This window comes from Bufo bufo, chromosome 4, assembly GCF_905171765.1.
Source record: "Bufo bufo chromosome 4, aBufBuf1.1, whole genome shotgun sequence".
Taxonomy (NCBI): domain Eukaryota; kingdom Metazoa; phylum Chordata; class Amphibia; order Anura; family Bufonidae; genus Bufo; species Bufo bufo.
Window position 1 is genome coordinate 250140013 of NC_053392.1, and position 55317 is coordinate 250195329.

General features: G+C 45.0%; 1 protein-coding gene across 2 annotated transcripts; it reads right to left on the reverse strand.

Annotated features, from left to right (window-relative positions):
* Positions 1-5103: 5103 nt before the first annotated feature.
* On the reverse strand, positions 5104-41368 carry C4H2orf72 (chromosome 4 C2orf72 homolog). 2 transcript variants are annotated; one of them, XM_040428457.1, is made up of 4 exons: positions 40668-41368; positions 29412-29460; positions 29133-29239; positions 5104-5430 (listed from the first exon to the last, which is right to left on the reverse strand). In XM_040428457.1, exons 1-4 carry the CDS (start codon positions 41260-41262, stop codon positions 5351-5353), a joined length of 831 nt encoding a protein of 276 aa, XP_040284391.1. In that variant the 5' UTR covers positions 41263-41368; the 3' UTR covers positions 5104-5350. The 2 variants fall into 2 exon arrangements, with proteins under 2 accessions (XP_040284391.1, XP_040284392.1); XM_040428458.1 differs by lacking the exon at positions 29412-29460 and having other exon boundaries at positions 5105-5430; positions 29133-29216; positions 40668-41363.
* Positions 41369-55317: the final 13949 nt, after the last annotated feature.

Sequence of the window (55317 nt, forward strand, 5' to 3'; positions counted from 1 at the left end):
CTGCGACGGGGTAACTAGTGCACGTGCCACCTTCAACTGCCCTTCTGGTGCTCGCTACTTCACCAGGTTGTACGGCAGTGCTGGTACTAGGTCCAGGAAGGGCTGCGCTGCTGGTGTATGCCTCACCACGTGATCCGGCAGCGACAGCCCCACTCTGCTGCTCTTGAAGCGGATCCTGCGTAACCTGTGGTCTAGCGACATGGGGCCGGGTACGCCTGGTGCTGCCAGGGACCTCCACCTCCTCGTCCGAACTTTGGGTCAGAGAGCCACTGCTTTCCACAGGTTCATATTCTGACCCGCTAGATTAGTCAGATGAGGGTTCCCACTCCTCATCCGACTGGGTCAGAATCCTGTAGGCCTCTTCAGAAGAATACCCCCTGTTTGACATTTTGGACTACTAAATTTAGGGGTATTCCCTGAGACTACCCAAGAAAAAAAGCAAACCTGTCTTACAAAGGGGAGGCTAGCGAAGTACCGGAGGCTGCTGCGGTTGATAAAAAATATCAAAACTGATTTTTTTTATCGCCGCAGTGCGTGTAAAATGAATGTGCAGTGATCAAAAAATATATATTTTTTGTCACTGCGGTGGGGCGGGCGTGGGTGAACGCACGTGTGGGCGACCGATCAGGCCTGATCGGGCAAACACTGCGTTTTGGGTGGAGGGCGAGCTAAGGTGACACTAATACTATTATAGATCTGACCGTGATCAGTTTTGATCACTTACAGATACTATAAAAGTACAAATGCTGATTAGCGATACGCTAAAACAGCGAATAAAAGTGACTGCGGTGCGGTGGGGTGGGCGCTAACTGACGCTAACTACCTAACCAAGGGGCCTAAACTATCCCTAAAACCTAACAGTCAATACCAGTGAAAAAAAAAAAGTGACAGTTTACACTGATCACTTTTTTTCCTTTCACTAGTGATTGACAGGGGTGATCAAAGGGTAATTGGGGTGCAGGTGGGTGATCTGGGGCTAAGGTGTAGTGTTGGTGTACTCACAGTTCAGTCTGCTCCTGTGCTGGATCCAACCGACGAAAAGGACCAGCACAGGAGCAGACAAGCCATATAACAGATCATATTTACTAATATGATCTGTTATATGACTTTGGATTGGATTTTTTGAAAATCGCCAGCCTGCCAGCCAATGATCGTTGCTGGCAGGCTGGTGACGAAATACTTCTTTTAATTTTGCCGGCCCGCGATGCGTATGCGCGGGCCGGCTTTGAGCGAAATCTCGCGTCTCGCGAGATGACGCGTATATGCGTGACTCTGCGCAGCGCTGCCACCTCCGGAACGCAATCCTGCGTTAGGCGGTCCGGAGGTGGTTAAAGCACAGAGAGCTATGGGGACTGGGTATTGCAGATGTGCTAGTGGCCATCTAGCAGCCCATGTCCCCAGCATTATGCACAAAATCCAGGTGACAGGGAACACGACACTTAAAGGGAACCTATTTGCATTTTGTTTGTTGAATTTCTGTCTTTTAGATCTAGGCCTGAGGGAGACTCCTGTTCATCCTTCTGGTGGAGGAATAGGTTGTCTCAAGTCCTGTCACTATAACAGGGCCCTACAGGGCGTGTTAGGGCTCTAGGTTCCTGTGTATGAACTTTCCTACCATCAAGGTCCGTTCTTACTGATCGGTAGTCAGGACTTGGATTAGGCTTGTTCTAGGAGGTGACCTTCTTCTTTACCCTAGTTTCCAGGCGTAGTTCCTGTCCCCTTTCCTCCTGTGCTTGGTGTGGAGTTTCCCACCCATACTGCATCTGTGACACCTCCGTTCTAATGATCAGTGGAGGTCCCAGTGGTAGGATAACTTGTTATAACCAAAATAACCCTTTAAGGAGCCCATGCCTCTTAATAGATCTGGCACATCTTACTCCAGTGCCAGGCTTAATGAAATTACCCATATGGTTCTGGCTATTACACACAGTGGTGGACATAACTACCAACATAGCAGCTGCGATGGGGCCCAACAACTTAGAGGGCCCATTATAGATCATAAGAAATTGCAGTGTTTAAATCACTATATAGAGGTTGGAAGAAAAGCAAAAAGGTATTCCGGTTGTTGCAAGTTATCCTGTATCCACAGGATCGAAGATAACTATTAGATTGGTGGGGGTCCTACCGCTGAGACCCCCACCGATCACAAGAACAGGGAATTCACTGTTCTAAGAGCTGTACTTAGCTATTCCCGTAACGCCCATAGAAATTAATGGAGCTGCTGCATACAGTGTGATATGATAAGTAGTACTTTACAGCATCATTTACAGCAAGTCTTCGACAAAAGTCCCAATATAGACAATCAGAGTAGTATATAGGAGCTTATTACGTCAACCTTTGGTTTTTAGAAGGGCAGTGAGGGGAAAAGGATGAGTTATGGGGAGATTAGTAGTACAGAAACCATAACTTGACTCCTTGCAAACTGCAAGGTCAATAGAACATAAATAACACCAAACAAAAAATTCAAGATGGGGAAAAATACTTCCAACAGTCTAACAAGAATATATCAAGGAACCCCAGCCAGGGCAGAAAAAGGAAGTTTAAACTAAGATATACCTTTTATTGAGATCGTTAAGTCTGGGAGTACCAGCTATCAAAAGGACAAACATACAAAAACAACTAAAACACTAAAGACCCAAGGAGGACAAAATAGTACCAGAGGTTCCAATCAAGAACAGGTAAGATAATAGGTAATTCTGAGAAAAAGAAAGTCTTACCAACTGATGCGCTTGATGACCATCCGGTAACTGTACAGCACTAGGGATGAATGGCAGTTGATTGTAAGTCACTCTGTGCTAGGCAGCTATGGAAAGTATCTATCCCTAAAGTAAACCCTGAAAAACAAAAGCCAGGGGAGGGAAACTGCGAAAGTCCTGCCTTACCCCTATCTGGATGTCTAACCCAGTTAGGTGCAATATCCCATCCCTCAAAAATGCCCTATAACCTAGTATGCAGTCACTTGGGGACTATAAAAGCAATAGTAGTCGTACTTCCAAAATATAATAGAGGATGCTGTGCGTAGGTAGCGGTCGGGGACAGCTGTCCCTAGACACCCCTATATAGCAGGAAGGGGGCTAAGTTGACCCTATCTAGCACAGAGCACCCGCCCAGAAAGGGAGTTTTTTGGGAGTTCGTGGTGATCAGTTGTAAGGCAGAGTTGATAGAGGAGTAGCGTACCTCCAGTCTTTTGTCAAAGAGGGGAAGTACCCAAGAAACTTCTTGTGCCACAGTAGAAGCGTGGTTAGAGTCCGGGGGAAGAAATTTATACAAAACTGGTGCAAAGGAAAACGGTCTCAGTTGCCCATAGTAACCAATTAGATCCCACCTTTTTTTCCAAGGAAAATGAAAAGCTCAATCTGATTGGTTGCCATGGCCAACTAAGCAGGTTTTCCTTTGCACCAGTTTTGGTAAATCTCTCCCTAAGCTTTTATTATGGAGCCCCATGCACTATAGACTATCCCTCTATTGCTTCATCCCAGTACTGTCATTTGCTTCCGTACAGATTTTAATGGCAGCTTTGACATCATTGAGTACATTAGTCTCATATTGTGACATCACTGTGTACGATTCACGTACGAGAACCTCATTGCATTATTATATCTTTACTGTGCACGACGCAGGATCTAGCTCAAGACAATCCTAATCTTTTCATGTCCTGAACTCACCACTGAAGGTGGCCATGGTGGAGATGGACAACCTGCTGAGTTGCTATGAAGCCTGATAATAGTAAGCAGGGGTGCAACAAGTTATCATTGTACCAGCTATTTGGCTGCATTTCTGTGGCATTAAAAAAAAAACTAAAACCGAGAGGATATCTCAGCAGGTAAAGTATGTATGCATGTATACACACAAAGAATTATTAGGAACACCTGTTCTATTTCTCATTAATGCAATTATCTAGTCAACCAATCACATGGCAGTTGCTTCAATGCATTTAGGGGTGTGGTCCTGGTCAAGACAATCTCCTGAACTCCAAACTGAATGTCAGAATGGGAAAGAAAGGTGATTTAAGCAATTTTGAGCGTGGCATGGTTGTTGGTGCCAGACGGGCCGGTCTGAGTATTTCACAATCTGCTCAGTTACTGGGATTTTCACGCACAACCATTTCTAGGGTTTACAAAGAATGGTGTGAAAAGGGAAAACATACAGTATGCGGCAGTCCTGTGGGCAGAAATGCCTTGTGGATGCTAGAGGTCAGAGGAGAATGGGCCGACTGATTCAAGCTGATAGAAGAGCAACGTTGACTGAAATAACCACTCGTTACAACCGAGGTATGCAGCAAAGCATTTGTGAAGCCACAACACGCACAATCTTGAGGCGGATGGGCTACAACAGCAGAAGACCCCACCGGGTACCACTCATCTCCACTACAAATAGGAAAAAGAGGCTACAATTTGCACGAGCGCACCAAAATTGGACTGTTGAAGACTGGAAAAATGTTGCCTGGTCTGATGAGTCTCGATTTCTGTTGAGACATTCAAATGGTAGAGTCTGAATTTGGCGTAAACAGAATGAGAACATGTATCCATCCTCTGATGGCTACTTCCAGCAGGATAATGCACCATGTCACAAAGCTCGAATCATTTCAAATTGGTTTCTTGAACATGACAATGAGTTCACTGTACTAAAATGGCCCCCACAGTCACCAGATCTCAACCCATTAGAGCATCTTTGGGATGTGGTGGAACGGGAGCTTCGTGCCCTGGATGTGCATCCCTCAAATCTCCATCAACTGCAAGATGCTATCCTATCAATATGGGCCAACATTTCTAAAGAATGCTATCAGCACCTTGTTGAATCAATGCCACGTAGAATTAAGGCAGTTCTGAAGGCAAAAGGGGGTCCAACACCGTATTAGTATGGTGTTCCTAATAATTCTTTAGGTGAGTATATATATATATATATATATATATATATATATATATATATACACACACACACACACACACACACACACACATACTTAGCCTTCTGAGATTCCTGGCAGTACTGGATTCTCTTTCACAGGTAGGAATTCCAGTAGAGCCTGCAAATAAATGTGTTTTGTTTTTTTATATTTTAAAAAAACAAAAACACACACACTTCCAATACATGAGCCCTTTCTGCTGGACATGAAGCAGGGGTTTCATATGCTTTGCTTTCTTAATTTATTCTATATTTATACAAAACAAATTGCAGTTGGTGGTCTGTAACGGAAAATAGGGGTCATTGTCCACATACAATTCAGTGTCTATTACTGCAGTGTTGTCATAGTCCATGCCCTGTGGGCCATCAAGACAAGCTAGGAACGTAGATTCCTGAAAGGGGACAGTTCTTCATTCAAAGTTCCTGGTTATTCCCAGCAGAGATCTCAAGGGTCAGCCGTAGACTCTGCACAATCTCCATTGGGGTGGCTCAAGACAGTCAAGGCTGTTCCTTCCTCCAGGTGCTCTGCAACAAAAAAAAATAAAAAATTAATACTTTGCTAAGTCAACTACACTTCTCTAATATAATACAGAAAACACAATTGTGGCTAAGAAATAGAAAATAGACTGATCAGCCATAACAATAAAACCAAATATTGTGTACGATGCGACTACATCAATGTATCATAGCCAGGATTCACTTAGTCAGCAATTTGTGCTACAGCAGCTCTTCTGTAGGATCGGACCAGACGGGCTCCCATCATACATCACTAGTACCCATGACCCTGTCAGTTACTGGTTGTCCTACCTTGGATCATGTTGGGTAGGTACTAACATATTAGGAACGGCCAGAAGGTGCTCTGAACCAGTGTCTCACCATCATAATTTCACCCAGATCCTCATGTGTCCTGCTGCCAACATGTCAAGAAATGACTGGTCACTTGCTGCCTAACATTCCCATCTCTTGTCAGGTGCCATTTTTACAAGATACAAGATGTCCGTGCTTAAGTGCAGTTTTTGGATGAGAGAAGGAAAGCATTAAGGACAGATCCTAACTCCAGTCCTGGTTTTGGCTTCCAAAAACACATCATAAAACCTGAATGTTATAGCTCATCTGTTTACATTGTGTCCTCGGCCAGTGGCCCAAAGGCTTTGGCCTTGTTCTTATGCTCTGCTTCTCTTAGAAACTCACACTTAGAGGGAACCTGTCATGTGGATATTTGATTATAATCTAACTAATTATATACAATCATTAACTACTAAAAAGTGCCTTAGATGTATTCACTTACTGGTGTGACAGATGGTTACCTCATAATATACACACAAAGATGTCACATGCTAATGAGCTGATTTGAGTCCGGCGTGATGTCATTGAGTCCAGCGTATATTTAATTCAGAGCTATAGCTACTCCCCTGCCCACCTGCTGCTGATTCATATGGAAACAAACTGTCATTCAGCAGCAGGTGGGCAGGGAGAGTCAGGAGCTCATGAATATTCATGACTCATCATTATCAGCTGGAATTTTTCAATACAAGATGTTGGCAGATTGACTGGGTCAATTAAAGAAAGTTGTATATACATTTAGTCAGACCACTGGTTGCCTGCTCTTGACAGGTGCATTTGTATTTTTATTAGTTTAAAATTTAACTTTTAATTTGCTTTGTTAATAATAAATTATGAACATGTTATTATCTAACCTACTATATTAAATTAAAACTATCTCTGGACATCCATGTGTGTGCTTCTATTTATTAATTCCCTTTTGGCACTATTATTGCAGCGGTAGTGAATAGGTTGCAGACACTATCATAAGGCTGACCGTTATTGGTTCTTGCTGTTAACCATATGGATACTTTTTTGTAACCTTTTGCTGTGAACTGTAGTCAGTTAAGGCTGGTGTTGGTTTGCTCAAGCAGTTTGGTTACTTTGGAAATTAACTGCTTGCTACTATTTGTCTGGCCCTTATTGCTATGGCCGTATATTGCAACATTCACTGCCTTCTGGCCTATTAGTCTCACAGAAGATCTAAATTCCGTTACTGATCTTAGTTCTGCTACTACTCACACCGCTGCCTGCTAGTGATGATTATTATTACTATTACTATGATATTGCTGCCATTGTACCTGACTATTAATAAGACTAATAAGCCACAAGGCAGTGAATGTTGCAATATACGGCCATAGCAATAAGGGCCAGACAAATAGTAGCAAGCAGTTAATTTCCAAAGTAACCAAACTGCTTGAGCAAACCAACACCAGCCTTAGGGCTCTTTCACACCTGCGTTATTGTCTTCCGGCATAGAGTTCCGTCGTCGGGGCTCTATGCCGGAAGAATCCTGATCAGGATTATCCTAATGCATTCTGAATGGAGAGTAATCCGTTCAGGATGCATCAGGATGTCTTCAGTTCCGGTACGGAACGTTTGTTGGCCGGAGAAAATACCGCAGCATGCTGCGCTTTTTGCTCCGGCCAAAAATCCGGAACACTTGCCGCAAGGCCGGATCCGGAATTAATGCCCATTGGAAGGCATTGATCCGGATCCGGCCTTAAGCTAAACGTCGTTTCGGCGCATTGCCGGAGCCGACATTTAGCTTTTTCAGAGTGGTTACCATGGCTGCCGGGACGCTAAAGTCCTGACAGCCATGGTAAGTGTAGCGGGGAGCGGGGGAGCAGTGTACTTACCGTCCGTGCGGCTCCCCGGGCGCTCCAGATTGACGTCAGGGCGCCCCAAGCGCATGGATCACGTGATCGCATGGATCACGTCATCCATGCGCATGGGGCGCTCTGACGTCATTCTGGAGCGCCCGGGGAGCCGCACGGACTGTAAGTATACCGCTCCCCCGCTCCCCGCTCCTACTATGGCAACCAGGACTTTAATAGCGTCCTGGGTGCCATAGTAACACTGAAAGCATTTGGAAGACGGTTCCGTCTTCAAATGCTTTCAGTACACTTGCGTTTTTCCGGATCCGGAGTGTAATTCCGGCAAGTGGAGTACACGCCGGATCCGGACAACGCAAGTGTGAAAGAGGCCTTAACTGACTACAGTTCACAGCAAAAGGTTACAAAAAAAGTATCCATATGGTTAACAGCAAGAACCAATAACGGTCAGCCTTATGATAGTGTCTGCAACCTATTCACTACCGCTGCAATAATAGTGCCAAAAGGGAATTAATAAATAGAAGCACACACATGGATGTCCAGAGATAGTTTTAATTTAATATAGTAGTTTAGATAATAACATGTTCATAATTTATTATAAACAAAGCAAATTAAAAGTTAAATTTTAAACTAATAAAAATACAAATGCACCTGTCAAGAGCAGGCAACCAGTAGTCTATGACTAAATGTATATACAATAAGAGTGCCTCTACACGTGCAGGGTATATATGAATGTAATATATAATTAAAGTGACCCAGCATTGTGCTAAGAGAATCAGTCACTTATCTATGTTGCCCTTAGTTAGGACACCATAAAACTGGTGACAGGTTCCCTTTAAGATATGTTTTAGACGCCACACACACAATCACAGTTATGATATACATATAATAGAAAGGTCACAAAATCACCAAGAAATTTCCTTATTTCGTGTCTTCAAAGCATGGCAAAGGGAAATCCTACACCCTATCTAAGGGCTCTTTCACACTTGCGTTGTCCGGATCCGGCGTGTACTCCACTTGCCGGAATTACACTCCGGATCCGGAAAAACGCAAGTGTACTGAAAGCATTTGAAGACGGAACCGTCTTCAAAATGCGTTCAGTGTTACTATGGCACCCAGGACGCTATTAAAGTCCTGGTTGCCATAGTAGTAGTAGGGAGCGGGGGAGCAGTATACTTACAGTCCGTGCGGCTCCCGGGGCGCTCCAGAATGACGTCAGAGCGCCCCATGCGCATGGATGACGTGATCCATGCGATCACATGATCCATGCGCTTGGGGCGCCCTGACGTCACTCTGGAGCGCCCGGACGGTAAGTATGCTGCTCCCCCGCTACACTTTACCATGGCTGCCAGGACTTTAGCGTCCCGGCAGCCATGGTAACCATTCAGAAAAAGCTAAAATGTCGGCTCCGGCAATGCGCCGAAACGAAGTTTAGCTTAAGGCCGGATCCGGATCAATGCCTTTCAATGGGCATTAATTCTGGATCCGGCCTTGTGGCAAGTGTTCCGGATTTTTGGCCGGAGCAAAAAGCGCAGCATGCTGCAGTATTTTCTCCGGCCAAAAAACGTTCCGTTCCGGAACTGAAGACATCCTGATGCATCCTGAACGGATTTCACTCCATTCAGAATGCATTAGGATAATCCTGATCAGGATTCTTCCGGCATAGAGCCCCGACGACGGAACTCTATGCCGGAAGAAAAGAACGCAGGTGTGAAAGAGCCCTAATATATGAAATTTAATGTCTGTGTTCTTTATACACGGCCAAACGACTGGACCGATCTGCACTAAATTTGGCACATATGTACATCAGGTGTCCGGGAAGATTTTCGTAAATGTCTGAGCTCTCTAGGACGTACTGTCCCTGAGATATTCCCAAAAAATGTATTGGCCAATATGAGCTTGCTGCTTCACTCACATTCTGCCACACCCTTATTGACCAATAGAAGCTGGCAGGTCCTTCAGTCTTGACATACACACAGTTTTACATCAGGTTTCCATAACAAAGCCATTTTTCTTCACTGTTATAGGTCACTGTTAAGGGGACGGGGTGCTGCGGAGGTCACTGTTAAGGGAGTGGGCCGCTGTGGAAGTCACTGTCATGGGGGGACAATGTGGAAATCTTGTAACCACACACATTAAATGAATTAGGCGCATGCCCTTGCATGAAACAGGCGTATGTGTCTATGGCATGTATCCAGCAAGGTTTATTAGGATACAACCACACTGTTCTGGCGAAAAGATGACATTTACTCTTACCGGTAATTTGATTTCCCGTAGCCTCCACAACGGCACTGACAGGAGCTTGATTCCCGCCTGCCGAGGACACGAAACACAGCGAAACCCCAAATTAAAAAGACACCTCCTCCTACCTACTTAAGTTAATGCGATTCTGTCACCTGAATTTTAGTGAGAGCTTTTGACATCACATCAGTCTGCTCGTTTTGTATTAAAATATACTAGTATTACTCCCTTAAGTGTTGTCCTTTGTCTAGAAAATCGTTTATTAATATGGTAATTAACTGAATAAGGAGCCCAAGGGGCTGTCCCTCCGGCCGTTGGAGCCCAGACTCGCCCCTTCTCCTGGAGCCCAGCACCGCCCCACTGCTAATTTATTCACTCCCGATTGCCGGCTGGCGCATGTGCAGTGCGTCCTGTGAGGCAGATTCCAGGCGCTGACATGTTTATCTACGGAATGTGTTCGCTGAGCCATAAGCTCGCGCATGCGCAGTGGATACGCATGTCAGCGCCTGGAATCGGCCTCACAGGACACACTGCACATGCGCCAGCCGGCAATGAGGAGTGAATAAATTAGCAGTGGGGTGGTGCTGGGCTCCAACGGCCGGAGGGACAGCCCCTTGGGCTCCTTATTCAGGTAATTACCATATTAAATAAAAGCGATTTTCTAGACAAAGGACAACACTTAGGGTAGTAATACTAGTATATTTTAATACAAAACGAGCAGACTGATGTGATGAGCGGCAGGGGTCATATTCGAATTAGCGATATTTCGCGAATATTTGTTATATTCTACGATTTTTTTTTACTCCAAAGATCGACAAGGTAATAATCGCGTAATATGCGAGTTTTCGTAATGCGAATTTGTATCGCAAATTTTTCAATTGCCGAGCAAAAACATGATTCCTCCTTGCTTTTTTTGCTTGTGGGCCAATGAGTCATAGCACTATATTGAATATATTCGTTTTTTCGAATATTCGTAATATTCTAAAAACAATATATAGCAATATAGCGAATATTCGAAAAAAAAAAAAAAAAAAAAAAAAAAAGGAATATAGAGCAATTTAGCTAATACAGTGCTATAATTTTTTTTTCAATAGTTGAAATTTTTTTCCAATCTGAACTTCAGATGAGAAAAAAAATTACAACTATTAGACAAAGAAGATTATAGCACTTTATTAGCTAAATTGCTCTATATTCGTTTTTTTTTCAAATATTCGCTATATATTCTTGTTTTAGAATATTACGAATATTTAAAAAAAATAATTCGATAGTGCTAAATATTCGTTTTTTTTTTTAAACTATCATTTATCCCTTTTAAAGTCATAATTAGGGATGAGCGAACCCGAACTGTATAGTTCGGGTTCGTACCGAATTTCGGGGTGTCCATGACACGGACCCGAACATTTTCGTAAAAGTCCGGGTTCGGGTTGGGTGTTCGGCTCTTTCTTGGCGCTTTTTGAAAGGCTGCAAAGCAGCCAATCAACAAGCGTCATACTACTTGCCCCAAGAGGCCATCACAGCCATGCCTACTATTGGCATGGCTGTGATTGGCCAGTGCAGCATGTGACCCAGCCTCTATTTAAGCTGGAGTCACGTAGCGCCGCACGTCACTCTGCTATGATCAGTATAGGGAGAGGTTGCAGCTGCGACGTTAGGGCGAGATTAGGCAGATTAACTCCTCCAAAAGACTTCATTCTGTGATCGATCTGCAGCTGTGGATCATTGAAGTGCTATTATTGACTTGCTCACTTTTTTGAGGCTGCCCAGAGCGTTTTTAGATCACTTTTTTTCTGGGGTGATCGGCGGCCATTTTGTGACTTGTGGTGCCCCAGCACGAGCTATCACCAAGTGTATTTAACCATCGATAGTGTGGTTATTTTGTGCTATATCCTACATCAGCTGCAGGCTGAGCCTGTGTCACCGAAGTGCATTTAACCATCAACAGTCTGGTTATTTTCTGGCCATATACTACATCAGCTGCAGGCTGAGCCTGTGTCACCCAAGTGCATTTAACCATCAACAGTGTGGTTATTTTTTGGCCATATATTACATCAGGGGCAAGTTGAGCCTGTCACCCAGCGCCTAAAAAAATAGACCTGACATTTCTATTCAACCAAATCTGTACTGTTTTAGCTGGTCAAGTTATTTGTATTGACCGTAAAAGCACACTTTTTTCTGGGTTGAAAAAGCATTCCCAAATTTTCCACTCAAAATAACTAGTTTCTGGTATTTGAGGCCTACTTGAAATCTATCCCAAAAAGAAAATCTTACATTGAAGGTATTGATAGGGTCATTCAGAAAAACCTAAGACACACGCTAGCGTGCTGATAGAAATCTGATTCTGTGATTAAACCTATACCTGTCACACAGCGCAAAAATGAACCAGGCATGGATCCCACAGGACCTGTCCATCCCTTGTGCAGATTAGATATTAACTACCTCCCCTTAACAATATATTATTCTACTCCAGGGCACTTCCTCATTCAATACTATTTTTAATTTCATTTTACCATTATATTGCGGGGCAACCCAAAGTTGAATGAACCTCTCCTCTGTCTGGGTGCCGGGGCCTAAATGTGTGACAGTGGCCTGTTCCAGTGGTGGGTGACGTGAAGCCTGATTCTCTGCTATGACATGAAGACAGATTCTGCGCTGACATAAGGCCAGATTCTCTGTTACGGGACCTCTCTCCTCTGCCTGGGTCTAAATGTGTGACAGTGGCCTGTTCCAGTGGTGGGTGACGTGAAGCCTGATTCTCTGCTATGACATGAAGACAGATTCTGCGCTGACATAAGGCCAGATTCTCTGTTACGGGACCTCTCTCCTCTGCCTGGGTCTAAATGTGTGACAGTGGCCTGTTCCAGTGGTGGGTGACGTGAAGCCTGATTCTCTGCTATGACATGAAGAGACTGATTCTGCGCTGACATGAAGCCAGATTCTTTGCTATGGCATGAAGAGACTGATTCTCTGCTGACGTGAAGCCAGATTCTCTGCTATGGGACCTCTGTCCAATTGATATTGGTTCATTTTTATTTTTTTAATTTTAATTCATTTCCCTATCCACATTTGTTTGCAGGGGATTTACCTACATGTTGCTGCCTTTTGCAGCCCTCTAGCTCTTTCCTGGGCTGTTTTACAGCCTTTTTAGTGCCCAAAAGTTCGGGTCCCCATTGACTTCAATGGGGTTCGGGTCCGGGACGAAGTTCGGATCGGGTTCAGATCCCGAACATTTCCGGGAAGTTCGGCCGAACTTCTCGAACATCCAGGTGTTCGCTCAACTCTAGTCATAATTCCTCCCTGCTTCTTGCTTGTGGGCCAATGAGTCATTGGCCCACAAGCAAGAAGCAGGGAGGAATCGGGTTTACTCGGCAATTGAAAAATTTGCAATAAAAATTTGCATTACGAAAATTCTCAATAAAAAAAAAAAATCTAATATTCTAAATTACGAATATACATATCACTATATTCTAAATATTTGCAAATTTTTAAAGTACCTATATTCGCGATAAAAATTTGCAATTTGAATATTCGTGATCAACACTAGTGATGCTAAAAGCTCTGTCACTAAAATCCAGGTGACAGAATCCCTTTAATAACAGAAACGAAGACACTTCATAATCATATTTTCACATGAAATTACAAATTTGCAACATAGAACAAATAGAACGGGGGGGCTTTAGAGGCTCCCAGACCCTTGTTTTATCCCAAACAGGATTAGGAGGTGGTCAGATTTTCTAAAGGATTCCGTAGCTTTAAGGAATGCTAGAAGACATCTTCTAACATCTAGATAATGGAAAATTTTCTCCTGCGCCAAAGTTGGGGACGCACAAAAGGATGGTAACACCAATTCTTGTTGGCAGTGAAACTTGGAGAAAACCCTTAGGAAGGAATGCTGGGGAATGCCTAAGAATCACTGTCATCTAGTACTGAAAGGTATATTTGTTTACAGGAAAAGGCCTGGATTTCTCCCACCCTCCTGGCCGTGGTAATAGCTATAAGAAAGTCAACAATCTCAGGGATGAATCGGAAAGCGGCTCAAACGTGAGGGCAGTATGAACAATGTTTAGATCACAAGGAGGAACTTTCACGAAACGAGAAGGCCATAATCTACTTGTACGTTTAAAGGGGTTGTCCGGGTTCAGAGCTGAACCGGGACATACCCATAATTTCACCCAAGCAGCCCTCCTGATGTTATCAGAGCACTTCATGCTCCGATGCTCTCCCTTTTATTTACAATAAACGCACTGCCGGGCAGAGGCTTCCGCCCAGCAGTGTGTTCAGTGACATCACCGGCTCTGATGGGCAGGCTTAAGCACTGCCCTAGCCATTTTACAGGCTTGGGCAGCACTAAAGCTCACCCATCAGTGCCAGTGATGTCACCAGGATCACTGCTGGGCAGAAGCCTCCGCTTGGCAGCCCTATGGAGAGCCAGATTCATCAGCGAAACTCCAGAAAATGCCTTTGCCCTGCGCGATTTAGCACAGGGCTAAGGAGAGCATCTGAGCATGAACTGCTCCGATGCTCAAGTCAGGCGGGCTGCTTGGGTGAAAATTCAGATATGTCCGGGTTCAGCTGTGAACCTGGACAGCCCCTTTAAGGAATCTATTAATCAAGGGAATTTACGCTAGTTTAATGTCTAGAAAGGCACTGAGGGCAGATACCTGAACTTTTAGTGTACTGGTTCTAAGACCCTTATCAAATCCTGCTTGCAAGAATTCTAAAATAAGGCCGACATCCAAACTACCTTGAGGGTCCCAGCGACTACCTGCAAATGACAAAAAGGTATTCCAGGTACGAACATAGATTTTTGATCTAATCTGCTTCCTGCTATGTAGAAAGGTAGATATGATGGCCTCAGAAACCCCCCCCCCCCCCCTTTTTTTTTTTTAATAAGCCCCATTCATTCAATCTTAAAGCCGCTAGGTGTAGTTTCTGAATGTTGGGATGGATGGCAGGACCCTGATGGAGGAGGTTCCGCGTTTGAGGTAGAAATATTCTGAAGCAGGGGGAACCAAGATCTCTTGATTCAAGGACGATTCTCTTTCACTGAGAGTCTGCCAATATGTTCTCTTCTTTCAAATGAACAGATGAAATGGACTTTAGTCTCCCCATTTTAATATTTTTGAGACAGCTGCCAAGGACTTGATTCTTGTCCCCCCTTGTCGATTTAAATAAGCCACTGTCGCATCGTCGGAAAGCACTTTGACATGGCGATATTGGATAATTTGTTTCAGGCTAAGGAAGGCCCGAATAAACTGCTGTCAACTTCCTCAGATTTGAAGACTATAAAGCCATCTAGGGACGCCATGTTCCCTGAACCATCTTGTGCAAAGCATGGGCTCCCCAACCCTTGCCTCAGTAGTAACCGTAATTTGGTCTTTTGGTCGCCACTGTACCCCTGTTTGCAGCTGTATCTTCACTGTCCACCAGCTTAAAAGGCCTTTTTACCTGATGTGGGATTTTTATTTTCTAAGGAACTCTGCTTCTTGTCCCAAGATGAAAGAAGGAAGGACTGTAAGATTCTGGTGCAGGCTTGAGCCCAATTCACTGAGGTTATTGTTGATGTTAAAAGTCCCAATAGGCGCATAATCTCCCTTATTGATGCTGTCCTCTTGGAACAGAACATTTTTACTAGGGCTATTAGGTCCTCCTGCTTTTCTTGGGGTAGAAAGGAGGATAGTTGGCGAGTGTCCAAAAGTACCCCCAAAAATATTTTCTGTTGATTGGGAAACAGACTCAACTTTTCTAGGTTGATAAACCATCCTAAGAGATCTCAGGGTTTCTTTCACTATTCTGAGCTGGTCTAGAACAGGAATGGCCAACCTGCGGCTCTCCAGCTGCTGCAAAACTACAACTCCCACCATGCCCTGCTGTAGTAGGCTGTTAGCTGTAGGCAGTGTGGGCATGCTGGGAGTTGAGGCTCTCCAGCTGTTGCTAAACTACAACTCCCAGCATGCCCACACTGCCTACAGCTAACAGCAGGCCATGGTGGGAGTTGTAGTTTTGCAACAGCTGGAGAGCCTCAGGTTGGCCATCCCTGGTCTAGAAGTCGTGAAAAGGAATCTGCGGCAACCAAAAGGTCATCCAGATAAGAGATTACCAGTATTCTTTTTAGATGGAGGAAACCTACTACATCTGCTATGATCTTTGTGAAGATGCGTGGTGCACTGAAGAGGCCGAAGAGTAAACCCTGATATTGGAAGTGACTGAGCTCTCCTCTCATATAGACAGCGAACCTGAGATTTTTTACTTTCGCTGTGGATTGCGAACATGGTAATAGGCATCTGCCAGATCGATTGTTACCATGCAGCAATTGTGGGAAAGGAGATTTACCGTAGATCTTACTGATCCATCTTGAATTTTTTGAAGAGGACAAAATGGTTTATGTATTTCAGATTGAATATAGTCCTGAATTTAACGTTTTTTTTATTTTTTTTATCAGGAATAGGAAGGGGGGGGGGGGGGGGGGGGAAGAGAAACACTCCGATTTTGCTGGTCTATCGGAACCCTTACAACAACTCTAACAGGGTAGAGACTTCTGATGATTCTAGAGCCTCCGTTTGAGAAAATCTAAAAAATAAAACAGTTTGAAATGAATCTTTCTGGTGGCAAGGAACAAAACTATTTTGTGACCCGATCCGATTTAAAACTCAGGGGGGGGCACCTATAGAAACCCAAGCTTGAACAAAATCGGAAAGCCTGCCCCCTACTGGACTTTTGGCATTTCTTAGAAGAGGAATCGGGATTGAATAAAAATCCCCTCCCCAGCCTCTAGAAGACTGCCATCTACTTGATATGCCCCTTTTCTTTTGATCCTGCCTAAACCTAGCATGGGAATGAAAATTCTTCCTCTGCTGAAACAAACGAGATTGTCAGAGGCCTTACCTAGAATATCGTCCAATGCAGACCAAAAGAGTCTATTCCCCTCGCAGAGGATAGCAGAGACGACTCTTTGAGCCTACATTACCAGACCAGGTGCTTAACCATATGACCCTACGGGTAGCATGTGATAAAGCTGTAGATCTGGCTGAGAGTCTCACCAAGTCTGCCCAAAAAAATTAGAGGCTTATTTTAAGACCGGGAGAGAGGAGATTACCTCTTCCCAGGGGGTACCGGCTGCTAAATGGTTTTCAAGCTGGTTAATCCACAGAAAGACCTAGCTGTGAAGGTGGCTGCAATAGTCGGCCTAAACATGGCCGATCCCGCTTACCAAGCTTTCTTAAGGAGGCCTTCACATTGTTTGTCCATAGTGTCCTTTAATAACCCCATTTCCACAAAGGAGAGGGAGGATTTTTTTTTTAATTCTGGCCACCGGAGCATCAATCTTAGGGGGTCTTATCCCAAACTTCACTTTGTCTCTGCAATCGGATATTTAAGTTTAAAAGCTTTGGATATAGGAGGGCCTTTTTATTCCCTAGAAATTTTTTCCTTAGGTTATCATGTATGGGGAACACTAGTTTTTGTTCCCCCCCCCCCCCCAACCCCCTGAAACATTTGATCCTGTATAGATAAGGGTTCTTTTGACATCAAGCTTCATCGTATCCTGCAGTTTTTAATAGAGAATCTGTGTCTTCAGGGAAACATAAGGGACGAACAAAGCAGTCATCGGAAGAGTCAGTCTCCATCAGAAAAAAAAAAAAAAAAGCTCTCCATCAAAATCATTCATATCGGGGGAAGGATCCACAGATTTTGAAGTAGACGGATGGGGAGACGCGAGTGTCATACGTTGGTCAATTGCAGAATTAACCTCATCCCTAATAAAGGTTCTAAGGTTCTCCATAAATGATGGCAACTCTTCCGCCACCACTTTCTCCTTCAAGTTAGAACATCAGACCCAAGAAGGGGTTACCAACACCAGCACCCAGGTGGTGAATATGGGTGAAAAATACAAGATTACACTCACCGGTAATCACTTTTCCATGAGCCCATGACAGCACCCTTGAGAGCCGCCTCTATCCAGGACAGGAACTTCCGTGGAGAGCTTATTAAGGAGGGACCGGCCTCTATCCACCAGTTATTTGCAAGAAACTTGTCCTATAATTTATACAAAAATCCAACTTTTTTTTTTTTTTTTGGGAGGGAATAATAGCAGGTGCTGTCATGGGCTCATGGAAAAGTGATTACCGGTGAGTGTAATCCTGTATTTCCCTTATGCCCATGACAGCACCCTTGAGAGATGACTAGAATAGAAACTAGCCTTAGGGAGGGATAACAGCCTGCAAGACTTTCCTTCCAAAGGATAACTGATCCTTGCCGCCTAGATCCAGCTTGTAATGATGGAAAAAGGTAGTAGGTGATTTCCAAGTAGCGGCCCTACAGATTTGTTCTAGGGAAGCGTTGGCTCTTTCTGCCCAGGAAGTGGAGACGAACCTAGTTGAGTGTGCCCCAAACCCTAAAGGGCAGGGTTGCCCTACTGAGGAGTAGGCCAAGGAAATAGCTGCCACAATCCATCTAGAAAGAGTTCTGGAAGTAACCTTATCGCCTTTATTCTTCCCAGCAAACTGCACAAAAAGAGTCTAGAAGACTCTCCAGGGTCCAGTCAGCTCCAAATATCTTAGTAGGCATCTCCTGACATTTAAACAGTGCAATTTCATTTCTTTCTCATTATTCGGCTTTTGGCATAAGAAGGGTAGGACTATGTCTTGTGATCTATGAAAAAAAGGAGATGACTTTGGGAAGAAAAGAGGGGTCTGGTTTGAGAATTACTCTGTCATCCAATATTTTAGTGTAAGGAGGTAAAGTAGAAAGGGCAGATATTTTGCTTACTCGTCTGGCCGAGGTGATGGCCACCAGAAAAGCAGTTTTGAAGGATAATATATTTGCTGGTAGGTCTAGTAGAGGTTCAAACAGTGGCTCCATCATACTGGACAAAACTAGGTTGGAGGTCCCATGGAGGAGCGGATGTTCTGGGTATTTGTCTAGTACGATTGACTGCTTTAAAAAAAATCTTCTTATCCAAGTATGATTGGCTAAAGGGGAGTCAAAATACGCACTAAGGGCTGAAACGTGAACTTTTTTTAGGAGTACTGATTCTCAGGGTTTTTTTCAAGGCCGTTTTGCAGAAAATAGAGAACCACAGGCATTGGAGGGGGGTCCAAAGGGTCTATTGGGACACCAGAGAATTTTAAGAAGAAGTTCTTCCATATTCTTAAGTAAATGGACGAAGTAGGGTCCTTTCTACACGACAGGAGAGTTGATCACATCTCCAGACAGGCCCTTCTTTTCAAGTATGGCCCTCTCAGATACCAGGCAGCAAGGTGTAGGGTGCTTATTTCTGGATGGTAAACTGTCCCCTGATGCAGCAAGTCCTGCATGTCTGGCAGAATCAAGGGTTCCATTATTGAAAGTTTGCGTAGCCAGGTGAACCATGACCTTCTGGGCCAGAAAGGGGTGATCAGGATTAGTCTCGTCCTGTGCCGCCTCAGTTTCTGTAGGACCCTTGGAATAAGCCTTATTGGTGGGAAGGCATATAGAAGGTTGTCTGGCCAGGTTTGGGAGAAGGCATCTATGCCTGTTGGAGAATCCTCCGGATTTAGAGAAAATAAATGGCATTTGCAATTTTCTTTTTGTTTGCAAACATGTCCATCAAGGGTTTGCCCCAGAGACTTTTTATCTGATTGAATACTGTCTGATTCAGACACCATTCTCCTTGATGTAAGAGATTTGGACTTAGAAAATCTGCTTTTCCGTTTTCTGCATCTCTTAAGTGAACTGCTTTTATGAAGCTGACTGAAGGGATGATTATAGAGAAGATCTCTTCTGTAAGTGACATGAGGACTTCAGACCTTGTCCCACCTTGCCTGTTTAAATAGGACACTACTGTGGTGTTGTCTGGATTTTTTTACCACTTTTCCTTTTAACTTGGGAAGAAATGCTAGCAGAGCCCGCAGTACCGCTCTAAACTCTCTTGCGTTTTGAGAGTCTCTTTTCTCTTGAGGAGACCACTCTCCCTGAGTGACTTCTACCTGGCAGTAAGCACCCCAACCCATGGGACTGGCGTCTGTTGTAATGGAGATCTGCTCCTGCATATCCCAGAGGAGACCTTGAGATAGGTTTGATGGATCTAACCACCACTGCAGGGACTGGAAGATGCAGTTGGGCCTCCAAGGGGGATAGGGACCCCTGCCATTCTTTCAGAATTTGCCATTGCCAAGAATGTAGTAATGCCCATTTGACTGCCGGGATTGTGGATGTCATCCTGCCCAACACTGCCATCCCTTGTCTGATTGTTCTGTGTCTTGATGTAATTAAAGATTGTACACCTTCCAGAATTTGAGACTTTGCTCTGGGGAAGCAGGCAGCATTGGTTTAGAGTCTAGAACAGGGGTGCACAACCTTTTCTGGTTGGGGGCCACGTTGTGAGCCTGAACCAATTCCAAGGGCTGAAAATAAAACTTAAAGGGGTATTACCAACTGAAATACTATTTTTATGGCATATTGAACATACAGTATATATCATAAATGTCTAGTTACACTTCTAGTACTCCCATCTAATGGAAAATTACATGAAATATACATGTGAGCAGCCACAAGACAGACATACATGTCTGCTACCAGATAATTGGGAGCCGCACAGAATGGTATCGAGGGCCACATGTGGCCCCCGGGCCACAGGTTGTGCACTCCTCGTCTAGAATTAGGCCTAGAAACACACAGCTTTTTGATTGAGTTAAGTTTGATTTCTCCCAATTTATCAGCCATCCTAGCTTCCCTAATATTTTGATTACTTCTGAGAGGTGGGAGGACAGGATGCTTTCTGATTCTGCCATGACCAATATGTCGTCTAGGTAGGGTATCGCTAGGATATCCTTCTCTCTTATATGAGCAATCACCTCCGCCATTAGCTTGGTGAACAGCCTGGGATACCCCAAAAGGAAGCGCTCTGTATTGAAAATGGTGGATCTCAGTCCATGAGAATCGCTACCCTCAGGAACTTCTGAGAGTCTGAGTGGATCGGGATGTGATAATATGCATCCTTTATGTCGAGAGTTGACATCACACATTTCAGAAAAAGCTGTTTTATTGTGGATTGTATCGATTCCATTCGGAACTTCTTGAACGTGAGGAACTGGTTTAGCTGTCTTAAGTTTATTATCATCCTGAGGGTTCCATCTGGTTTGGGAACCAGAAAAAGGGAGGAATAGAACTCCTTCCCCCTTTCTGATTCTGGAACCTCTATTAGGACTTTTTTTTCGCCAATAGGGAAAACACTTCTTGTTTTAAGGCCTGGTTTCTTAGAGTTCCCGTCGAGTTTCATCATTTTTATCCTTTCCAGTGGGGAAGAGGCAAATTCTAGATGGAATCCATCTCTTATTACCCCTAGAATCCAAAGGCTTGCAGAAAAAGAATACCAAGCCTGAAGGAAGGGTGACAACCTTCCCCCCCCCCCCCCCCCCACCGGACTGGCACAGTCATTGTTGTGTAGACTTGGACTGGGAGCTGAAAAGGAGACCTTTTTCTTTCCTATTTCTGTTATCCCTCCAGTATCTGTCTTATCTCGGAAATTCTTTGTTTTTACGAAAAAACTGGCGGTTATTTGTGGGTATGCTGGAGGGGAACCCTTTTTTGTCATCCGCGGCCTTTTCTAAAAAGGTAGTCAAGGACAGATCCGAATAAAAAGTCGCCCTGGCACGGTATAGCACATAATTTGTTCTTCGACCCAGTGTCTCCTGACTATCCTTTTAACCAAACCGCTCTTCTGGCAGAGTTAGCTAAAGCCGCAGATCTAGCTCTTAACCACCCCAGGACCGCCGTACGCAGGATTGCGTCTTTGCGGCGGCCCTGCTCTTCTGGGTGGACGCGCCGGCGCGTCCTCTCGCGAGACGCGAGATTTCCTGTGAACGCGCGCGCGTTCACAGGAACGGAAGGTAAGAGAGTGGATCTCCAGCCTGCCAGCGGCGATCGTTCGCTGGCAGGCTGGAGATGTGTTTTTTTTAACCCCTAACAGGTATATTAGACGCTGTTTTGATAACAGCGTCTAATATACCTGCTACCTGGTCCTCTGGTGGTCCCCTTTGTTTGGATCGACCACCAGAGGACACAGGTAGCTCAGTAAATATGTTGCACGAAGCACCACTACACTACACCCTCCCCCCGGTCACTTATTAACCCCTTATTAGCCCCTGATCACCCCATATAGACTCCCTGATCACCCCCCCTGTCATTGATTACACCCCTGTCATTGATCAACCCCCTGTAAAGCTCCATTCAGACGTCCGCATGATTTTTACGGATCCACTGATAGATGGATCGGATCCGCAAAACACATACAGGCGTCTCCCTGGAGCCTTCCAGGGGGGGTGATCACCCCATATAGACTCCCTGATCACCCCCCTGTCATGCTGCATTCAGATGTCCGTATGATTTTTACGGATCCACGGATACATGGATCGGATCCGCAAAACACATACGGACATCTGAATGGAGCCTTACAGGGGGGTGATCACCCCATTTTGACTCTCTGATCACCCCCCTGTCATTGATCACCCCTCTGTAAGGCTCCATTCAGACATTTTTTGGGCCCAAGTTAGCGGAAATTTTTTTTTTTTTTCCTTACAAAGTCTCATATTCCAACAACTTGTGTCAAAAAATAAAATCTCACATGAACTCCCCATACCCCTCACGGAATCCAAATGCGTAAAATTTTTTAGACATTTATATTCCAGACTTCTTCTCACGCTTTAGGGCCCCTAGAATGCCAGGGCAGTATAAATACCCCACATGTGACCCCATTTCGGAAAGAAGACACCCCAAGGTATTCCGTGAGGGGCATATTGAGTCCATGAAAGATTGAAATTTTTGTCCCAAGTTAGCGGAAAGAGACTTTGTGAGAAAAAAAAAAAAAAAAATCAATTTCTGCTAACTTGTGCCAAAAAAAAAAAAAAAAAAATTCTATGAACTCGCCATGCCCCTCATTGAATACCTTGGGGTGTCTCCTTTCCAAAATGGGGTCACATGTGGGGTATTTATACTGCCCTGGCATTCTAGGGGTCCTAAAGCGTGAGAAGAAGTCTGGGATCCAAATGTCTAAAAATGCCCTCATAAAATGAATGTGGGCCCCTTTGCGCATCTAGGCTGCAAAAAAGTGTCACACATGTGGTATCGCCGTACTCAGGAGAAGTTGGGGAATGTGTTTTATGGTGTCATTTTACATATACCCATGCTGGGTGAGATAAATATCTTGGTCAAATGCCAACTTTGTATAAAAAAAAAAAATGGGAAAAGTTGTCTTTTGCCGAGATATTTCTTTCACCCAGCATGGGTATATGTAAAAAGACACCCCAAAACACATTGCCCAACTTCTCCTGAATACGGCGATACCACATGTGTGACACTTTTTTGCAGCCTAGGTGGGCAAAGGGGCCCATATTCCAAAGAGCACCTTTCAGATTTCACTGGTCATTTTTTACAGAATTTGATTTCAAACTCCTTACCACACATTTGGGCCCCTAGAATGCCAGGGCAGTATAACTACCCCACAAGTGACCCCATTTTGGAAAGAAGAGACCCCAAGGTATTTCGTGATGGGCATAGTGAGTTCATAGAACTTTTTATTTTTTGTCACAAGTTAGTGGAATGAGACTTTGTAAGAAAAAAAAAAAAAAAAATCATCATTTTCCGCTAACTTGTGACAAAAAATAAAAAGTTCTATGAACTCACTATGCCCATCAGCGAATACCTTAGGGTGTGTACTTTCCGAAATGGGGTCATTTGTGGGGTGTTTGTACTGTCTGGGCATTGTAGAACCTCAGGAAACATGACAGGTGCTCAGAAAGTCAGAGCTGCTTCAAAAAGCGGAAATTCACATTTTTGTACCATAGTTTGTAAACGCTATAACTTTTACCCAAACCATTTTTTTTTTTATCAAAGACATGTAGAACAATAAATTTAGAGCAAAATTTATATATGGATGTCGTTTTTTTTGCAACATTTTACAACTGAAAGTGAAAAATGTCATTTTTTTGCAAAAAAAAATCGTTAAATTTCGATTAATAACAAAAAAAGTAAAAATGTCAGCAGCAATGAAATACCACCAAATGAAAGCTCTATTAGTGAGAAGAAAAGGAGGTAAAATTCATTTGGGTGGCAAGTTGCATGACCGAGCAATAAACGGTGAAAGTAGGGTAGGTCAGAAGTGTAAAAAGTGGCCTGGTCTTTCAGGGTGTTTAAGCACTGGGGGCTGAGGTGGTTAATTTTAAGGCATCTGCGGATGCATCTGAGATAAAGTCCACGGCCTTTAGGATTGTGGGGAAAACCCTCTAGCAGCTGTTCCCTTGGGGTTTTGTCTTCCATATGAGTTTCCAGGTCCTGTAACCATATTTTAAAGGGATCTTGCTGTGTAAGTAGCAGCAATGTTCGGTTTAAATGCCTGGGTGGAGGCTTCCCAGATGTTTTTAAGAAACAATTCTGTCCATAGGGTCCTTTAGGCCCCCCAGGTCCTCAAATGGTAACGTTGATTTTTTGGACATCTTGGCTACCAGCACATCTATTTTTGGTGGTCTATCCCAGTTAGAGCATTCCCCTTCAAACGGATATTTTCTTTTAACATTTTTAGGGATGAAAAATGTTCTGTTTTTCTCCATTCTTTTTGTATTAGAAACATTACATTCTCATTTATTGGGAAAACACTAGATTTCTTGTGACCCAAATCACCAAACATGATCTGCTGAACTGTCCTCTGCTCTTTTGTCTCCTCCACCTTCATTGTAGCCCTAATGGCTTTAAGTAAGGAGTCTGTCCTCATGCGAGAAGCTTCATCCTCAGAAGAGTCTGAGTAGCGACTGGTGCGACTGTCTGCCTGGCGGGGTAGATGGAAGGAGTTTCTTAAACTCTTAAAGAATCCGCTATCTCGGATTTCACCATGCTTTTGATGTTTTGCATGAAAGATGGAGATTCTTCCTCTAGCATCTTATCAATACAACGCTGGCAGAGCAGCTTAGGCCAGGAAGGGGTTAACTTTTTCCTACAAGTTGCACACTCTTTCCCACGTGTCTTAGCGATAGCCTTCCTGGGGCTCTTTTATATTCTCGGGACAAATAACAGAAAGAAAAAAAAAGACCCTTAGTATAAAATATAAAAAAAGGTTGGGGATTAACCCCCTTACCCCACCAGGAGTACCAATCTGGAATCATGGTTGTCCTGGTTTTCAGTACGCTGACCACCCTCTTCTTCCATGGTAAGGTCCAGGGATGGAGGGTTTTCCATATATGGGGTCTGCAGACGTCCTCTGGCTGGCACCCTTCCACCTGTGCACTGAGCGGAGTTAAATACTCCCGGTTCGGTCCTCACCACCATCCACTCTGTGGCCTGCAGCGCCGACTTCCTGGACGCCGTGCATTCCAAACACCAGAAGTCGTGCACGCATCACTTCCGGTTCTCACTGAGCGCCTGCCCAAAAGGCTCTGCACCACCTCCCTCTGTAATCCTACCGGGGATGCTGCATGACAGGGAGAACAGGCCCCGGACCTTCCGAACACCACCAGGAGGATCTGGCGTGACAGCGGTACCTCTCGGTACCGCCGGAACTGCCAGCAGATGATATGGCGACAGCCAGGACTGGGAAGGGTGTTCGTCCAGACTTGGGGCGGCTCCAAGAAGAGTTACGCTGCACCAGGTAAACCCTATGGTTAAATTCAAACACACCGGCGGGGCCCTGCAGCCATTTAAAGCTCTCCAGAGAAGCGTCCTATCCATAGGACAGGAAACAGGAACTGGTGGATAGAGGCAGGGTCCCTCCTTAAGAAGCTCTCCACGGAAGTTCCTGTTTCCTGTCCTGGATAGAGGTGTGCTCTCTCAAGGGTGCTGTCATGGGCATAAGAGAAAAAAGGTTCAATCTTTCCAACCAACCTTAACATACACAAAGGAGGTCTCTTACCGGGCTGAGGGATCTGCAGATGTACGTGAGGCATCGGTATCAGCGGAGGACATCCTGGATAAAGGTCTCCCAGCACATAGCCACCTCTTCCTGGGACTGCAGAGCCATTTTAAACTCTGCATCCCACTCTAACAGGCTCAACCCCCATGCCGAAGACCAGAGCACATAAGATTCCTTCTGCAGAGACGCGCAAGGCGTCGATCCCTCCTGCACCATGTATTTATTAGGGAAATATTCCCTTTTAGTTCTCCCTCCTTCCGGGGCGGGGGGGGAAAGAGTCTTCTGGTTTTTGTCTCCTTTTTCTTTTTCTGTTCACTAGCACATTGCTCTCTGTTCCTGCTTATGTACGAGTATATACGCAGTTTTGTTTTACCCGATTCCCTGCACGAAATGCTATTTATATTTTCTCATGAGTGCTGGCTATACAGCACGCTCCTCCACAGCATGTACTAGACGTCAGCGCACTCTCCTTGCTGCTTAGCAACGCACGCAGAGTCTTTTCCTGACTCTCACCCACCCACGTGACGGGCGCTGCACCGGCTGGTGCTTTGCAGTCCACCGGCCGGACGCGCCTGTTGGTGGAGCGTGATGTCTTTGTCAGGTGACCGGACCACCTGATTCCGGAAGGCGGTATCGTGAGTTACAGGGCGCGCTATGAGTCTATAAACATGGCGCCTTCTATGCCATTTGGCATGCAGCTGAAAGAATCAGTTCAACTGCCCCCATTGCCCCCCCCCCCCAGCAACTTGTGGTGTCTACCAGTTGTAAGGGACCATTGATGTCCCGCTCTTGCATCCTAAAGATCCACTGATCTAAGGTATGTTCCTGTTCTGGCTTCCTATAGTTCTCATTTTTGTGAACCAATCCTTATGCTGTCTATATTCTTATGTTGATTATATTCTTCTTGTAGGACTGTCTTTACCTATCTTGGATTATTTCCCCTGATAGACCACTTGAAACGTGACACGTCGGGAACCATCCTATAGGGCAGAATACCTCCCTATTCTAGGGTAAGGTATCCGGACACCCCTTGCGGGGCAGGAACTCTGTATAGACAGGCAGGGCCACAATAGCAATGTCCCCAACCAGGGATATTGGTTCCCTGCACGGTCTATACCTTGAAACTACCAACGACCACACCAAAACCAATACCAGCCTAGACATGGTGCATCCTTTTCACCACGCTTGGCCGGTCCTTATCAAGGGTTGCGTCGGAATGGTAAGACTGTTCCTTATTTCTTAAGCCATATTTATTATTATTTATCTGTACGTGGCGCTATGTTTTAACTATATTAGTTATAAAAGTTATATTTTAAGCTCCCTCATTACTTCTGTAGTTCTCCTCCTGCACCATGGCAGCGTTAGGGAAATTTGCACCAAATCATGCAGAGTTTCCAGCTGATTTTGGTGCTTAAATGCTGCAGATTTTCCAAAAATGTCACATGCATGTCATGTTATCTGTGGATTTTAATGCAGAAGCTTTCCACAGCTTGTAAATTAGATTTTTAAAAACACTCATCCACTTTGCCGCTTCTGTAACCGCTGCAGATTTTCTGCATGCAGTTCTGCAGCATTTACGCCAGATGTGAATGGATTCCTTTCTTCTAGCAGACAAAACTTACACCATTCTGCCATCCGAAATATCAAGAAGAGAATGCTGCCACTAATACTGACGTACATAGGCTTTGATAGGCATTCTAGGCGAGACTCCTCCATAGCACAGCATGCAGTGAAACTTGCCACAGCTTTATTTCTCCATCCATCACTTGCCGGTGTCAGACCATAAGAGAAAGAATGTGTACCTCCATCAATGTGAAAATAACGTTATTACAGGACAGATACACAGCAGAATTCCATGTGGAAGATCCACAGTGATTATAGATATGCAGCAAAATGGATGAAGAAAAAATAAATAAAAAAATAAAAAAATCATCCACACGCTGTGGGAAGTACCGAGACCGCATAAAACTTCATCTGCAGTGCAGACTTTAAATCCTTAACATGTCAACGTAGGTTTTGGGTTTTCAATGCGGATTTTACACTTTGCCGTGCTGAGAGCAAGATCTGCGGCAAACCCCATTTACTGTATACTTGTCCCCTGGACAGATCCTAAAAGTTGGGAACTTTAAAGGAATTTGCCTGAATACTGTGCAGAAGGCCATCCTGGTGGCCAGTTCATAGGTGACAACTTTTTCTAAACCACTTACCTGGCAGGAACAGCCCTCTCTGGCTGTCTTATATGACAGTTAAAAGAGTCATCCAACCCCAATAATGCCCCCCCCCCCCCAATGCCCAGGCACCTCAAAAGTTAATTTACCCCGCATCGCTCCTGATCCCCACACAGCCGCCGCAGCATCTCCTCTTTGCATGGATCAAAACTTCCGGTGAAGGAGGCAGCGGCCAACAGCAGGCTACGATGGGGGGGGGGGGGGGGGGGTGAGCCTCCCTAGGCGATGGTGCCGGGGAGCGGGGTAAGTATAACCTATATGAGAGGCATTGGGGTAGGGGGGGGGGGGCATTATAGGGGTTGTCCGGGATTGGGAAGATAGGGCATTGCTGAACACATACTCCTAAATGTTACATTCGCGCCTGTCCTACCTTTACCCGACATTTCTAATGCCCAGTTTTCAAATCTCCAACTCTCAACCGGAAGTGCTGCATTTCAAAGACTCGGTGACATACCGGGTCCCTTTCTGCCAAGCAAAGCCTCTTCTTCCGCTTCGCAGGGAGCCCAGTGACGTCACCCTCAGCCACATGAATTATTTAAAAGTGCCTGGATGGGCGGAAACAAGGCGGCAACCAACCGCGCTAAGCCGCGCCCCTCTGGTCCGGTGACGTCACCGGGCAGGGCGCTTTGTTATGAGTGAAGGAGGCAGAGCACTATACTACTTAGCATAGTAAACGCCTCCAGTAATACAGGCAAGTGGGGCGGCAGGATATAGGAATAAGCAGTTACTGCACGGAGGAGGTGGCTGAAATAAACAGTGCGCGGGGGACCGTCGGAGCCATGTAGGAATAGCGAAAATACCTAAAAACATATGGGGGAGTACACAAAAAATAATTATATACATCTGCTTAAAGGGGTTGTCCGCCTTAAGCAGACGGTGTTCCAATCTGGTAGTTTGGACTACAGACATCAGTATCCCACAAGTCTGATGTTCAAAGGGGTTATCTCACATGCACAACCCCTGTCCAGAATCCAGATGTCCTATTATGGCACATGGACGGCACGGAGGGGGGCTCCTCCAGAACAGACTCTGAGGCTCCTGTATTATCTGAATGATCGGCATGCAATGCTACACGTTCCCTGCAGTGGACCCCATGAGCCTCACCCTGACTGGCACTTACAGCACATTGTTCCTTTAGGATCCCCAAAAAGACAGGTTCTAAATGAATGCTACTGGACACCAAGAACATATGCCCCTTTAAAGCCATGGGTCACTTGTCTGCCATGTTACCTTTCTGGGCAGCATCCTCCTGCCTCCACCTCCTCCATGAGAAGCATCTGGACTTCACGTTTGGCTTCTTTCTCCTTAGTTCATCTGGGGGGAGGAATGGAAACTTCCGAGGTCAGTCCGCACGCTCCTCTAGGGGCCATTCAGAACAGTCAAACACATCCGTTTTTTACATAACTACGTTGGGTCATTCCTTTTCTATTCCAACTAGAAATGTATGACATTATCAAACCAGTGCTGCCTGCATCTAACCATGCAGGGACCCCCTTCCCTAACTGGTAACACCCATCTGAGCCTTCATTGCAGACTGCTAGTAATTCCTTCATAACTTCTAGCAGGAATAATAAAGGAACAGCACAACAGAGACATAAGAACAGATGCTCCAGAATGGTTATTACATGGGGAACGCATGTAGTTACTAAAATAGACATGTCAGGAGTGTTCGGTCTGCCCACGCGCCATTTCCACTACCAAACATCATAATAACGTATGCTATATGGCGGTGTGCACAAGCCAAGGAGAGGATGTGATCAATTAGGCTTCCCTTAACCCACCCCTGCCTCAAATTATACTGGAGCAGTCATGCGTGTACATTAATAACATTCCAAAAAGAAAAACCATGCATCGCACGTACACGAGCTCTGCATTGATCTGTTGCTTCGCAGCATAATTACTAGTATACAGCGCCATAGTCCACCTAATGGACCCGAGGACATTTGTATACATTTTTATCACTGCATAAGCCCACTCACCACGTCAAGGTTGCAGGAGACTACATATAGGTTGAAGGCTACAAAGAGGACCTTTCACTACTCTACAAACTAAAAACTAACTATATCAGTGGGCAGAGCGGCGCCCAGGGGTCCCCCTGCACTTACTAGTATGTCTGGGCGCCGCTCCGTTCGCCCGGTATAGGCTCCGGTGTCTGCGCTCCCTCTGACTGATTTCTTGTATGAGGCGTGTCCTTTGCTGCAGCACTGGCCAATCGCAGTGCACAGCTCAGAGCCAGGCTATGAGCTGTGCGCTGCGATTGGCCAGCGCTGCAGCAAGGGACACGCCTCATACAAGAAATCACTCCAGTACAACAGAGGGAGCGCAGACACCGGAGCCTATACCGGGCGAACGGAGCGGCGCCCAGACATACTAGTAAGTGCAGGGGGACCCCTGGGCGCCGCTCTGCCCACTGATATAGTTAGTTTTTAGTTTGTAGAGTAGTGAAAGGTCCTCTTCAAGACCACTGTTCACATGGTGCAGTACTGTCTGGTTGCTGCTGTGGCTTTGATGCTGTGCTTGTGGGTTGGTGGGGCTCAGTCCGACAGCCGGGGTCACCTGTGGTTGCTGTATTTTGGCGGTAGAGGTTGCCAAATTAGAGTCAGTCCCACTCGAAAGAGGCAACCTTGACGTGGCGGGTGGGCTTGTTGCGCAGTCATCAAAATGTATGCCAATGCCTTGTGTCCTTTGGAATTTTAGACGTGTACATGAAGCCGACTCACATTAGGACGGAGCAGCTGACCACAGATGGCAGGCCTGGGCACCGCTTTACAGGTAATGCTGACTGGCACGGCCATCCACAGGCCACACAACATAATCTGCCCCCGGCCGCACTGCTTGGCTCTACCCCAATGTGAACAGCAACAAGCATGAGGGATATAGTTACAGGCAGCGGTGGGATCGGATCAGGAACCTTTCCCAAAGCTCGACTGATCAGATGCTTAGAAAGCTTGTACATCACAGAGCATGCGCTTCAGTGTAACCTGTGAGGGCGTATTCACATGCAGCAGATTTGTGGTAGAAATTTCTGTGACCAAAACGCACTTCCATTTGTCTGAATGGGGTTGTTCCTGCAGCAGGTGCATCGTTTTCTGCATTCAGTTGAATGGGAGTCACAGAATTGTCTCCAATAAATATGCAATGTGTGAACTCACCCTCAGACACCAGAATTACTGTAACGGATTTACTAAGAACTAAGTGGGTCCTTTATCAAACTGGTGTAAAGTAGAACTGGCAACCAATCAGATTCCACAGCTCCTTTGGAAAATGAAAGGTGAAATCTGATTGGTTGATATGGGCAACTCAACCAGTTCTACTTTACACCAGTTTGATAAATAACGCAATCGGAAAACCTTCATAAGGCTACATGCACACGACCGTATGTGTTCTGCGAAACGGATGCCATCCGTTTTTTTTGCGGATCCATTGTAACAATGCCTATTCTTGTCTGCAAAACAGACAATAGGACATGTTCTATGTTTTTTTTTTTTTTTTGCGAGGCTACGGAACAGACATACTGATGCGGATAGCACACAGTGTGCTGTTTACATTTTTTTGCGGACCCATTAAAATAAATGGGTCCGCATCCTATCCAGAAAAAAAAAAAAAAAAAACACGGATCGGACTGGTCTTAAGGCCTCTTTCACACTTGCGTTGTCCGGATCCGGCGTGTACTCCACTCCGGAAAAACGCAAGTGTACTGAAAGCATTTGAAGACGGAACAGTCTTCAAAATGCGTTCAGTGTTACTATGGCAGCCAGGACGCTATTAAAGTCCTGGTTGCCATAGTAGTAGTGGGGAGCGGGGGAGCAGTATACTTACAGTCCATGCGGCTCCCCGGGCGCTCCAGAATGACGTCAGAGCGCCCCATGCGCATGGATGACGTGTCCATGTGATCACATGATCCATGCGCGTGGGGCGCCCTGACATCACTCTGAAGCGCCCCGGGAGCCGCACGGACGGTAAGTATACTGCTTCCCCGCTCCCCTTTACCATGGCTGCCAGGATTTTAATAGCGTCCAGGCAGCCATGGTAACCATTCAGAAAAAGCTAAAGGTCGGCTCCGGCAATGCGCCGAAACGACGTTTAGCTTAAGGCCGGATCCGGATCAATGCCTTTCAATGGGCATTAATTCCGGATCCGGCCTTGCGGCAAGTGTTCAGGATTTTTGGCTGGAGCAAAAAGCGCAGCATGCTGCGGTATTTTCTCCGGCCAAAAAACGTTCCGTTCCGGAACTGAAGACATCCTGAACGGATTTCTCTCCATTCAGAATGCATTAGGATAAAACTGATCAGGATTCTTCCGGCATAGAGCCCCGACGACGGAACTCTATGCCGGAAGAAAAGAACCAGGGCCGTTTCTACAGCCGGGCGAGGGGTGCAACCGCACGGGGCGCATGTCTCCAGCAAGAAGAGGGGGGCGCCGTGGCCCGTGGGTATCTATTTACTGGCTGGGAGCGCAGCGCAGGCAAAGTTAAAAGTGCTACTACGCTGCGCCGGCTGCGGCTCCATATTGCTAATGGTTCTGGGCCTCTGGCTGCAGGCTCGGCTGTCCTGTAAGCTGTAAGGGGCAGGGCCTGGCAGCATGTCCGGAACGCCCCAAGACCAGTGCGCTGTGCGGGGTGACGTCATAGGCAGCGCTGCTGCGTGCGTCCATTACTTCAGGCGGGAGCAGAAGAGCGAGGCGGATGCCATTTTCTCTCCAGTCTGTCTGCTCAGTCACTCACTGCACTGGCACAGAATCCTCCAGGATTTCAGCCTCCGGTCCTCCACCAGCAGATTCAGTCAGGAAGTGGCACTAGGCTAGCCCAGGCCCCCCAGCAGGTTAGGTACAGTTAAAGAAGTATTAAGTTAAAAACAGACAGTATGGCAGGCCTATATATAGCTGCATAGTACATGTGCATATATATAATTATGCTCAGTGCTTTTGCTGTATATATAATTATACTCAGTCTCAGATGATACTATAGATAATATACTGAGTATAATTATAATTTATATGTACAGTTACAGCGCTGAGCATAATTGTACATATGTACTATTCATATTCAGCTGTATAAGCCTGCTATATATATAATATGGAAAAACGAACTGCACTCCAAAAAATAAATCAAAAAAAGATCATTTATTGACCCTTCTGGTGCAACGTTTCGGCTCTGAACCTAGAGATGAAACGTTGCACCGCATGGGTCAATAAATGATCTTTTTTTGATTTATTTTTTGGAGTGCAGTTCGTTTTTCCATATTATCTTGGGGCTTATGGTCAGTCCCCATTGAACATTGCACCCGCCTAAGCACTTTTGTCCAGTGCCGCCATTTCTCTTATATATATATATATATATATATATATATATACATACACATGGATGCTGCATAGCTGACACGTATATTGTCAGTAATAAATATATATATATCAGCTATGCAGCATACCCCCTTAAGGACACAGGGTTTTTTCATTTCATTTTTGCGTTTTTGTTTTGCGCTCTATGCCTTCCAAGAGCCATAACTTTTTTATTTTTCCGTTCACATAGCCATATGAGGGCTTATTTTTTGCGGGACAAGTTGTACTTTCCAACGCCATCATTTAATAATGCATACGGTGTAGTGGGAAGCGGGAAAAAAATTCCAAATGGGGTGAAATTGCAAAAAAAAAGCAATTTCACCACAGTTTTACGGGTTTCTAAATTACGACGTTTGATTTGCGATAAAACTGACCATTTAGTTTTATTCTACAGGTCAGTACGAATCCGGCGAAACCCAATATGTATAGCTTTTCTTGCGTTTTGATAGTGAAAAAAAATTCAAAAGTGGGAAAATTTTTTTTATTTTTTTGTCGCCATGTTTTGACCGCTATAACGTATTTGTATATAAGTGTATGGCGTTGTATGGGGGCTTATTTTTTGCGGGGCGATCTTAACTTTTAGTTGATACCATTATGGGGTGTGTAGGACTTTTTGATCGCTTTTTATTTAATTTTTTTTGAGGAAATGAAGCGTCCAAAAACGGCAAATCGGCCATTTGGGCGCTTTTTTCCGTTTTTCTGTTTACCGTATGGGAAATATATTTTTATATTTTTATACTATGGGCGTTTTCACACATTGCGACACCCATCAGTTTCCACTGATCCATCCACATCACTAACCTTGGTTAGTTAGAAAATTGAACATGTTCTATTTTTTTGTGGTGCAAGAGCATGGTGAGAAACCACACAGAAGCACTCCATAGTGCTTCTTTGAGGTTCTGTGCCTCCGTTCTGCACCATATCTTTCATTTGTGATGCGTAGCACAAACTGGTGGGGCTGCAGCATTTTTAACCTGGCCAACAGCAAGCATTCATGGTAGAGCAGCTGGCTCTGTAGCCTGCATTACTAACATAGTGAACAATGGCTTAAAAAACAAAACAAAATTGTTGGTTTTTGTTTATTTGCCACCAAAGAAAGGGAACAAAAAGCATGATGGACCCCAAAATGAAAACTACACGGTGTCACTTAAAAATCAAGCCCTCACACAGCTCCGTTCTATTCTACAAAAGTGAGCTAGGTTACAATACCAGGCAAAGCCCATGGACAAATCTTGGCAAAAACGTGTTCATTTTAGATAATTTCTGATCCTAGTGGAGGCTGCTGGACTGTATAGTTCAGCGGTGGGAGAGAGAGTTGGTGGTAGCTGAAACTCAGTCTGTGGGAAGGAAGCATTTACATATCCACGTGTTCTTTCTTGTTCTGTATCAGGAGTGGAAACACAGATCTGCAGTAACCTAAGTACGCCAGCTGGACGGCACATTCTGGACTACGCCAACTGGACGGCACATTCTCAACTACTCCAACTGGACGGCACATTCCGAACTACGCCAACTGGACGGCACATTCCGAACTACGCCAACTGGACGGCACATTCTGAACTACGCCAACTGGACTACAACTTCCCAGTAAGAAAAAAAATCTATTGCACAAAGTGGATTTACACACTGCAACTAGCAGCAGATTGTCAGTAAGGGTGGTTCCCTCCTGACAATCTGCTGCTCATTCAGTGTGGAGGTAAAGCTCTGTATTTACACACTTAGTGGAGGCTGCTGGACTGTATAGTTCAGCGGTGGGAGAGAGAGTTGGTGGTGGTAGCTGAAACTCAGTCTGTGGGAAGGAAGCATTTACATATCCACGTGTTCTTTCTTGTTCTGTAACAGGAGTGGAAACACAGATCTGCAGTAACCTAAGTACGCCAACTGGACGGCACATTCTGAACTACGCCAACTGGACGGCACATTCTGAACTACGCCAACTGGACGGCACATTCTGAACTACGCCAACTGGACTACAACTTCCCAGTAAGAAAAAAAATCTATTGCACAAAGTGGATTTACACACTGCAACTAGCAGCAGATTGTCAGTAAGGATGGTTCCCTCCTGACAATCTGCTGCTCATTCAGTGTGGAGGTAAAGCTCTGTATTTACACACTTAGTGGAGGCTGCTGGACTGTATAGTTCAGCGGTGGGAGAGAGAGTTGGTGGTGGTAGCTGAAACTCAGTCTGTGGGAAGGAAGCATTTACATATCCACGTGTTCTTTCTTGTTCTGTAACAGGAGTGGAAACACAGATCTGCAGTAACCTAAGTACGCCAACTGGACGGCACATTCTGAACTACGCCAACTGGACGGCACATTCTGAACTACGCCAACTGGACGGCACATTCTGAACTACGCCAACTGGACGGCACATTCTGAACTACGCCAACTGGACTACAACTTCCCAGTAAGAAAAAAAATCTATTGCACAAAGTGGATTTACACACTGCAACTAGCAGCAGATTGTCAGTAAGGATGGTTCCCTCCTGACAATCTGCTGCTCATTCAGTGTGGAGGTAAAGCTCTGTATTTACACACTTAGTGGAGGCTGCTGGACTGTATAGTTCAGCGGTGGGAGAGAGAGTTGGTGGTGGTAGCTGAAACTCAGTCTGTGGGAAGGAAGCATTTACATATCCACGTGTTCTTTCTTGTTCTGTAACAGGAGTGGAAACACAGATCTGCAGTAACCTAAGTACGCCAACTGGACGGCACATTCTGAACTACGCCAACTGGACGGCACATTCTGAACTACGCCAACTGGACGGCACATTCTGAACTACGCCAACTGGACGGCACATTCTGAACTACGCCAACTGGACGGCACATTCTGAACTACGCCAACTGGACGGCACATTCCGAACTACGCCAACTGGACTACAACTTCACAGTAAGAAAAAAATCTATTGCACAAAGTGGATTTACTGCTCATTCAGTCGACATTGCATTTACACACGACTGTCTCTTCTCCTGATATAAGAACGAGCTATCGCTTTTTCTCTTAAGCCAGCATTGTTCTCTTTAGGCAGACGACTGTATAGACAACACTAGCTGCTGACAACTTTGATTCAGGCGTCCATACCCCTCATCATTTTAAACAGGGATTCATCGCATGATCTGTTGCAACTTTACACTGGCCGATTATCTGGAACAAGCGTTTCGATGAATGCTTGTGGCAGGTGGTTGGCCCAATGTTCAAGCAGTGTAAATACACCTTAGTGTAGCTACAGACACTTTTTAAAGAAATACCTAAAATGTCTGTCCATGAATAGAAACTCCACCGCCCGTACCTATGTGATGAAATATGGATATGATTGTAGGCAGCTCAGTGTTTTCTTATAACACATATTTGTACTAAAACAAAAATAGCAATGCAAATACAATTGTATATAATTAGGCTGCTTACACCCATTCTGTTTTTGGTGAGTGATTGTGAGCCAAAACCAGGAATGAATGTTACACAGAGATAAAGGTATAATAAAAAAAACTTTGCCTCTGTTCTATGTTTTTGACCCACTCCTACTTTTCACTCACAATCACTGATGGAAATTACAGACCAAACACTGATTTTCAGATGTTCAGAAATTGGCATTTTTATTGTTAAAACAAAAGGGCATGTACAACTGTAGTTACCAACACTTTTTGTTTTTTTCAAAAGCAACACAAATGGCCCCACCAAAACTTTCAGGAGCACAAAACAGAAAGAAAAGAAAACAACAAAAATTTGAAGATGAAAAAGCTGCAAAAACAATGGCTATGTTTTTAAAAAAAGATGCAGAATTAGCAAGTACAGATCTACAGTGTACATCAACTGAAGATCTGTCTATTCAGCAAGAATTTACTATAAATGTTCTTTCCCAACACAAAGAAGGTTGTTCTGATGTTTTACAATCTGAAGATGAAACCGTAGACACTGTCATAATACAGCCTACAACATCTACAGAAAGCCCTCAGGTTTCACAGTCTCAAGGCCATACTGAGTGTGCGCAGGAAAGTAGTGAAGAGTCAGACACCCCGGTTGCTGGGAACACTGCCCATTTGGATAGTGTGACCACATATCAAGATGTAGGACTATGGCCAAGGATAATCAACAGTAGATTAAGAGACCTTATTGTACTACAAGGACCACAGCCTCTGCCCCCTGCTAATTTTGTTTACCCAAAAGATCATAATAAGCGGCATTTTTCCGGTTTCTATGGCTTTTTAGTTTTGCCAAACAAGGAGCAGGTGCCTAGGCGATGGGTTCAATATTCTTTGTCTACCGACAGAATTTACTGCTTTTGCTGTAAGTTATTTGACCCCAGTCCAAAATCAAAATTTGGAATGGAAGGCATTAATAAATGGCAGCACATTGGCGAATATCTAACAATGCATGAATCTTCTCCTGCCCATATTTCTAGCCATCAGAAATGGATTCATGCAGAAAACAATCTGAAAAAGGTACAAGGCATTGACAAAAATTTACAAACCCAGATGAATCAAGAAACTAAACGTTGGAGAGATGTTCTTGAAAGAATTATGGCAGTTACACAATTTTTGGCAAGCAACAATTTGCCATTTCGTGGGTCATCAAACAAATTAAATACTCCGAATAATGGCAACTTTCTTGGTCTTATTCAACTTTTGGCTAAATTTGAACCAGTGATGAAAGACCATATACAAAGAATAATGTCTCAGCAAACCTTCGTCCATTACTGTGGTAATGTTATTCAAAATGAAATTATCATTTTAATGGCCTCTCAAATTAAAAACAACATATTACAAAATGTAAAGAAAGCTAAATACTTCTCTGTTATTTTGGATTGCACCCAAGATGTTAGTCATATTGAACAACTATCATATACCCTAAGGTTTTTAGATCTCGCAGGAGAAAAGCTATCAGTAGGTGAACATTTTATTGGTTACCGACCAGCTAATGATACCTCAGGTGAAGGTCTGAGTAATCTTCTCTTTGATGAGATATCAAATTGTGGCCTTGATATGGACAACTGTAGAGGCCAAGGGTATGATAATGGGGCCAATATGATTGGCATTAACAAAGGTGTGCAAACCAGAGTTTTAAGAGAATACCCTCGAGCATTTTTCAATCCATGTGGTTGCCACAGCTTGAATCTTGTAGTGGCAGATGCATCCAAATCATCTGTTAAGTCTGTGAACCTTTTTGGCACTCTGCAAAGGCTTTATAATCTATTTGCTTCTTCGTCTAAAAGATGGTGTATAATAAGTGACCATGTAAAAAATATAACACTTAAGAAAGTGTGTGCCACACGCTGGGAATGCAGAGTTCAAAGCTTGAAAGCTGTCCGTTACCAGTATACTGAGATTTATGAAGCTCTTATAGATTTAGAGGAAAACACTGATGATCCAAAACTTTCATCTGAAGCTAAATCCCTTTCACTTATGCTGCAGGACTTCAGTTTTCTTTTGACAGTTGTTATTTGGTATGATGTGCTATTTCAAGTGAACATAGTCAGCAAGGAAATGCAGTCTAGAGATATGGAACTAACTCGTTGCAACGATTTACTGAAAAATTGTACTCAGTATGTCAGAAGTTATAGGTCCTCAGGCTTGAATTCTGCAAAAATAACTGCATCAGAAATAGCTCTGGATTTGGGCATTGAAGCATGTTTCATTGTGAAGAAAAGGCCAAGTAAAAAGAAAAGAATGTTTGATTATGAAAGTCAGGATGAACCTGTTACAGATCCAGAACAGCATTATAAGGTGTCTGTCTTTTACCCCCTGATCGACAACATGACTGAATCCTTAGAGACCCGTTTTTTACAGTTATCCAGACATAATAAGCAATGGGGTTTTCTATATAATATTTTAGATTTGCCAGTAAAAGACAAACTTCTAGGTCTATGTAAGGACTTGGAGCAAATATTAAGCCACACTGCTGAGGATGGTAGACTGCAGCATGATATAAATGGCATCCAGCTATGTGAAGAGCTACAGCATATCCAACCAACTATAAGCAAAGATTCTATCAGACCACTTGAAGTTTTGCAACACATACAAGATACCCAATGCCATGACCTATTCCCAAATATATGGATTGCAATGAGAATTTTATTAACCATTCCAGTGACAGTTGCAAATTGTGAAAGGAGCTTTAGCAAATTAAAGCTAATAAAAACATACTTGCGTTCTACTATGTCTGAAGACAGGCTATCGGCTCTAGCAATCCTATCTATTGAGAGTGAGATGGCAAAATATACAGATTATTCTGCAGCAATAGATGCCTTTGCAGCAGCTAAGTCAAGAAAAGTGAACTTTGTTTAAAACTAGATATCTTGATGGAAGATCAACATAATGAAGATACCGGTAAGAGACATATCAATTCTATTGGTCTTTGCTGAAGATTGGTCTACGGTAAGCATTTTTACATAGTGTCATCTTTCCTTTATTCACAGGTTCTTGCTTGTTCTGCATCAGAAGTGGAAACACACAGATCTGCAGCAAGTTAACTACACCATCTGGACAGCACCATCTGAACTACACCATCTGGACAGCACCATCTGAACTACACCATCTGGACAGCACCATCTGAACTACACCAACTGGACTACAGCTGCACAGTAAGAAAATGTTTTTAGAATAAGTTTTGCTCCAGGCACTTTGTAGATAAAGACCAAAATACCTAAAATGGTTGTCCATGATTACAAACTCCACCACCCTCACCTGTAATGAGATATGGATTTGATTGTAACTCAGTTCTATTCAACAGAACTGAGCTAGGCTGCGATACCAGGCACAGGCCATGGGCAGGCAAAATCTTTTCTGGAAAGGAGAGTTGGGTGGTAGCTGAAACTCAGTCTACGGTAAGCATTTTTACATAGTGTCATCTTTCTTTTATTCACAGGTTCTTGCTTGTTCTGCATCAGAAGTGGAAACACACAGATCTGCAGCAAGTTAACTACACCATCTGGACAGCACCATCTGAACTACACCATCTGGACAGCACCATCTGAACTACACCATCTGGACAGCACCATCTGAACTACACCATCTGGACAGCACCATCTGAACTACACCAACTGGACTACAGCTGCACAGTAAGAAAATGTTTTTAGAATAAGTTTTGCTCCAGGCACTTTGTAGATAAAGACCAAAATACCTAAAATGGTTGTCCATGATTACAAACTCCACCACCCTCACCTGTAATGAGATATGGATTTGATTGTAACTCAGTTCCATTCAACAGAACTGAGCTAGGCTGCGATACCAGGCACAGGCCATGGGCAGGCAAAATCTTTTCTGTTCTGTGTATGCTATGCAACATTGGTTAAGTCATTGTTATTTAATGTTTGGGGGGGGGGGGGGGGGCGCTTTTTTAATGTCCGCCCTGTTGGTAAAATAACCTAGAAACTGCCCTGAAAAGAACGCAGGTGTGAAAGAGCCCTAAGGGCGACTGCTCCCGCCCGCTCCTACCTGCCGCAGTGAGCGCCTCGCACGCCGCCACCTGGAGCTGCCGCCGGCTCTCCTCGTGTCCCGGTGTGAGCGCGGCGGCCCGGACTTCAGCCGTCACCGGGAAGACGTCGCGGAGGAGGGAGAGGAGAGCGGACACCGCAGAGCCGGCACACACCGGGCCATTCACCTTACTGCCGGGCAGCATCACCACCCCGACCACAGCGCCCCCTGCAGGCAGGCGCTTACGGATATCCCGCAGTATCTCCCGCAGCTGCCGCTGAGATGCCGGGAGTACCAGCGATTCCGGGCGGCACAGGAAGAATACCAGTCCGAAGCGAACAGTCCGGTTGCGGGAGGGCTGCGGCCCGTCTGGTCCCGGTTTCTCCCGCTTGCAGTGGTTGTCAGGCTTCGGGGCTCCATGCTGTGAGGCTCCCTGTGTAAATAGATCTCCTCCGTTCCCCAGCTCGACCGGGAAGAGCTCCCGCAGAAAGTTCTCCAGCAGAGCCCGGCTCTCCGCCCGCTCCCACAGCTCCCCGACCAGCAGGACTTGCTGAGGACCCCCGAAGCCCTCCAGCACCTCCCTGAAGCGGCTCTCCGTGCAGTCTCTCGCCATCATCCTAGCGGCATCCTGCCCTTTCACACGATCCACTGCCCGCACACATATGTGGTAATCCGCCGGAACATAGTCCAATGAGGAAGGATCCCGGAATGGGATCCCCGGCTGCCGCCTTCCATAGGGCGGCCAGGGCCGCGCCCACCCTTAGCCACACCCTCCTGTCCGGCGCCTTCGCCTCTTATAGGACGGTAGGCGACACACCCACCGGTCACCACGCCCCTGAGCCCGGCCCTGTCCCTCACCTTGAGACTCGGAGCTTCCCGGTCAGTGCACATGTAGTAGTCTAACCGCAGCGTGTGAATGGGGCAGTCTACACCGCCTCGGCTCTAGGGGGCTGCCCTCTCACCAGGGGTGCACCATCAATGAGGCCAGGTGAGGCGATCCCCTCAGGCAGCAGAAAGGCTAGGTGCACTCCTCCTGTCAGGACCCTGATGAAATATCATGCCACAAGATGGTAGTTTTCTTGTAACACTCTGAACCCTTTGGGGACATGGTGTTTTTTCCTTTTCTGCATTTCCAGTTTTTATTTCTTGCCTTCCCGGAGCTATAACTTTTTTATTTTTTTATTTTGTCCTTTCACATATTTTTTTTTTTTTTTGCAGAACAAGTCGTACTTTCTAATGACACCACTTATTGTTGCATACAATGTAGCGGGAAGCTGGAAAAAAATTCTAAATGCAATACTGCCAAAGTTTTCTAGGTTTTATTTTTACTGGTGGTAAAACTCGCCGTTCCCTTCTTTCTTTGCAGCCATACCATACATATAGTTTTTCTTCTGTTTTAATACTTAAAAAGAAATAAAAGCTTTGGAAAAAATAACTTTTTTTTCTTTTCATCTTCATTTTCTGACCCTATAACTTTTTTAGATTTACATCCATGGAGCTGACTGAGGGCTCATTTTTTTGCGGGGCGATTTGTAGTTTTCATTGATAACATTTTGGGGTGTGTATGGGGGTGAAGCGACGAAAAAAATGTCAAATTTGCCTTTTTCTTTTTTGCTACAACGTTCGCAATATGAGATAAATAGTTTTCTATTTTACTAGTACAGGTATTTTGGGACCTGGTGATGCCTATGAGGTTTATTTTTTATTATTTTAACTTTTCTTAAAGAGAAAGGGGGGTGATTTTAATTTTTGTATTTTTAAAAGCTTTTTTTTTCTTTCTTATTTTTACACTTTTTTTAAAAGTTACCTAGAGAAATTGAACATACAACTGCTTGAATTAGCATTGCAGTCCATGAAAGATTCTCTATGTTCCTGTGGAGCACCGCCATGGCAGGGTCTTCATTGTAATATAGCTGGAGCGGCCCCTGATCATTCAGAGGGACTGAGGCTGCCATAGGGAAAGAAAGGCTCCTCAGGTCATCATGTATGGTGGATGTCCCAAAGGGGTTAATCACTACCCAGGTGGTCTCAATACCAGTTTTATATCACTATGCAATGTTCCTAACTTTCAGGGGTGTCACTTCGTACAACAAAAACTACCGGCCACAGGTATAAAGGGGGAATGGCCTTATTCGATTCCTCTCTGTTCTGGACCCTTCATAGATATGATTTTCGGGACTTCTACTATATTGTGAATCCACAGGTAAATGCACCCTATTGTAGGAAGAACCCAGCCCAGATCTATGTACTTACCTACAAGATCTTGTATGGATAAGAAATGGACCCCACCTGTCACCCCAGGACCACCACTCAGACCTAGATGTGCTGATATCTGTCTGCTTGTGGTCGTAGCAGGTGGAAAGCCAGAAACTCCTGCCCTCTAGAAATTACGGTAGCCATGAGTATAAGGCCTCATGCACACAAACGTATGTATTTTGCGGCCTGCAAAAAACGGATCCGCAAAAAATGCGGATGACATCCATATGCATTCCGTATTTTGCGGAACGGAACAGCTGGCCCCTAATAGAACAGTACTATCCTTGTCCTTAATGCGGACAATAATAGGACATGTTCTATTTTTTTGCGGAACGAACATACGGAATACGAAATGCACACGGAGTAACTTCAGTTTTTTTGCGGATCCATTGAAGTGAATGGTTCCGCTTACGGTCCGCAAAAAGAACAGACACGGAAAGAAAATACGTTCGTGTGCATAAGGCTTAAGATGAACCTAAGGCCTCTTGCACACGAGCATTTATTTTTTTCTTTATGTTTTTTGCGGATTCCGTTTGCGGAATCCATTCACTTCAATGGGTCCGCAAAAACAACGGAATGTACTCTGTATGCATTCCGTTTCCGTATTTCCGTTCCGTACAAAAATAGAACATGTCCTATTATTTCCCGCAAATCATGTTCCATGGCTCCATTCAAGTCAATGGTTCCACAAAAAAAACGGAATTCATCCGTATGTCTTCTGTATCCGTTCCGTTTTTGCGGAACCATCTATTGAAAATTTTATGCCCAGCCCAATTTCTTTATGTACTTTCTGTTTAAACATTATTGTATGCTTCCGTTTCCGTTTGAGATCCGTAAAAAACTGATCACAAACGTAAACCAAACGGAACGGAAAATGGAAACACTATGGAGTTCAGATCGCTGTTTTTTATTTTCCTACTGCCCCTGTTCCCCCGCTGTCAGCAATCAAAGCTGCCCTGAAAAGCACAGTCCAGACCAGAGGTATAGCTGGGCTTTCCGAGATTCAGTACGGCTGTGGTGATAGAGCTCAAAGAGCCACATAAGGCTACTTTCACACTAGCGTTTTACTGGATCCGGCAGGTGTGAGAGAAGGATTTATGATTTTATGAATATGTAATGAGAATATTCTGTAGTACACATTTATGTCCACTAGATGGCTGCAAACCATATGTATGGAAGGTCAATGAGGGAGGGGGAAGAGGGGATTCTGAAACCACTCCTATCAGGTTAAGGAGCCAATAGCCTCTTCTTAAGGAACACCCCTTTTGTGATGTCATGTCTGCTATTTAAGTGAATGTACTGTGAATAAAAGGCTCTCTCTCGCCTGCCCTCTTCTACCATGGCTAAAGGAGGATGAGAAGATGCTTTCATGAAACCACCTAGTGTCTGGTCTCATTATAAAGCAGTATGCTGTACACATACTTATTCTTCTAATTGATTTGGCACCACACAAAGAAGGAGAGTCGCATGAATTGCGACGACACAGGGTACAGCAAAAACGCTTCCGTTACTGATAATACAACCATCTGCATCCGTTATGAACAGATCCGGTTGTATTATCTGTAACATAGCCAAGACGGATCCGTCATGAACCCTATTGAAAGTCAAAGGGGGACGGATCTGTTTTCTATTGTGTCAGAGAAAACTGATCTGTCCCCATTGACTTGCATTGTGGGTCATGACAGATCCGTCTTGCTCCGCATTCTATGACGGAAAAAAACGCAGCATGCTGTGGTTTGCTCTCCGGTATGAGAACGCTATAAAAAAGAATGGAATGCATTTTGGAGCATTCCGTTCTGTTCAGTTACGGTTTGTCCCCATTGACAATAAATGGTGACAAAACGGAAGCGTTTTTCTTCGGTATTGACACCTTATGACAGATCTCAATACCGGAAAATAGAAACGCTAGTGTGAAAGTAGCCTAAACTGGCTGGTAACAATACCTTGTAAATCCTCAGCAGGGGGCGCTGTGCTGCCCTGTAAGACCTAGCTACCTCCATGGTATAACAGTATAATCTTCTGGACATTGCCCACATTGTGCCCCTCACAGTACTAATACCCACATTGTGCCCCCATCACAGCGCTAATGCTGACATTGTGGCCCCTCACAGTAGTTTATATCTACATTGTTCCTCTCACAGTAGTAATATCCACATTGTGCCCCTTCACAGTAGTAACGTCCACATTGTGACCCCTTACATTAGTTTTATCCACATTGTGCCCCTTCACAGTAGTAACGTCCACATTGTGGCCCCTCACAATAGTTATATTTACATGGTGCCCCCTTACATTAGTTATATCTACATTGTTCCTCTCACAGTAGTAATATCCACATTGTTCCTCTCACAATAGTTATATTTACATGGTGCCCCCTTACATTATTTATAGCCACATTGTGCCTCGTCACAGTAGTAGTATCCATATTGTGCCCCCTTAGTAGTTATGCCCACATTGTGCCCCCTCACAGTAGTTATATCCACATGGTGCCCCCTCACATTTATCCACATTGTGCCCCTTCACAGTAGTAACGTCCACATTGTGACCCCTCACATTAGTTTTATCCACATCGTGCCCCTTCACAGTAGTAACGTCCACATTGTGCCCCCTCACAGTAGTTATATCCACATGGTGCCCCCTCACATTAGTTTTATCCACATTGTGCCCCTTCACAGTAGTAACATCCACATTGTGCTCCTCACATTTGTTACGTCCACATTGTGTCCCTCACAGTAGTAACGTCCACGTTGTGCCCCCTCACAGTAGTTATGTCCACATTGTGCCCCCTCACATTTGTTACGTCCACATTGTGTCCCTCACAGTAGTAACGTCCACGTTGTGCCCCCTCACAGTAGTTATTTCCACATTGTGCCCTGGCAAAGTAGTAATATCCACATTGTGCCCCCTCACAGTTGTAATGCCCACATTGTGCCCTGACACAGCAGTTATATCTACATTGTGCCGTCTCACAGTAGTTAAGCCCACATTTTGGCCCTTTAAGTAGTGCCCCCTCCACTGATAAAGTGAAGAAAAATACTACTCACAATTTCCCGATGATCAGGCACATCCGGCGTTCCTCAGCAGCAGTACGATGCGGTCACATATTGCGCTGCTGGGCCGTGTAGACGGGTCGCACAGTCTGACTCCCGGCTGGGCCTGCATGAGCCTCCCACACAGACCAGCATTGCAACGTGTGGCCTTCTGGGGAGCAGCAGAGATGAGCGGACAGCGCCCTGCTTCACCAGCTAAATCAACTGCCTGGGTGCCCCCTCAACCCTCTGTGCTTCTGTGCCCGGGGAACATGCACTTCTTGCCCCCCTCCTTGCTATGCCCCTGGCCCAAACTGCTGAGCAATCATAATGTGCACATACGCAGCAGTCCTGACAATGTATTTCAACGGGCGATGGGGGCAGTAGGAAAATAAGAAATAATGAACTGGACTCTATATCTGCAGTACTACACATGTATTACTGCAGGTAATAGTCCATGATCATGGTGACAGATTCCCTTTAAACTCCTCCTATGCACTGAAGAAGGAATACAAATACACAGGGTCCAGGCACAGAGGAAGGTTACTCCTCTGAAGACATGGCTACCATATTGAGAAGACTCCCTTCCAGCCACCTGACCACTCAATCGGCAGCGCGCTGGGAGGATGCACTGTTACATAGGCCTCCGTGTGGGGGTGTCACAGAGAACAGGTCATCAGTATTCAAATCTTGGAAAACCCTCCACTGGAGTGATAATAAGGGGTCTGACCCAAACCCTAATAAATAGCCCCATACTATTATCACAACGCTCCTGATGCACAGTTCTTGTGCTGTTGTCAGTTTATGTAGTGTACGGGAACTGTAATACCCGTCACTACCAAAGTGTCACTTGGTGTGCTGTCGTCCCTCTTAATTATGGAGAAGTTGGTATATGTCAGTTTTATAAAATGTCATGTAATGCAATGCTGTGTGTTTCCCTGTTACTATGACACTTGCATGTACAGGCCTGCTAGGGGTGTCATTCCAGCTTCTAGTCATTAGAGGGAGCTAGGGAGCCCTAGTTTATATAAGGCCCAGACAGGGAAGGGAAAGGCAGACGGAGTCTAGTGTCTGTAATCTGCAGTTGGAGATTAGACAATGTCAGAAACCAGTCCAGGCCTGAAGCCTGCTGTCCAGGAGAAGATTCCCTCCTGAATTCCCTTATGCAGAAACAGGAATACTTAAGTGAAAGAGCCTAAGGAAGCAGAGAGAGAGACAGAGGCAAAGTGCGGAGAAGCAAGAGGTACTAAAAATAACAGAGGAGGTACTTTCTAAAGCTATAGCCAAGGATATAAAGCCAGAACTAGGTTATTGGGCCTTGGTGAAGAATTGCTATATTCCAGGATCAGACAGAAATAGAGTGCAAGCTCCTGTACTGCAAGTCCTGTGTTCAACACTCTGTAATCACCTTGCTAAATCTGTAATTGCCTGCATCAACCGTATTGCAAAATCGACTGTATGCCAAGGAACTGCGATTCCAATATTGTCTCTGCATGAAAACTACTAAAGTTGGAGTTCTGTTTTAATACCACGTGTTCCTCAATTTATTCCTGCTATCCGCAAACGGCGTGCCACCGTTTACTTGGCACTGGCGTCACGAACAATTTATACCATCACCTGCCCTTGCAGAGAGTCAGCCGTACCAGGTTAGTGTATATTGCACTACATCACCCAGAAACACCTACTGCACACAACTTGAGTACGCTGCATTTACAACTCTGTAGTGATAGATATACAAGAGGAAAGGTGATCTTTACACTTCCATTCTTGGTGGCCACGCTCCGTGAGTTTGTGTGGCCTGAAGCCTCATAGCTGAGCTTTAATTAGCCCTTGATGCTTCAACCTCACACTAATACCCTACAGTTATTAAGGAAAGATCTAGCAGGTCAAACGTGTTGGGGAGGGGGCACCCGTGACCGTATGATCTACTACCGCAGTTTGTCTATGGAGATTGCGAGGCTGTGTACTTGATTTTATGCACCAGTGGGTGCGTCTGAAACACCTGAACACACATTTGGCCATATTATGTACATTAAAACATACCTGTTGTTTCAGGTGGCTTTTTAGAATAAGCTGTCACGAGTACTTGAGAAATGACACTATATCTGACCATGATATGACTTGTAAATTAGATTTAATACCAGTTTCCCCTTTGTAGGCTCTCTTTCTAATATCAGTGTTCACCGAGGTAGTGCTTGGAGATTAAAGGTGCATTTTCCACCAACAGATTATCTGTGACCTCCATTCTGTACAGCAGGCAACAGTACATGGGAGGAAGTTTGCTACTATATTGCAGTTTATGTCAGTAGATGTCAATAGACAAGTTCGGGAAGTGGATTTCATGAAGTACTGGCGCTTCTCTTGTATAATAACGTTTATTATGTGCAGAAATGGAGGAAGTCCGATAATGTCTATAAACCATGAGCAGCCTGGGGCTTTGCCTAGCCTATCCCGGTTATATCAATATTACTTGTTTAAAAAGGACAAAAAATAAATCTCCTATGTCAAGTCCTTTGTTTGCCACTGGAAGGAGTGAGAGATGGTAAAGTCATTTATATAGATAAAGTCTGCTTGTAAAGCACTTCTCCAGCTTCCATAAAAGTGAAGATGTGGAATGATAATACTCTGCTTCCTTCTCACAAATTTGTATTGGGGGGTTCAGTGTTTTGCATATTTAATCTGTTTTTGTGTTGTTTTTTTAAAGTTTTATACAAGCATTTTTACAGTTTTCAACTGCCATGGAGATGCTAAAGGGAAAAATACCGGAAAAAAACACCAAGTTTTAATTCACTAAATACTTCTCAGTAAGGCCTCTTTCACACGGCTGTTGTCCCGCCGTGACCGTAGTGCGGCCCGCATACGCCGGGTTCGCAATACACGGGGCACCGGCCGTGTGCATTCCGCATCACGGAAGCGGACCCATTCACTTGAATGGGTCCGCAAATCCGGAGATGTGGTGCAGAGCAGAACGGAACCCACGGAAGCACTACGGAGTGCTTCCATGGGGTTCGGTTCCGCAAAAAAATAGAACTTGTTCTATCTTTTTGCAGAACGGATGGATCGCAGACCCCATTCAAGTGAATGGATCCGCGATCCGCATGCGGCTGCCCCACGGATGGTGCCCGTGCATTGCGGACCGCAATTTGCGGTCCACAGCACGGGCATGGCCAGCACACGTTCGTGTGAAAGAGGCCTAAGTGAGATTCCTATGCACATTTAAAGGGGTATTCCAGTTGGTTAAAGTTATCCTCTATCCATCAGATAGAGTGGTCCTACCTCTGGGACCCCCACTGATCATGAGAACGGGGGTACCGTACCCCCTGCAGTCCCCTGAAAAAAACAGAGCTGCCGGTCGCACATGTGCGTGGCCAGTCCATTCATTTCTAAGGGAGTTCCAGACATAGCCGAGTGCTGTACTCCGCTAACTGTGGAACTTCCATAGAAATGACTGGAACGGCCGGCTGCATGTGCAACAAGCCGCTGTGTTCTTTTCAGGGGAGCTGCAGGGGGTATTGGGCCCCTGTTCTCATGATCGGTGGGGGTCCCAGCAGTAGAACCCCCACTGATCTGATAGTCATCCCTTATACTGTGGATAGGGGATAACTTTAACCAACCAGAGTACCCCTTTAGGGTCGTACCTCTCAGATAGTTGATCATGATCTATGGTACCAATGTACCTCAGAACGGGAACCAGTAGCTATTGAACACATCGTCGTAAATTTTGGTTTTGTAAAAGCAACTAATAAAGGGAGTTATTGGCCAACCTCCCGGGTGTATGTGACTGTTATTATTCTCAGATCATCTATATTTATTAGAGAAATCTCTCTCATAAAAATGTTCATTTCTCCCTGTCCTTCTCATCATCTGTCAGGGGAGAGTCGGGAGCTCCCGTCAGTGTGTTGGCTGAACCTGCCATTCTAGACAGCGTCAACCGACAAAAGTAAAATGTGCATGGCCAACTTTATACTAACAAAAACAAACTCATATGCTAGTTTCACACTAGCATTCCCAGCTGGAACATCCTGCCGGATCTCTCTGGATCCAACATTGTTAGAAGCTAAAAGGATGCCGCTCGGACAAATAATGCTGCGCGAACGCCAGTCTGAAACTAGCCTTAGGGCTCATGCACATGACTGTTGCCTGTCTGAAAAGTGCGGATTCGCAAAACACGGATACCAGCCGTGTTCATTTTGCGGAACGGAATGTCCGGCCCTTAATAGAACAGTGGGAACACGAGCGCCGGGAGGGTTGCTGAGGGGTGGAGGTCTTCAGAGCAGCTGCGCCAGTGAAGAGGTGAGAGACATGGGGAGAGAAGCCCGAGCGGGCAGAGAGGAGCAGAAACGAGGGGAGATTGGCCAGGACTCGCAGCTCCTACTGCACCCAATCGGCCATCTTGCCAGCTCCCCCAGCGGCACCACGAGGGAGGAGGGAACCCTGAGCAGCACAGCAGTCAAGCGCAGTGGAGATTCCAGTTTCCCCATAAAGTGATCAGTGCAACAAAAAGTCCTCTAACCCCTCTGCTGGGACTATAACCTTAATATAGGAGTACAAGACAGCCTCAAGATAACCCCTGCACACTCCTCTGGCAGGTCCCATAGCCACAAGAAAGCTAATTGCTCTATATAAGCACTCACAACAGCCCTGCTCAAGATATATTACAGTAAGTGGTTGCCGAGAACCAACATCACAATCATTGCAGCCCAGGCCTGGAAAAGAGTCACGGCCACCTGAGAAGAGTCCTGGTTATTCATGGATTCCTGCTCTCCCTGCCCACCTGCTGATGACTGACAGCCTTCTACCTAGTTTTCTCCCTTTCTGTCTAGGAGAGAACTGCCAATCATCAGCAGATGGGCGAGGAGAGCAGGAGATTAGGAATAACCAGGACTCTTCTCAGGTAGATTTGACTCTTTTCAAGTCCTTCACTTCCTTTTAGCTCATGAGTGACACATCGCTGAAATCAGCATTTCTGTCACTAATTTATGGTACCCAAAGTGAGGTCAGCATAAAGTTAATGACAGGTTCCCTTTAACTCCTGATTCAATATAATAATGGGGCCACAAAAAGCACAAAGTGCTGCAGATAAACTGAGAGAGTTTGCAAGACAACCAGATGAGGCATTGCGGTCTCCTTTATAGCAGCGAAACATGCATACTAGGGCTAGCACTGTATCAGATACTGCAGTCCCTGCAATAGCTCCTGAGGAAGCTCACAATGAACCCACCCTTAAACAAGTAACAGCACAAGTCCTAGAGGCCATTACGGCCTGCAAGGCATCTCTTACAGGGAAATTGGATGAAGTTAAGATTGATCTAGGCCTCCTACGTCAAGACATGCATAACTTGCATGACAGAGTCCAACATACTGAAGAACGTATATCGCGCATAGAAGATGCGACGGCCACTGTTCCCAGATCCATATCTGAGCTTAATACTAAAGCAGAACTCTGGAAACAGAAAGCAAATGACCTAGAAAATAGGCTCCAGAGATATAACACAAGAATCATTGGATTGCCTGCAAGAGCAGAGGGCCGGACACCAGATGAGTTTTTAGAAAAGTGGATGAAAGAACTTTTCCCGGATGCAAGCTTCTCTTTAGCCTTTGCAGTTGAAAGGGCTCATAGAGTGCCAGCTAGACCTCCACCGCCTGGAGCCCCACCTCGACCCATGCTCGCAAGATTTCTTAATTGCAAAGATAGAGATAAGATATTGGCTCTAGCCAGAAGACGACAAGAAATCAAATATGATAATACCAGAGTTTCCATCTTTCCAGATTTTTCGATGGAGCTGCAAAAACAACGTGCCACCTTCATGGACGTAAAACGGCAGCTGAGAGAGGCCAACATACCATATTCCATGGGATATCCTGCAAAATTAAGAATGGTAGACGGGGATAGAGCGGTTTTCTTCACCTCTCATGGAGAAGTTGCTGAGTGGCTAGCCTTACGGCGAAGGTCACCAAGAAGAGGAAGCCCTTGAAACTCTCTAAAGACTGGTCATCAGATGGTGCCATTGGACTGGCTAGGCTAAGTTGAAATGATTTAAATATGATCTATTATAGCTTCCTGTTTATATTGTTACATGTTTTAGCTACTTACTAAGGGCCACAAGTAACAGCACAAGTCCTAGAGGCCATTACGGCCTGCAAGACATCTCTTACAGGGAAATTGGATGAAGTTAAGATTGATCTAGGCCTCCTACGTCAAGACATACCTATGCATTTAAATAGAGGTATCACAGTAGTTGCTGCAGCCTGCATGCCTCTGTCATAACATCACCAATGATGGAGGCATCCCGGTTTCACTGGTCCAGAGTTTGGTATGAAGGAAGCTACACCAGACATAACATACCTTTCACAAGTAATATATGGTTAAGGAGTACAGTTTGTATATCTAGTTTACTAATCTTTCTCTCTTTAAGGTTAATCAAACAAATTTGCTATATCTCATTACAGCCACTGCAGTATGTTCAGCTCCTGATACTACATACATGCCCAGGATTCCATGGCTGAGTTGAAAATTCTGTCATGAAATGTTAGGGGATTAGGCACTCCACAAAAAAGGTCAATGGTGCTCACCTTTATTAGAAACTCCAAGCCAGAAATACTGTGTCTACAAGAGACACATCTTACACCTACTACATCTATGGCCCTAAAGAAGCCTTGGGTACAATTGATTGCGCACTCCTGCCATTCTTCTTCCTCAAGGGGGGGTGTCCCTGCTAGTACGCAAACAACTAAGATGGGAGGCAAAAGAACTGGTCATTGATACAGAAGGCAGATATGTCTTTGTTCATGCTCTTATTGACAATGTACAGTATGTTTTATTAGGCGTCTATAACCCTCCCCCTGGTTCCAAGCAGATCTTACACCTAGCAGCCACCTTTGCGGCCGCTTACCCACATGCTAAAGTAATTTGCATGGGAGATTTAAATATGATGTCGGATCCCGCGCTAGATAGACTTAATGACATGGCAAGCCCATCAAATATAGGGTTTCCCTCGCAGCTTAAAAGATTCTTAACAGAATTCCGGTGGTATGATCTCTGGAGATCTAAATTTCCCAGGTCTACAGTTTACTCCTGTCACAGTAGCAGTCACAACTCCTTAAAGGGATTCTGTCACCAAGTTTTGGGCTATAGAGATACGGACATGCACGGCTAGATCGCCGCTAGCATGTCCGCAATATATCTGTCCTATAGGGCTGTGTGGTTTTAATTTCTTTAAAAAAGGATTTTATAGATATGTAAATTAGTCTTAAATGTGTCCAAGGGGCTTTACTAACCTTCCTGGAGCCCAGCCGTGCCCAGCCACGCCCACCTGTGAAGGAGCCCAGCACCGCCTATGTCCTCCGAATCTCCTCCTTTCATCACCGATAGATTGCCGTAATCTCGCGATGCGCGAGCTCGCGCATGCGCAGTGCCGGTATAGTGTTCTTTCCCTGTGCTGGCATCAGCCTCAGGGAAAGAACTGCGCATGATGCGCGAGCTCGCGCATCGCGAGATTACGGCAATCTATCGTTGATGAAAGGAGGAGATTCAGAGGACATAGGCGGTGCTGGGCTCCAGGAAGGTTAGTAAAGCCCCTTGGACACATTTAAGACTAATTTACATATCTATAAAATCCTTTTTTAAAGAAATTAAAAGCACAGAGCCACTAGGCAGGACCGATTGGAATGGCCCTTCTCATGTAGCTCAGCTGAAAGTAGTGAACACATTTAAATATCTAGGAGCCATATGATCACTAAACGGCACTCCCAGGCGTTATCACTCAATATCTGTCCATTGATTGAACACATATGGAACAAATTTAAAAGCTGGCGATCCTTACCTCTCTCTGTGGTAGGACGCATTAACTTAGTTAAAATGATCATACTTCCAAAGGTTCTGTATGCTGTGCAGCATGCGGAAACGCATATGCCCAAATCAATGTTCAAAGAATTGGATGCCATGACTAGGGTTTTTATATGGGGCAGATCCCGAGCTAAACTTAGCCTAGATACACTGAAACGCCCAAAAATAGAGGGAGGAATGGCCTTACCGGACTATTTTATATACTACTTAGCCTGTCAGATACGGTTCATCAGCAGCTGGTTCACAACAGCAGACATACCGACCTCGGAGTACTTCTTAAAAACCTAATACAACAAAAACAAAGACAGGTGCACTCTGCAGTCTTACTAAGCCCTCAAACTGGTGTTAAAATTGAGAGATTAGCCAACATGTCCTACGTGAGGACATGTCTGAGCCCGAGCACCGCGCCAAGGTTTCTCAAGTAGCTCGGGAACCTAACGCTAAACCTACCTGGGCCGTATGGGCAATACCAGGAGCCAGTGGGCAAATTACAGGAGCGCAAGGTCCGACTCAAAGCAATCTCCCAGTAACCTCCAGCATGGGACCATGCATACAGTGGGAGGAGGGAGAGAGCTCTGAGCCCCACCCAAGACTGGCTGATATAGCCCGGGCCTCACATGTGCACCAGAATGCTGCCTGTGGATGGAAATAAAGGCACATTCAGACTAGGAGTTTCTACACCTCCAAAAAATTCTAAATACAAACTACAAATTGGCATGGTATTAAAAAGCAGGAAGTGCTAAACCCGAAAGAGAAGACGTCATCGGCGCAGGCACACTGAGGAAGTGCTGAAGAAGCGGGCGCCCTTCTCTCAGAGCGCCTGCGCCGAATGAAGACACTTAAGGCGCAGGCGCGGGATTTAAATTGCAGACAGGGCCAGCCGGAGGAGGAGAGCGCTTGCTGGCCCTGTCAATCAACAGGAGGAGGGGGCATTTTTTTGAAAGGAGGATGCGGCGGCTACCAGCAAGTAACCGCCCTACTTGCTGGTAGCGAGGTAATTAACATATTATAAAAGTGCGGTTTTTAAAGAAACTAAGCCACAGAAAAAGGTAAGAGCACTATATATTGAATAATCGCACTATAAGGATTTTAATTAGCCAAAAATGAAAAATGACTTTTGGGGGGTGACAGAAGCCCTTTAAACAGACAACTTAGATAACTCACTTTTCCATCATCCTTCCTACCTTCTCAGCACAATCTCCTCATCTTGCTGCCCCCCAATGCCCCCAAATACTGTACTGCAGAAAGGAATAGTGCCCCCACTAATAATTTCCCTATAGTGCCTCCAGCAATAATAACCCCATATTGTGCTCCCAGTAATAACAGTTACCTAAAATACTAGTAATAAAAATGCTCCTATAGTGCCCCAGTAAGTAATGCCCTCTATAGTGAAAATGACACCTATAACACTGCCAGTGAAGCCCCTTTATAGGGCACTGGTGAACTAATACCCCCCAGTGACTAATGCACCCTTTAGTAATGCTAGCAATGCCCAATATAAGGCCCCAGTAATAATCATTATAGTGCCCCCAGTGAGTAATGC

Bases quoted from the DNA above. Each gene is read 5' to 3' on its own strand.
- C4H2orf72 (XM_040428457.1), bottom strand. From the start codon at position 41,262: ATGATGGCGAGAGACTGCACGGAGAGCCGCTTCAGGGAGGTGCTGGAG. The intron at 29,461-40,667 runs GTAGGAGCGGGC...TATTCCTGCTAG, and splicing joins CGAGGCGCTCACTGCGGCAG to AAGTTATGAAGGAATTACTA. The intron at 5,431-29,132 runs GTAACATGGCAG...TTTTTGTTGCAG, and splicing joins GGAGGATGCTGCCCAGAAAG to AGCACCTGGAGGAAGGAACA.